General features: G+C 40.8%; 1 protein-coding gene across 4 annotated transcripts; it reads left to right on the top strand.

Annotated features, from left to right (window-relative positions):
• The first annotated feature begins 17,939 nt into the window (after positions 1–17,939).
• Positions 17,940–55,643, top strand: PCDH10 (protocadherin 10). 4 transcript variants are annotated; one of them, XM_017833564.1, is made up of 7 exons: positions 17,940–21,579; positions 23,121–23,179; positions 23,755–23,861; positions 32,767–33,072; positions 46,428–46,523; positions 48,454–48,528; positions 50,835–55,643. In XM_017833564.1, exons 1-6 carry the CDS (start codon positions 18,982–18,984, stop codon positions 48,486–48,488), a joined length of 3,201 nt encoding a protein of 1,066 aa, XP_017689053.1. In that variant the 5' UTR covers positions 17,940–18,981; the 3' UTR covers positions 48,489–48,528; positions 50,835–55,643. The 4 variants fall into 4 exon arrangements, with proteins under 4 accessions (XP_017689053.1, XP_017689054.1, XP_017689056.1 ...); XM_017833565.1 differs by lacking the exon at positions 48,454–48,528; XM_017833567.1 differs by lacking the exon at positions 46,428–46,523.
• The last annotated feature ends 16,341 nt before the right edge of the window (positions 55,644–71,984 follow it).

Genomic DNA, 71,984 nt, shown 5'->3' on the forward strand with positions numbered 1-71,984 from the left:
TAGCCATTGCACCCCGACCTTCTACCTAGTTGGACCCCTTTGTGCAGTGTTGCAGTCCCATTCCCTCACCCGCTGGACCGTGGCAGTGAGTCATGTGCAGGAGGCAGGACTCACCCTCTTCTGCAAGAGCTGTCTGTGGATGTAGCGAGATGCTCCAGACCAGATTTTCCAGATTTCTGGAAAGCAAAGGAAAAGCCCTGCCATTCTCTGATTCAGTGACAGCCACCATCCCCTGTGCCCCTACCCACACAGGTGACAGTGGGGCGCCCTGTAGCCCCCCTTGCCCAGTCTCATCTCTGGGGCTGCCCAGTTGCATTCCTGACTGCCCTAAGGCTCAAAGCAACCCACCCTGCATCCATGATAGGCCTGGGGAGGAAAGGCAGGCAGTAGTTTTGGGAAGAGAATTTCCACTCCTAGACACTGCCAGTTCCCAGAAGGTGATTATCATGTGTGTGTCTCAAACACCCATAGCCAGATGGCTGTGGAGCCAACCAAAGCTTGTTGATAACACACAAGGATTGTTGGTTATAACCGGAGGTTGTTGGTACTAACACACCATGGGAAAGGACAAAATAAGGCTGGAGAAGGGGGCGATGAGGAAGTAGAGGAGCACTTTTCTGGGACAAACATCCTTGTTATTAATCCTGGAGAGAAGCACAACACAGTACAGTGCAAGTGCAGGAATGAGATAGAGAAGTGACTGTGGACTGTAGGGGGGATGAAGAACACCAAAGATCCCTGAAGCCTTTCAACCCATTTCCAGAAAGGTGTGAAAGAACAGACTGCAGATGATAACTAATTTGCTTAGAAAGTGAGAAACCTCTTTGGGGTATAGAAATGTGTCTATAAAAAAGTATCCCCACCAAGCCCAGGTGGTGCCCCCAGGACATCCCATTGGCTGGGCTGATACTGGAACCAGAAGTAGTGATTGATTCCTTCCTTCCTTCCATACTTCTGTCCTTCCTTCTTTCTTTTTCTTTCTCTCACTCTCTTCCTCTTTAATTCATCTCTTCCTTTCTTTCCCTTTTCATCTTACCCATTTATCCAAAACCCACTGCCGTGTTCCTATATAGTAGGTCAGAAACTCACAATTTCCATGCCAAGCATGTAATTTACTAATAAAACATCATGAGTTCTTGTGGACTTTTGTTGTTCCTTTCTACCATGAGCATCGCCCTTCCCCTTAAGGGTGGGATGTCACAGCTACCAAAGCCACCCCAGAGTCTCAAGGCACCACAAGGCAGGGCTCTCCTTACTGCAGCCTGTGCCGACTAAAAGAGCCCCCTCTATGGCCCCAGCCTCAGGGGGGCTTTCCACAGCTCATCTCCATGTAATCTTGGCCCTGACAGTGCTGCTGCAAGGGACACCTATGGCCTTACCACTGTTGCTGAGCTCTTTGAGAGTTGGGAGCTCCTCCGGCCCTACAGAACTAGAGAGCAGGTAGTTCTGCATCTCTGCCCCCCTGCAGTGCAGCAGCTGAGGAAGAGGTGCTTGTCCTGCTACAAAACCCCTCTGCTCCTCTCCTTTCTTGGACGCTTCTCCCCAGGCAGCGTCTCCAATGCTCTCCTAAATTATCTCCTTGTCTCCTGGCAGCAGGGCAGATCCTGCAATATAGAGCAGAAAAGGTGCCTGCCCTGCTCAAAATCCCTCTGCTCCTCTCCTCCCTCTCAACATTTTTTCAAGTGGTATCTCCAACGCTCTCCCACAGCTTTCCTTTGCCTCCTAGCAGCAGGGCAGCTCCTGCACAGCAGGGTGCTGGTGAGGGCAGTTCCAGTGGTGTCTAGGCCTCTCCAAAGAGTGTGGTCCAAGGACACTGTCCCTGGGATGTGGGTGTCCCACTGTGAGGTCATGCCATGGGTCACAGGGCTGCACACAACCTGCCACCACACAATCCCACCCACGTTTATCTTCAGCATGAGCAGGGCAGCCCCACCGGTCACCTCAGGCTGCTGCACTGACCCTCCCACCTGCACAGCTCAACTCATCCTCCCCAGCTGGGCACACAGGAACTCCTGGAACCCGGGGAGGAATAGGCATTAGTGCTGAAGGGGCTTCCTGCACTCAGAATAAAGCTGGAGAGGTCTCCCCCAGGTCACGAGGGAAAGCAACCCCACGTTTTGGCTCCCAGGGCAACCCTCAGCCCCTCCTATCCCCTAGGGCCACAGGGATGGACCTCTTTCCCTACACCAGGATCCACAAAGAAGGACTACAACTGCACATGTGCCTTGCAACTGCATCCTCCGATGCACAGTCACCTTCCTGGAAGTCTCCCTTGACATGATTGTCAGCTTCCAAAATCCTCTACCCAGCTTGCAGAGATTCTTTGCACCTGGCTACAAACACCCAAATAAACCAGCCCAGATGGGGACTGATAACCATGTGCAGGTGGTATAAGAAGTCACCTTCCCTGAGACAAGAATTGTGTTTGGCCATGAGCTTGTCGTTGTGTCCATTAGGTATCACTACACTGTTCAGGTACACAAGGCACAGTGGAAATGAAAAACCCATGTGCAGGCACGTGTAAGTCAGCCACTGAGTGTGGTGTACCAGGTGTGAAGGAACATGGACGTGTGGCTGCTGTTGTCAGGTAGAATATAAGTAGCTACCATGAGGTGACAGCGGCTCCAGATTCTATTTTTATTTTTTTAATATATGCAAACTAAGCTAAACTTCTAGTTCTTTATTTTTAAACATTGACCAGTTCCTTTCCTTAATTATATATGACTTTAAAATACTGTTCATGAAAACTTATTAAGTTTCCATAATACCTTATGGGTGCCTTCCCATTAACATTTCTTAGACTTCCCATGAAGGTGTGATTTATGGCCTTTATGTACAACCACTCATCGGAGAGATTTTGAATAAGACAATCTCTGTGAGTAAATGTTGCTCAGGTACGTTAGTGGTTTCCAAGTCAGGCAATTAACTTACAAATGTTTGCAGGCTCTTTCTTCATTTTTTTCATAACATAGTCAGGAACAGTATTAATATCCAGTACCAAGTCTAATAAAATTTCCATTACCTTCTGGGGTTAATAATGAACACAGCAGGGACAAAATCAGTATCACTGTATTAACTATCATTAAATAAGGTATCTAAGCATGAGCATCATAGCAAGTGAGTGTATATAAAAAATTTGTATTTGTCTACTTATCTTATTCAAACTCTAACTTTGACATTAAGCCTTGAATTTTAAAATTAGTAACGTGCAAATACATTGTGCATGGTCAATTAAACTGAACTCCACTATTTCACATCATCGCAGGAACTGTGAAAACCAGAACTAAACTTCATTTCTGCGAGTTTTAAAAAAGTATTTTAGATTTTTTTTCATGAATGAAAAAAACTGTCTGAATCGATTGATTTTAAGTATGGAATTCTCTGAACAATTTGATCCTACGTATAACCATTTCAACTTAAAAACCAAATCATGCTGCATATTACAATAGTAAAATTAAGTTTTACCACATTCCTTCATTAGCAGCATACATCCATGTAATTAAAATACTTGGAGTTATCAAATCTGAGACATGTATTATGTCTGGTCTAGCACATGGAAATCTGCGGTAGAGGGCTCAAGGCATATTCCCCACTGGCTAACCTTGGGCATTTAAGTGTTTCTGTGGACAAGTAGGCTCCATACAACTTGTCAAGCCAGCAAAGAGAGAAAAACACAAACCATGTAGGTCTGAAGTCACCTCCATACATAATAAAATGATGGTACAATCACATTTGGAAAGCAGGGAGTAAAAAGAGAAAATGGCTTATAAGGACATCAGTAAAACAGAAGGGGGAGAGAACAGACAAGGGATCCCAGCTCCCCACATGCTCAGGGCAGTGAACTCACCCGAGCACTTCCATAATCCCATCCAAATTATGCTGGGTGGAAGGGAGAAGGTAGTGCTAATGTCTCCTGCAGTCTTCTCTCACTACGGACTCAAGACACAGATAAAAGCATGAGTCCACAGGTTGCACAGGGTAAACAAAACCCAAACTTAGATGATGCCTGTGCATGGCTCTTCCCTGCGCTCTTTTCTGTTAAAAGCTTGATGATGGAAGGAGAGGGACCTTGTGAGCACTGATTAACCTCAAAATGCACAAGTCTGCACCGTTCTGGTCCGAGAAATTTTATTTATGGCTGACCATTATTTGAGAAGACCTGCTACCTGCTCACAGTGCTGCAACAGACTGCACCCACTCCAGTTCTAAAAGGAATCCTGCTGTTCTTAATGTGAACCACACACCAACACCGTAACTAATATTAGTTGGCATTTATTAGCAGTTTGAGATACAAGACAGTCTATGGGCTTAGGAAGTGTGGCCTCTTAAGGCAGGCCTCTTCAGTAAAAACAGAGGTAACACAGCAGAGAAATACGAGACATTGCCTGCAGTTTCATAAACCGCTTTTTTTTCCAGACTGGAAGTACAAATGAAATGCACAGAGCAAAAAAATTAAACTTTCAAGGACTAAATCTAGACCATGCTGTATGCTAAACATATTTTAGCATACACATTTACAATGAAATAGTTTCATAAGTATCACAATTTATCTTCTCACACAAATGAGAACAAAATTAGTTTTAAATATCTCAGAAGCATATCTTTTCCTCCTTCAGAGTCAAATGGGGCTGAGGACTTTTTGAACAGAGACTTACAGCGAATACCTGCAAGCATCTGTAGCCACATACATTTCTCATTTCCATCTCTATTTTTCTCCTTCTTCCTCAAAGCAATTAAAATCTTCCTTTTGCTGGAAGGCCTGCAGGGAATAACCAGAGGGGAGTTCTGAGAGACAATGAGGTCCTGAGATGAACCATCTTCCTCTGGGTCCTCAGCACCATCTCCATGGTACCACTGACAGTGCAGTGCTCCTGGTAAACCTTTCTAGGTGTCACTCCAGCAAGCTCTGGTGGCATGTGGAAATGCTGTTTCCGTTTCTCAAGAGACTGAATCTAGGTTTGTGCCTCTGCCCAAGGGCTGACTCACTCCACTCACGTCCACTCTGACTGACCTAGCCCCATTTTGTCTGTAAGACTCAAGCTGTGCTTTAGGTAAGTGCAGCTAAATTTGGGAGACGATAACTTTATTTCTGCACGTCCACTCAATTAATCTGCTTCTGGACTGTCATTGAGAATAATTCTCCAAGAATTACTGATTAAGTCATACACTTAAAATTATTTTCTAAAGCCTCCTATTGTCATCTGAGAACCTTGATGGTGACTCTTGCCATTATAGCTCATTACCCTTCAGCATCATCACATCCAAAATATGGATTTTGGTTTTTCTTGTTCATTCTCAGCACTATAAATGCAATGAAGGAATTACTACTTCATATTCTACTTCTTATTTGCTAGAACTTTCCTTACATAATTTTCCCTCTGAGGCTTTTGCAAACTTCTATTTCTTTATTGTTTTATGGTATTTTCTGCAATTCTTCCTCATCTCCATTATTTCTACTGAAACTATTTGCTGTCTTTCCCTTTCAATTTTGTAAAAACCTTGAATTCTCTCCCCACTCCAAACTATTTAAGGGCTTTCACTTCTGGTTTATATCAGATAGGCTCAAGCTCTAGTTTTCTGTTTCGCTAAACCCTAATTAAACTTCTGGCCCACATACAAATGATGCCTATTACCTCTGTGGCAGCTCTTTCTTTTGACTAATCTAGAAATACTCATTTTCCTATATATTTTATACCAGAGGAAGTTGTCTTTAAAGATGAGAAACTTAGCACTTAGTCAGTGCTAATAATGCAGAGATGTAATCTGTTTTCACACAGCCCTCCCTGCATCAATCCAGGATGAGGTGTTTTGTGCTACCTACCAACCAGAAGACTATTTAAGACCATTTAACCACAACAGGACATAAATATTCAGATTACAAAATAAATAAGTGAATTGACAAAAAATAATAAAAAAAAGCAACAAAACAAACAAACCAAGGGGGAAAATGAATCCTGAAGTAAAGCCAGCTAGTCAAACTGTATTCTAGCTACATAGCCACTATTAGCCAACCCCTGCAGTTTCCAGATGTTTATTACAGGATATGCCTGGACAAATCTTCTTTCATAAAAGCTCTTTGACACAAAGACATTAAACTTTAAGTACCTTAACACAACAACAGACCTTTTAAAGGGGATTTACTTAAACTTTTTATATACAAAAACAGCTGGAGAAGGAATAGAATGACAATGAAGTAAATATATATATATATAAAAATATATAATATATATATTATATATATATATAAATATATAAAAAATATATATATAAAAAAACAATACTTACAGACAACCACTTAGTAAATCTCCACCTTTTTCTCCTTTCATCACAAAGGAGAACTCCATAAGAACTGTGTATACAATAGTCCTATTAAGCTCATGATTGTCTAAAAGATTAAGGCTCTGACCAAAAGAGCAGCGATTTCTGAAATCACTGGAAATCTCGCTATTTGCTTGAACAACTTTGGATCCGGTCCATACTGACTCCATAACTGTTCATAAGCTGGAGGAAAACAACTCTGGTTATAACCTCCATATAAACACGGTAAAAAGGAACAAATGCTTGCTTTCTATTTACTTTACTTTCCATATTTTTTAAAAAGGAAATTTCCAGCATTTTGCTCCACAATATAATCAAGTTAATTTGGTCTGAGGAAGTGAAAGGAAGATACAACAAGGCACAGAAGTTGTTTCTGATTCTGAGATTTATCATTATTCACAGTGAAAATGACTACTACTTTATCGCTCAGTTTGATGCTGAAACAGAAATTATTTGCCAAAAATTGGGAGGATAGTGGGACATACTTTTTCTTTCCAGAAAATGCTCTCTATTGCTAGTTCCAGGGTCCTGGTTCTGTATTTCATCCATGTCCCAATTACCTACAGGCTTTTCATCACAATTTCATATGTTCATTAAATGCAAGATCAGACTTCTGTAACTGACAGTTTTACTTCCACTTGGAGGTTTGCGTGCATGTGCATATATATATATTGTAGACCAAGACCAAAAAATTAATATAGCATCAAATGATAAAAACAAGGAACATGATTCTAAAACATTTTAACTAAAACTTATGCTGGTTGGATACTGATCATTCCTAATTTCAGGCAAGGCTTCTACTGTTTTTCAGTGAGTGCCAGTGAAAATACATCTCTATTGTTCCTGTGGAGAAAAAAAAGAAAAACAAAAATAAAAAAAACATGATCAAAGAATGGCTGCTCACTGGCTGACAAGCATACATGGATTTGTAGGACAAATGAAGCTGTGGCTACAAGCAGGCGCCCATCATACCCGAAATAAAAAGAAACTGTGTCAAAAACTCCAATTATTTAAGTAGACCTAGAACAGATGCCGAGGTCACAATGCTTTTATAGCCAAAAAAGTTAAACTACTTTGTAGATTTTTTTTTCTACCGCTCTCACAAACTGAAAGTTATTACTTCCTAATGCCACACTTGGCAACCAGATGGTACCAAGAAAACTTCTATTCTAATTTCACAGGTATTTTAATAAATTTATGCTAGGCTTTTTAGATCACTAAGATATGATTATCATCTTCTATACACGAGTAGATAGACCATATACATGCTATCTCATCACACAGCAATACCAAGCTGGATAAACTGGATCGGGTTCAAGCTAATCAGACAATCCCAGTCCTAGTGGATTAGACAAATCAAGCAATTTAGAACATCGAGCAATTTCCTCCACCTCAAGACAGATGTTAACCTACGATCCAGCATACAGGGGACAAGCAGTACACTTGCCACTACAAAATTAACTTCTCTCTATATTCTGAAGACATTTGAATAAGCCAAATGTATTTATACCAGGCTGTATTTTGGCATGGCCACAGCATTTTTTATGCAGCATTGGAAGCTCTAACACTGCATTTTTCATACTGCCAAACCACACCAAGTTCCTACAAAAAGTTCCCAAACTTCTGCTGTTAGGATGCCCAAAGCACACATTTCTACTTCTGTTTCATTTCAGTAGGCAGGCTTACAGAGAAACCTTCTCGGATTAGACTCGTGCAGTACTGAAATCCAGTTCCTGTACAGAACCTTCTTTCTCATGGACTTAATTCACTTTTGTCATACAGGAGAAATATTATGCCCATTATACACATACAAAGACTGAGGCATGGAAAAGTAAAGCGGTTTTTCCAAATCGCCACTACAGGCAAAGCAAGAGCACAATCCTGTCTTCTAACTTTGGTACTACATCAAATGGCAATTTCTGCCATTCCCTAAAAGCACATAAGCTCTGGAAACTGTTTTATTACAGCAATCACCTCTAGAAATTTTCAGAATCACATTATTATTCAGAAAGCTCATTTCGGCAGGAAAAAAAAACCACAGTTATATACTTTTCTTGTCCCCTAGACCCATTTTTTTTGATTTCTCAGATTAGGGTACCAATCAGATATTATCCGCCCTCTTCCCATGGAGACCACAACACAAGGTCGTTATTTATTACCTGCTGAAAATTAAAAAAAAGGTATTAAAAATTACAGTTTCCTATATTACAGTTCTGTAGATAAAGGACTTCTGATGACGCTATAATTTTCTGAATTCTGGTCAAGGATTTTCAGTTAATATTCTTCAATACTGCCCTGTAAGCCTATAGTTACATTGCAAAATCAATGTATACAACTATTATTTGGCTTTTCTATCTTTGCTTGCAGTAAGAACTGCATTTCTGAAGCTATTTATCAGCACTTTCATCATGCCATAAAGGCTATTTCTTCCTTCCTAATTGTGTTTTGTTCATTTCTGTACTGAGCAAAATATGGCAACTGGTCAAAAGGATATATCCTTTCTTTACAGCAAATTGAATGTTAGTTTCCTGGTCATCTCCAAATTCTTAGAAACTACAGAGTAGTGAAAACTGGGAGACACAAGTGCTCCCCACATCCCTACTGCCCAGCATTACAGCAGCAAGGGAGAGCTGCAGACAACTTTCTGACACATTCTTCCAGAAGAAGCTTTTCCAGTTAAAGCCACTAGTACAGCATAACCAGTAATAACAGTAAGTTGTTCCAAAATATTCCCACTCTGCTCTTGACACTGCCTTTTACAGGAAGCTATGGTCCCCTTTGACCAAGTTTGGCCCAGTTACAGGGAAATCTATGAGGATTACTGAAAACCAGCAAACTTGCAAATGCTTTTCAGAGCTAAGAAAATCCAAGCCTTCCTACCACGTTTCTGACATCTTCCCACTCTAGTGTAAGTCACATTTACATGGCTCATTCTTCCATTTAACACTTCCCACAACTTGAGTCCTTCCTGTCTTCACTTCCTTTTCCCGCCTTTTCCTGCAAAATCTCTTTACTTTTGTGCTTAGCTCACATCACAGCGCCCGTGTGATATTTTTCTCCGCTAAACTGATTAGTTCTTTAAGTCAGCTCTCTGCCTGCTGGAGACAGACATCCCCTCACGATCTCACAGCAAGTCCACACTACTACCCAACAGCACTGCTGCATTTATTTGTAATGAGCATAGCTCCTCATTTTGCGTGGTCATTACATGGCTTGCTTGCAGTCCAGCTGCTGCCTCCCACAGCTGCAGGATTTGCCGGACCATCCCTTCCAAGCAGCAGCAGCTGCTGCAGCTCGCAGCTCTCCGGGAGCGTGGAATGCTGCTGCTGGGGGAAAGATGCTCCCGCTCCCTGCGGCAGCAGTGCCCTGCACTGGTCCTTGGCAGCCGGGAGGAGCGGCCGCCGAGGCCATCCAGCTCCGTGCTGAGCTCCACCGCGGCAGGGTGACCCTGCCGGTCACGGGGGTAACATTTTGCTGTCTCGACTGGCGGAGTTGATCAGCCTCTCCCGAGAGCTTAGAAGCGCACTGAATTAAAGGACTCTCGCTAGAGGCAGGATCGGGTTTGTACTGGCCGCTGCTCCTGCTGAACTTGGTTGCAGCTGCATTCCTCTCTCCCCCCACTCGCACATCTTGCAGTACTGTCATTTCTTTCCAAGCTCAACATCAAGGTTCATGTAATTATATATAAGCATATACATATGATTGTATATGCATGCATTACTTCAAAAAGATTTGCATAGTAAAGCCTGCAAAATGAGAAAACACCAGTATTAAAGGAAGCAGGTGTTATTCAGCAGCTTGTTGTGGGCATGTTAGGAGTCCGTCACATGTGGCTGCAGACTTCTTCAGTGCATATTGTGCCAACCCTGCACTTCCTATAAAATCATCATCACCTCCGGAGCTTTTCTCATCATACCCAAGTGCTGTATCCATTCATGACAAAATACCTTCGGCAACACTGTTTTAGCCCTTCTTAAAACGAAAGAATGTGGGCATATTTTACGTACATTAACACACAATAGCATAGTGTATTCGGCATCCTTATCTACAGGGTCTTTCCTTTCCTTCCTTATGCATTGTGCACTGTAACAGAAGCCAAAGTGCTGCAGGTATTAACCAGCTCCGATTCAGCATCAGCGACACTGCTCATGGTGTGCACTCACTAAGCAACAAAAGCTTTCTTGGAAAAGATCTTGTCCCAGAATAAAAATCTGGTACCCTTTGAGTCCCTCGTTCCAATGCACCAATCGCAGGACTGACAGGCAGCAGATGTGGGATCTTTTCGTAACAGATCACCACGACGTACAGGCTCACTGGAAGCAACAACGTCGGGAACTTTGAAATCAAATATTTCTTAATTCTGATTATGCAGCTTGCATATTTTGCCAATCATTTTCCCAAAGTTTTGCTGAATGAGGTGTATTGTCCCTGTCCCCCGTAGCTGCGAGATCCTGCTGATCAGAGCAACCTTGGAGCTGCGTGAGGCGGCAGCGGCGGGGCCGACACAGCCCCCGAAGATCCCACTGCTGCACCGGCTTCTGGTGAGGGAGACAGTCTTATGGTTTGATTTCTTAATTGAAAAACTGTAATTGTAGCAGCACCAGGCCCCAACGTGCATAATGAATAGAGTGTGGACCATTGAAATCTATAGCACAGACTGCTCCTACTTCACCTAATTAAGTAACAGCTCGCAGTTAGGAGCTTTTCCATATGCATATGTAAAGCCTGCTGATAAAAGGGGAAAGGGAACTCTTAACAGCTTTGTTGTCGTTAGGCTGCAGGAACTTAGGAAGCTGCTGAAAACTCTGGTAGGGTATTTAGCTTTGTGCTTACAGCCTGATTGCTTTTGCTTTTAAGTCTAAATACTTTTTAATTTTTCTCTCTTACCATTTGTTTTGCTGCATTTATACTTTATAGCCATTTCTCTACTCTTTAGTACTTGTGACCTCCTTTTTCTGCTCTTCTATGTTGTTCTATACATATGCTTTTCTTTTCCTACTTTCTCTTGCTTCCTTACCACCAGTGGGAGTAGCAAATGTGGATAAGTGTGCACATGCTTTAAATCTATATCCAGCTCTACAGAGGACTTGCAGAACCCTGGAAATAATTATTCTGAGAAAAATTGTGTTCAAGCTCCACAGCAATTGTGTGGAACATATGAACTTGCACATTTCTGTCATGCAGTCCAGCCACTAAGCAGTTGTGAGAGTTGTGAGTACAGATTTTTCAAGGACCAACTTATAAGTTTCTGAGAGTGTAGAAGTGTTTCAAGGAACAGCTTTTGTGGAAGAAGTTTCAAGGACTTATCTCTTTGGTGTATCTTCCTGAGAATGGCAACAAGCATTCCTGAGACCTCCATCTGCTAAAGTCACTCTTCCAAAATGTGGAGGTGGAAGAATTTCTGAATTGAATATTGCAATATATTTAGTATAGACAAAAAAAAAAAGTGTTTTCCTTGATCATTGCCTCTCAAGTGACTAAACTGCTTTCCAACTGGAACTTCCTCAATACTAAAATTGAGGTGGGTAAAGACTATGGAAAAGTTTTCCCTAGCCAGATGCAATTTTAGGAGAAAAAACCTGAATACAGGGTCTTACCACGGGAAGACTCAAAAAGAAAAATACAGTCTTAACTATTGGTAGTGAAAGTAGCTCCACCTAGAACAGGTATAAAATCACAGCTGTGTGTACTCTTCCTAAGTGACTATATAATTAAAACATCATTTTTGCCATCTTTCTCCTTTTCCTTCCTAATTGTTATCTGTTGTGTAGTTGGCATGATGACTCAGATGATAGAATTATGCTGGAAATTATATATACATGGAACACTGAGGCCCAAGAATGCAAATTCTTCTGAGTAAACAATCTAGTTTGGGGGGTGGGTGTGGGTGGGTGTATTTATTCTGCCAAGCACTAGACATACAGTAATATAAGTCGAAGAATAGAAGTTTTATGTTTGAACTACTGCTTTCAAGCTGAATCTCAAAACAAACTGAGCTTTAGTTCAAGGCTTGAACTTGCTGTTGAAAAGAAAATCAACAGTGCGATTTTCTTTATCATGAGCATCTACATCTACCTATGGCTTTGAGTGTATAATAACAGTCTCAAGCAACTGGAGTTTTCCACTGTAGTTTTGTCCTCATTTGCTCTTGTAATCATTCAAGCTTAGCAGCATTTGTTGCATTCAGACACAGGTCAACTGTATTTTGATGAAGTTCAAAGAAACGGGTGCAGCTGATTGAGCCATATCATAAAAAAAAAAAAAAAAAAAAAGAGAGAGAGAGAGAGAAAATATAGTGGCTTGATGATGCTTGTCCAGATCAATGTGATCGTATTTTGCTTTTCATCTGATTCAATACCAGGTTTCTATGGATGAAGTAAACTACCTTTCTGAAAATTCTACCTGGATGATAAGTAATTTGCCTTATTGAAAAGTCTTTTGTTAAGAAATATTTTCTCTGATGTAAGTCAGATACAGATGCCACCTCTTGTCTGCAAGTAAACAGATAAAAGGAATATGTATTTTTGACTGATCACGTTGTATAAAGTAATTTTCATTGGTTCATAATGTATCTACAGAATGACAATAACCATGAAGTTAAAGATTGTCATATTTGTCACTAATTAATACATGAATAATAATGGGACATGAGACAAGCTTACAGGAATCAGGCCCAATGTTGGTTATTGTAAAGCCATGCATACAGAAACAAGTGTTTTGAAGTGACCAGGACCTTGGCTGCTCTGATCTGGACATAGTAAAAGGCCTGACTACTAGAAAATGTTCAGAGCTTAACCATGGAAAAATAGTTTTCTTGTATTTATTTCAATGCAGACTTGAATCAGCTAAAACCACAAGTCAATGAAACAGGCTGGGATTTTTATTTCTTTTTTTTTTGTGATAAACATTATTATAGACTCTGAAGCTAGACAAGGTGGAATAATAGCAGTAGACTGTACCAATCTACTGTTTCACACTGAACAGCCTCTTGCTGCTTGAGTAGTCACCCTGAAATCTCTACAGAATGCTTGAGGGCAAGGAAAAGGAGGCAGAAGACTGTCCTTAAGAAATTCCTATAGCATGCATCCACTGTAATTCTGTTCTGGACTGTAGTGCATCCACTGCAACTCTTACTCAGAAAGACTCCCGGCACCTTCTGGAGAGGCTCCATCATATCTGATCACTAAAGGAGTACAGAGCATGTAATAAAGTCATACTTTATTGTGGCTTATTAAGACAGCTGTCTAAGGTCATAAATACGATGAGTTGTTTTTATCACCAGGAGAACTCCCGTAAGCGTGAGGATGATGATTAACATCGTATCTCCAGTTCTGCTTACATCTGCAACCCCATGGCAGATGCTTGGCTCCAGTGCTGTTTAAAAGCCATCAGAAAATGTCTTAATCACTGGTGACCTCTGCAAGAACTTTGGTGGCTTCTACATCGATCTGACCCACAGAGTGCTCCTCAGGCAAACATGAAGGCAGGCTTTTTTTATTGATTAGCCAAATTGTCTAGGCTTCCTGTTTTGTCTCCTCATTGGCAATTAAGAGAGAAATCCATGGAGGGAGTGGTGGCAGTGAACCTTTCCCTCTGATACAAATAACCTTAATCGGGCCTCTGAGTTGATTTGTGAAATTGTTCCGTATCGACTTCTCTATGAAGTAGGATTTCATCCTATGGCCCCATCAGTAGGACATATACATCTTTCTGTTAGCCATGCAGGCTTTTTCTAACTGTGTTATCTTTTATTTCTTATTTACAATCCTACTCCCATCATTGATTCCAGTAATCTTTCCCGCACCGTGAACTGTTATTTTCTTGAGGGAGAACCAGGCTGGGGTTTTTTACCGTTTTTTTAAACCTAGATAATTAATATTAAACCAAGTAAGGTTGGTTTAATATTAATTAAATTAGGAGGCTGGGGGGGGGAGTCCATTTCTCGGTGTGTTTTTAACATCCAGACAGTTAAAAGAGCCACAATGTTCCTCAGCCTAAAACCAAGACTGATACCTAAAATGGAACTAGATTATTTTGATGACTTAATTAAACAATGGGGATTAGCTTTCTACACCCTAAAATATGATTTTCCAGGTTAGGATACTGATTGTTTATTCCAGAACACAGCATTTGTGTGTTTCCTTACTTGTGTGGCTTCTTTTGTGTCTGAACAATGGAAATACTACACTTGGCTAATGAGAAATTAAGCATTTCCTCACCTCTTCCCCAATAATCACTTATTTAACCCCCCCAAATTAATGTATTAATCATTTACCTCCATCTTTCCTATATCTGTTTCATACTGTTTCATGTAAGGCCAGGACTTGTTCGTCCTTCTTAATGTCAAAGTGATATTTTAGACTTGGAACCGTTGAAATAATTGGGAATGTTCATAGCTTATGTCACTATGACTTCATCGCTACTCTTTGATGAAGGGCAAAAGAACTTGGGTGGGGGAGAGGGGATGCCCTGGCCTTGGGGCACTAACACAGGCTGAATCTAGGGCTGAGCCCCCTCCAGATCTGGCAGCTCTTCCCCCTCTTATGCACATGCACTCAGGTTTTTTTGTGTCAATGATTCACTCTGCCAGCATGTATGAATTAAATGCAAAGTTTTTCATCTTTAAGATAATCTGTGAGATTTGGTAAATCGAGGTGCCAGGAAAGTTCTGGGTGAGCAGGAGTGTGATTTAGCATCTGTCTTCCTTGCTAGAAAATGCCCCGTTGTACTTGGGGTGCCAAGGAGGATTTTGGCAGGGGGAAAAGGTTTGACTTACCCAGGTGCCATCCCCATCAGCACAAGGGATTTACAGACCTGGCATCATCTATTTCCATCTCCAAAACACAGCACAGAGTGAAATGCAGCGATGCGAAAGATTAGTCTTCATTCGGCGAAGAAATTGCCAAATTAAATGATGACAGATGGAAAAACTAAAGGCCACAGTGTCAGGGGTCCGTCCATAGCCCTGGGCTTTAGGAAGAGGTAAATACACAGAGCTCAGCTGGTGCTGCAGGAGGTGCGTGTCCGGTGGAAAGCCAGAGCTCGGACCGTGTATGAAATCGATACCTGCTATCGAAGGGAGCAGCACACAGCGTTAGGGCTAACCCAGTGTTATTAGAAAATGATATATTGCACATTAGGATGGATAATTCATGTCGCCTTCATCGCCTCAGACCGTCGTGAAAATCCATAAATCATTTTCTCGTTCATGTATCGCCTAAGTGCGATTTGTCACTCGGCATTAGCGGGAGGACGGCCGCGGATCCCCGCCGCTTCCCAGGCGCGGCTCAGAGACCCAAAATGGAGACCTGGTTGCGCTTGGAATCGCGGGGGCAGATCGCATTCCCTGGCTGCGGGTCCCCGGGGCTGCCAGCTCCGCGGGGAGGGAAGGGAGGAGGGAGAGGGGGGAGGTGGCTCCCCCCGGGATTACAGACGTGTATCAGTATAAATCTGTGTGTCCTCGCGTGGTTGTGCCCCCCGGATCACGCCGGCGCTGCAGGAGCCGCGTGTGGGTGTCGCGCCTGGAGCGCGCGTGGGGAGGCCAGGGATGTGCTCCCCTTTCCTCGGAAGCTCCCTCCGAGTGCGGAGGCGGGCACGGACGCGGGCACGGGCACGGGCGGGCTCTGTCCCCCGGGTTTCGCCTGCGTTCCTCGAAGGCAGGCGAGGTGCCGCTTCCGGAGCTCCGGCGGCTGGGAGGGAAGGGCGGGCTGGAGTCAGGCTGCCCCGAGTGGCGGTCAGTGCCTGATGGTTCCCCCCCGGACCCCCGGGAAGCAGGGGGATGATCCCCGCTGTCCATGCCCGGGGCTGGCGGCAGCGCACGGGCAGGTGAGCGGCGGCGGCGCTTCTGCATGGAAGGGCAGCGCAGCGAGATCCCCGTCCGCATCCAGCGGGCAGCGGGAGCAGACGGGGAGTTCTGACGAAACCCATTTCCCTGGAAAACACCCACCGCAGTCGCCCCGCCGGCTGTGCCCCGCGCTGCCACAGCGCCGAAGGGTGTGCTGGGGGCCGGGGACCACAGGATGTAATCTGGGGGGCCAGAAGGGGGGGGGGCGCATCTCCCTGCCCGCCGCGCCGGCTGCCGCTTCCCCGCTCCCCCCTCCAGCGGCCAGGCAGCACCGCCTGCCGCCACGCCGAGCCGCAGCGCCGCCGCAGCGCCGGTGCCGGCAGCGATACGGGGGGCTCGGGCAGGCAGTGCCGGGGGCCGGTGCCGGGCGGCGGCCGCGGGGGCCCCACGGCGGGGCCGGGCCCCGCTGTCCCCCCGCGGGGCGGGGGCGGCGCCGCCCGGGCGCAGTGCGGCGCTGCGGCCGCTGGGGGGCGCCAACCGCCCGCGAGTGCGGCCGCGGCCACGGCCCGGGGTGGGGGTGGGACCCCACGGAGGGATCCGGGCTTGGGAATCATGGAATACGCTGGGTTGGGAGGAACCGTGAAGACCATCTGCTTCCCACCCCCCTGCCACGGGCAGGGACACCTCCCACTAGAACAGGTTGCTCAGAGCCCCGTCTAGCCTGGCCTTGGACACTTCCAGGGATGGGGCATCCACAGCTTCTCTGGGAAACCTGTGCCGGCGCCTCGCCGCCTTAGTGTGGATTCCTGCGTTTCTGCGGGAAAAGCGCGCCTGAGCGTGTAGTTCATTGAGATGTGTGGAGGAAGCCGCTGCTGACTGATGGGTTAACGATGGGGTCAGAGCAGGAGCTGCTCGTCCCTGCTTCGTGTTGCTCTTCAAAAACAATAACATTTTTTGGTGAAAAAAGACCCTCACAAGAATTACAACACTCAATTATTTTCACTCCTACTTTATTCATTCCGTAGCCTGACGTGGATCTCTCAGCCAGCACCGACAGCCCGTACTGGAGCGTTTCCCTTGGATTCCTCCGGTTCTCCCTGCCAGCCCCCACCCCAGGAATGCCCCTCCACACGCCACCCGGACTACCCAGTGACACACAGTATTCCCAGTTTCCCTCTTCCCACGTACCCGACGGTCTCCTCTTACATTAAAGCAAATTCCAAAATGGAAATCGGAAAATATCGACTCAGGCTTGTGATACTATAAATTGGCCGGAGCTGGAAACACCGTGCGCACGAACGACGGAAAGTTGCGCTCTCTCCATTACCAAACGAACCAGTTAGCCAAAGGGAGGGGAAAGGAACAACAGTAATCCCAAGTTTCCCCCCTTGTTTATGCCTTTTCTAAAAACGCTACTGGAAAGGAAAGTTGGAGGCGGCGAGTGGAAACTCCCTCTCCGAGGAGCAGGGTTGTTTACGTTTACCCGCGTGTGTGTGCGCGCCGGTGGCGAGCGCCGATCTCCCGGTCCAGCGGCTGCGAAGGGGCGGGGGGGAGAGGAGGGAAACAGCCAGCCACCGACGGAGGGCAGCGGGCAGGGACTGAGGGAGTGAAGGATGGGGGAGCGAAGGATGAGGGAGCGCGGCATCCCCGGGACGCGCCGCCCGAGCTGTGCCCGCGCGCCCGCCCGGCCGTGACGCAACCTGCCTGACGCGCGCCGCAGCCAATGGGACACCGCCCCCGGGGGCGGTGCTGGCAGCCGATTGGTTGGCAGGGGCCTCGCGCTGCGCAAAAGCAGCGGAGCCGAGCGGTGCCGGCTCAGAAACCGCCGGCTCAGAAACCGCCGGCACAGATCAGAGGAGCCGGGAGCGGGAACGGGAGCAGCAGCGGAGCCGGGACGCGAGGCGAGCGGCAGCAGCAGAGACAGACACAGATACAGAGACAGGCACTAGACGCGAAAGCAGCAAGACACGAAAAAAAAAACAAAAACCCACCCTGATCGACACATCCATAAAAGCAGAGTGATGATGATGAACATACTAATACCAATAAAAGAAGAAAATGAAAGACCTTTAATAGAAGAGAGAAAAATCTGAAATCCTCACATTAAAAAAAAAAAGGAAAAAGAAAAAGAGGAAATCCTAGAATCAGGGAATGAAACTTTTGGGTAGCAAAGCTGTTCTCTGCCTTTTTTTTTTTATATGAAATCTTTTTGCAGGTAATTTTTTTTTTCAATTTCGCGGTTTCCTGCCTTTTTCTTCCATCTAAAGAGGGCATGTCCACCGGCTGTTCCAGCAGCATCTACCCCTCCAGCTCCCATCAGGAAGACAAACCGAGGACAATCTTGAAATATAAAAATTTCCTCCTTGGGATTTGCTGCTGCTGCTGCCTCCACCGCCACTGCTGCTGCCGCGGTGCAGTGCCAAGACTCCCGGAATAAATAAAAGCGGGCTACTGTGTATCTCTAGCTACAGCCAGCTAATATCTATTATTAGTTGGTCATTTATTTCGAAGATCACAGATGAAGTGGGGACGCCTGTCTTCTTCATTTGGTCAGCGTGTGAAATAATAATACCCATAACAAAAAGGAGGGAGATGGGGGAGAGAAAAATTCTAACATGAATCAGAAGAAATAGTATCTAGCACACTCCCTCCCCCCAAATCAACCTCCCCCCTCCCTTTTCTTCCCCCCTCCCCTGATCCCGCTCTCTCCACACGCTTGCAGGCGCGGACACACACACAGAGACGCGCACACAGACACACACAGACGCGCACACACACACTGTAGTGTGTATTTTCGGAGGAGGAGGAGGTGGTGGTGGCTTTTGGAAGAGGAGGAAGAGGTGGTGTCGGGGAGGGGGGATCTCTTTCCCCGTTTGGAGATGATTGTGCTATTCCTCTTTGCCTTGCTCTGGATGGTGGAGGGGGCCCTTTGCCAACTCCATTACACGGTGCAGGAAGAGCAGGAGCATGGCACGTTCGTGGGGAATATCGCCGAGGACCTGGGCTTGGACATTACAAAACTTTCGGCTCGGCGCTTCCAGACGGCGCCTAACTCCCGCAGCCCTTACCTGGAGCTCAACCTGGAAACCGGGGTGCTCTACGTGAACGAGAAGATCGACCGGGAGCAGATCTGTAAGCAGAGCCCCTCCTGTCTGCTGCACCTGGAGGTCTTCCTGGAGAACCCCCTCGAGCTGTTCCGGGTGGAGATCGAGGTGCTAGACATCAACGACAACCCGCCCTCCTTCCCGGAGCCCGACCTCACCGTGGAGATCTCGGAGAGCGCCACACCGGGCACCCGCTTCCCGCTGGAGAGCGCCTTCGACCCCGACGTGGGCACCAACTCCCTGCGCACCTACGAGATCACTCCCAACAGCTACTTCTCCCTCGACGTGCAGACGCAAGGGGACGGCAACCGCTTCGCCGAGCTGGTGCTGGACCAGCCGCTGGACCGGGAGCAGCAGGCGGTGCACCGCTACGTGCTGACGGCGGTGGACGGCGGGCAGCCCCAGCAGCGCACCGGCACCGCCCTGCTCACCGTCAGGGTGCTGGACTCCAACGACAACGTCCCCGCCTTCGAGCAGCCCGTCTACACTGTGTCGCTGCCGGAGAACTCCCCGCCGGGCACCCTGGTGCTGCAACTCAACGCCACGGACCCCGACGAGGGCCAGAACGGCGAAGTCATCTACTCCTTCAGCAGCCACATCTCGGCCCGCGCCCGGGAGCTCTTCGGCATCGCGCCGCGCACCGGGCGGCTGGAGGTGAGCGGTGAGCTGGACTACGAGGAGAGCAACGTGTACCAGGTGTACGTGCAAGCCAAGGACCTGGGGCCCAACGCCGTTCCGGCCCACTGCAAGGTGCTGGTGCGGGTGCTGGACGCCAACGATAACGCGCCCGAGATCAGCTTCTCCACCGTCAAGGAGGCGGTGAGCGAGGCGGCGGCGCCGGGCACCGTGGTGGCCCTTTTCAGCGTCTCGGACCGCGACTCGGAGGAGAACGGGCAAGTGCAGTGCGAGCTGCTGCAGGGCGATGCGCCCTTCCGCCTCAAGAGCTCCTTCAAGAACTACTACACCATCGTCACCGAGGGGCCGCTGGACCGCGAGCAGCCGGGCGGCGACGCCTACACCCTCACGGTGGTGGCCCGGGACCAAGGCGAGCCGCCGCTCAGCACCAGCAAGTCCATCCAGGTGCGGGTGAGCGACGTGAACGACAACGCGCCGCGCTTCAGCCAGCCCGTGTACCAGGTGTACGTGAGCGAGAACAACGTGCCCGGTGCCTACATCTACGCCGTCAGCGCCACCGACCGCGACCAGGGCGCCAACGCCAGGCTCGCCTACTCCATCCTGGAGAGCCAGATCCAGGGCATGTCCGTCTTCACCTACGTCTCCATCAACTCCGAGAACGGCTTCCTCTACGCCCTCCGCTCCTTCGACTACGAGCAGCTCAAGGAGTTCAGCTTCCAAGTGGAGGCCCGGGACGCCGGCGAGGAGCCGCAGCCGCTGGCCGGCAACGCCACCGTCCACATCATCGTGGTGGACCAGAACGACAACGCCCCCGCCATCGTCAGCCCCCTGCCCGGCCGCAATGGCACCCCGGCGCGGGAGGCGCTGCCCCGCGGCGCCGAGCCGGGATACCTGGTGAGCCGAGTGGCGGCGGTGGACGCGGACGACGGGGAGAACGCCCGCCTCACCTACAGCATCGCGCGGGGCAACGAGGCCGGGCTGTTCCGCATGGACTGGCGCTCCGGGGAGCTGCGGACGGCCCGCAGGGTTCCGGCCAAGCGCGACCCGCAGCGCCCCTACGAGCTGGTCATCGAGGTGCGCGACCACGGGCAGCCGCCGCTCTCCTCCACCGCCGCCGTCCAGATTGTGCTGGTGGACGGGGCGGGCGAGCGGCCCGGCGGCGGCGGCCCGGGCGCGGGGACGGGCGCGGGGGGCGGTGGCGGCGGCGGCTCTGGAGAGCATCGCCCCAGCCGCTCCGGGGGGGATACCTCGCTTGACCTCACCCTTATCCTCATCATCGCCCTGGGCTCCGTCTCCTTTATCTTCCTGCTGGCCATGATCGTCCTGGCCGTGCGCTGCCAGAAGGAGAAGAAGCTCAATATCTACACTTGCCTGGCCAGCGACTGCTGCTTGGGCTGCTGCTGCTGCTGCCCTTGCTGCAGCCGGCAGGCGCGGGCCCGCAAGAAGAAGCTCAGCAAGTCGGACATCATGCTGGTTCAGAGCTCCAACGTGCCCAGTAACCCGGCGCAGGTGCCGGTGGAGGAGTCGGGCAGCTTCGGCTCCCACCACCACAACCAGAACTACTGCTACCAGGTCTGCCTCACCCCTGAGTCCGCCAAGACCGACTTGATGTTCCTCAAGCCCTGCAGCCCCTCTCGCAGCACCGATGCCGAGCACAACCCCTGCGGGGCCATCGTCACAGGCTACGCCGACCAGCAGCCCGACATCATCTCCAACGGCAGCATCTTGTCTAGCGAGGTAAGGACGGCACCCCTCGCCACCCCACACACCTCCCGCCTCCCGCTAGGCTTCATCCTCTAGCCATCCCCAGACGTCCTTCCCCAAGCCCCGGGCCGCTTTCCTGAAGCTCCCGCTCCTCCTCCCCTGGCGGGAAAGACGTTTTGCATTCCCCATCCTTTTCCTTTCCGCTTTAATCCATCCGTCTGTCTTCACTCCCCTCTTTGCCCTCTCCTATTCGGGAGGCTTTAGCCCTTCGGTCTCAGAGGGGAGTGCGTGGTAGACCCCCCCGCCCCGCCGGCTCCCTCCCACCTGGGCTCAGCAGTTGTTGCAGCCAAGCGTGTCCCCCCTGCTGCCTTCCCCCCCGCCCCGCCCCCATCCCACTGCCTCTGAAGGAATCTGGCCCCGGCCGGGGCGCGGAGATGCCCCTGAGCCAGCGTTAGCTGCGAGCAGATCGCCTGGGGGTTGAGGGGGGTGGGGATTACGGCTCTTCGCAGAGTCTCTGCTGCTGACAGGACTGGAGTGAGGTGGGGTGTAATCACAGCATGTTCTGAAGAAACGCGTTAAACCCATGTCTCTTTTCCTTCCTGAAATCTTCGCATGTGCAAGTAAGGCTTTGGGGGAAACCCCCTCTGGGACTGTGACGATCTCTACAGTTAGCAGGAGCTTTAATTAATTTGTGAATTAGGGTTTATTAACTGACTTTTCTTTACTCTATCTACACAGCTCTTTATGACAACAAAGCTGAACTTGCAAAGGAAAGCAGCAAGAGTTTCAATAAAATTATATGCTGAGACCTAATGTCCCTTCCTGTCAAACACGTTGCTTATATTGTGTTACCTGGTGTGTAGAGAATTTCTATCAAAGTATATATTCCCCCATGTTACTCTCCCATTAATCATTTTCTACTGGGTTAGCTTATACTTTTTCTCAGTACCTCTCTGCTTATGCACTAGTAAAAACATCACACTCTCTTAACTGAAACTTGAATGCTGTCCAGTCTGGAAAAGGTGGTTTGAATGTATGTTCTAAAGAGTTATGTTTTGCAGTAAAATTTCTAATATTGGATTGTAAGATTGACCTTGCCTAGAAATGTCTATAAAATGCCGTCTTTTGCTGTCTTTTTAATGACTTGAGGGTATCTCAATGTATTTTTTTCCTTAGGGTACAATAACAGTACCATCTCTCCCTATTTTTATACACTGAAATTAAAAACAGGGTGAGAACTAGATTACAATAAGTTTTTTTTCTCAGACTAAGTAGTCCACAAGTCTAGAAATAGTTATGTTAATTTTTTGTGGGAGTCCTTGTGATGCTCAACAGTGTACACTGTGAGAAAACGTCAGAACGTCATCCCAAAAAACCCCAGAAAAATCCCTCGTGCCTTCCCATCTGTATGACTAAGAGCTGGGTTTTTTCCCCTTGCATCCTAGAAACAGATTGTGTAGGCCTACTTGCAGCTAAGCATTACCATTTATAGTGAATATGCTGAGCAGCTCCCTTGGTTGGTTACAGAACTATCAAGAGTGAAAAATCTTTCCCAATATTTTCTTTTTTCCTAGACGAAACATCAGCGTGCTGAGCTCAGTTATCTAGTTGACAGACCCCGACGAGTAAACAGGTAGGAGCTCCTTAGCCTTGGTTTCCTCACACATGCTCTAGCAAGTCTGAATGGGGTGCAGAAATGTGTTTACTGCAGATGTAACAGAGTAGTAAAGCAGTGGGAAGTCCAATGTCTGTAGACGTATTAAATAAGACACAGTCAGCTAAATGAGTTTGAATTACAGCTTTTCTGAACTGGATTCAAAACCGACCAAAAAGAGAACAAAATCTCAGTTTGTATTAGTCTAAAACGTGCTTCAAATACGCATGAACATGCTTCTGTAGGGTCTTCCAGAAGATATTGTCTCGCTGAGTTAAAATTCAGCTATCCAGCTTAAGTAAATGCTACCAAATTACTTACACCGACTACATGAAACCCAGGTGCAGTAATAAGCCTTGCTGTCCTGTCCAACCAGACCCCTAAGATCTGAAAATTCCTGGTTTGGTTTATGGTGGGCAGAGCACCTCTGCAGAAGCCTTGCAGCAGGCAGGGTGGGGGGATGCAGCACCGTGTTTGGCCATGTGATGGCGGAAGAATGTTTTATGAGTTCCTCTTTTATGTTTATTCTAATGTAAAGATGTTTCTGTGTCTAGTTCTGCATTCCAGGAAGCAGACATAGTAAGCTCTAAGGACAGTGGTCATGGAGACAGTGAGCAAGGAGACAGTGATCATGATGCCACTAATCGAGGTCAATCCTCTGGTAAGTCTGATAAGAGAATGGAAATAGTAGATCTTTAAGTAGAGAGACTAGAAGGAACAGTTACTTATAGGAATATAATACCAGAGAGACATAAATAAGGTGAGCATATTGTGTGGGAGGCAGGGTTTAAGTCAGCTTGCTGCTGCAGTTACCTGGACAAGGAGGCAGTTTTGGACCTCTTTTGTTCACGGGGCAGAGTTTATTCTATTCATTTGATTGTAGGGGAGGGTTGGTATGTTATACTGCATCATTTGCTGTAGCAAAACTTCCTGCACATTAAAACACAGTTGTTGGTACATTTCATAGTACATTTTTTTCGATGGCAGATTTGCAGAATTTCAAAGCATTAAGCAATTTTGTTTAGTAGGCACTTCAGCTGGCATGGCAGTGGGAAGTGAAGGGGGAGTTCCCAAGGGAAAGAAAGAACCCAGTGATTGAATGACAGCCAGACAGTGAGGTTTTTTTGCTGGGGATCAGTGGAGACACATTGGGTGCTCTGAATATGTAATACCTTAGCATTTTTGGAGAATTGTTTTTTAATTCAAATTGAGGCACCATATAGTGCAAGTGATCTCCATGTTAATAAGGCTAAGGTATTACTAAATACATTTCTTCCCTCCTGACAGGAAAGAAAGGCTTTAAAAGACTTATGATGTGAATCATCTAGAAAATATATACGTTGCAGTGTTATTCCCATGTGCAGGGCTTGCTGTCTTTGCTCTCATACTGTCAGTTTGCTTCTGAAAGGAACATTTGTTCAGAGCCTGTGCATTAGAATTCACACTCACCCTCACACTGCATTTTAGCCACAAATGCTGTGCTTTCTTCCCTACCACAACCTCCACAGGTCTGGTACATCTTAGTTCAATACAGTGATTTCTTTCCCCTTGTTTCCTCTGTGCTCTGTCATGTATAAGGATTTGCTGCAAATGTGTCATACAAAATACTGCTAGTTGTCCTTTTTTTGTTTTTCCTGACCCCCCCATCTTATAAGATACCAGGGCAGGGGACCCAGTATTGTCACAGCAGTGCTGCCTCACCGGGCTCTGTTAACATCCCCTGTTTCCTTGCTGCTGTAGTCACTGTGCCCTTAACGATGGGAAACCCAGGCACTAGGGGAAGAGGAGGCTGCCACAGGGCCCCTTTCTATTGCTGCAAGTCATTAATATGCAGACCTAATGAGACTTGAGAAGAGCCAAGAGTCTCCGGAGCTCCCTGCTTCTTGCAGGGCTTCATGCTAAGTGAACAGAGTGTCTATTTTATGTCTGGGAACCTGACAACAAACCAGGTCTTGCCAGAAGTTTACATCTGAACACAGAGCCTCTTTCATTTTTGGCCTATATATGGCGTATGATTTATTGTTGTTTTAAAAAGCCATGTATTTAGCCTCCCCCCACTCTTTCTTTTGCACTGTTTCTGATGCAGCAATCAGTGCTATCGAGTTTATAAAAAGCTCCCTCTCCTCCTGCCTTCCCTGCATTCCTGGGTTTTTTTCTCTTTTACGCATTTTACTGCAGCAGTCATCTCCATGAACATTTCAATCAGCTTAGTCCCTCAACATAATGAACCATAATAACCAAACAGGAGAGAAAAGAATAAACATCTGCGGAAGGGGCTGGATTTGACTGATGGTGGGAATATAATCATAGAGTTGCACATCAACTGAAAGCTATTTTCTTTTAGATGCATTCAGTGCTGTTATTGTTGTGTTTCTGCTCTTTATTCTTTCTCTCCATTTTAAAAGTAGTCTATCTCAGAGATGAACACTTGTCAAACTTAGCATTGGTCCTTAGCAGGGTAAATTCTTCTTCATTTCTATTTTATCAAATAGGGGAAAAATCTATTCTATACTTTTAAATAATGTTAAATAATTTAAGAATCCGATGTGATTTATGAACTTCTGTGTCTCCAATGGCGATGACAAGGGAAATAACGAAAGCTGCAGATTAGGTTTGGTCTACTCACAATCAACAGTTTGAACTGAAACCTCAGAATACACAGAACTTCCAATTTTCTATGTTGGTGCTGTGATTTGAGAATAATTTGCATGCACCATTTTTTTAATGCTACTTCCAAATAAATATTTGAATATAAATCTCTTTAGAAACTGCTTTAATCTTCTACATACATATTTTTTACTTCTCCTGTAAGTTTTGGGCTGATTTGTGCTGTCTTCATGCAAAGAATGCGCCCCTTGACCTCAGAGATGACAATATTTTGATATAAAAAGTTTACTCTTGCTATTAGCTTTTGGTAATGAATTTTATGGGGAAAAAAAGGGCATAAATCTTGTTTGACCTTAAATGGGTAGAGGAAATACCAGAGCAAATGCCTTCTCAGTTTTTCGGTCGTTCTGATGCTCTGTAATCAATTCTGTCTAAATTACTGAAGGAAAACACACTGATTGAAAACATGGCAGGAGTTTGGGCTGTTTTTTTCAAGATATTACCAGATATTGTGCAGCATTATATTTATTGTCAAAAACATCTAAAAATATTTAGTACGCAATTCACATTGCATGCTAAATATAAACTCATATCCTACAAGTTTCAGTCAACAGCACGTTCTGCTGGGAAAACATCTTTTTACAGTTCTGTACATGACTTCTATCAGCCATGAACAGTCCTGTGGCACAAAAGTAGCTATTCTGCAGTTGTCCATTGCTGTCCAAGCTGGCTGTCAAAAGTTGTGGTCAGTTATTAATTGGGAAGGAAAACATGCAGGATGAAAACCTATCACCCTGTCATAGCTTTGTCTAGCACAATTATGTAGTGAAAATTATGAAGTAAGGTGTTCTATGTATCATAAAATATTTTATTGTATTTTGAAATAAGATTCTAGATCACCTTTTCACAAAATATGTTTTCTTAATACTGATTTAATCATGTGTTTAAGCGTGCTGGGAAGTATGAAAGGGATTCATATTGTTCTCATTAAAGTATTCCATGAATGCCTCATAATTATCTTCTTACCTACCTTAACATTGTCAAAGTACTAAAGTACTGCCATCTGCTTTTGGCAGGGAATGGCAAGTAGTGGGAGGCTCAAGAGCCTAATTTTTGTGGATTGAGTAGTTATTTCAAAGACTGGGATAAGAATCTGAGCTTTTTGGAAAGTAACTTTCCAAAGGTGAAGAAGTACAGGAAGTTTGTGGCAAACAAAGCGGGGGAGTGTCTCAAACTCCAAGTGCACGTTCTAATGATTTGTGCTCTTCTTTGAAAACTGCTGAGACAAAACCTGCTACTTGTTATAGAACAAACACAACTAACACAACACTACTACCTGTTATTAACACACTGTATTTCAGTCGTGTTCTGTAGGAGTAATTTCTAAGCATGAGGTTAGTTTATTTCCCATGGTTGATTGAATTCTTGGCCTCCCTCGTGAAATTGCCGGCTTGGGTGCCAATTAATACTCTGCATGTGTGTACGCTTAAATTGTATGATTAGACACCTGTCCTGCAAGATCTGGACTCATGCCATCATATTATTTCATATGGTTGCTCACTAGCTACTCAGCTTTCTCAAGCAGAGCTCTTCACAGTATTATCCTTTTTTTCACTGAATTGGCACAATGTCTCAGATGCACTTCAGGAAGGAATATCCAAGATGTGAAGCCAAGTAGATGTACTGAACATGTATGTACTATAAAATGCATCAGCTCTTTTTGATCATCTCCTCTGTGCAGTGCTGTAGAGTTTGCATTGGTGACCAGCTGAGACCTAAAATAAGGAAATTGGTAGGGATCTGATACAAAGATGCAAGGTGAAACATTGCCTCACACCTTTTCAGTACAGATTAGGTAAATGCCAAGAGGGTTTGTATACATTATTGCAGAAGAGCTATGATATTTCAGGGTCCATAAAGAGAAGAATCTGAGAAGTGAGAGGAAGAACTTTAGTGATAAAGGCAAAGAGAAAACCAATATTCCTTCTAAGTCTATGCAGAGTGACAGCTAAATCCTGTTTTGAAGATCATTTGGGCAAAGAGTCTGTCTCGGATAAAGTGAGAGTGAACATGAAAATGGCTTAGAAAAGTGCTTTGACTCAAACTGAGGGCTGTTTCTATTTCTTTTTTTTTCTCTTCTTCCTTGGTCTGCATGCTTAATAATGTTCACATCTCAGTGGTCCAGATAGGCCTTTGAAGCTGAGATTTGGAAGAGCTGAATATTGAAGATATTTGAGTCTTTATTCGTGTTCTCATGCAGATTAAGTCAGTTTTATTCAAAGCAGTGCACCAATTATTTAGCAAGAAGGACTGATAATAACTGTTTCATGAAGTCCACTTCTTCAGTAGATAAAGTCTTCCTCTAAGGAGGTTAATATCATTATCCGTATTTACCAACACAAAACATGAATCTTAGGGAAATGAGTAACTTTCTCAGTGATAATCTAACCAGTTGTCCTGGTAATGGAACTGTGAAAAGGAGGCCTGGTTCCCTCCATCACACCTATCTTGCATGTAAGTAGCACAGAAGAAATGGGAAATGCGATTTAATTCCAAATAAAAGGCAAAGTTCTGAAAAAATTACACACGTTGGGGAAAAAAAATCCCTTTCAATAATGGTATTGCAAAAATACTTTGTTAGCATTCAATTTGTATTTTTCTGTTTTATTACATCATTTACTCAGTAATACATAAGAATATGTTCACTTGTTGCTCTAAAGGCTTGGTGTATGGTTCTTCTCCTTTAATTAAACTAAGAAGAAAACATTATTTATAATTGTGTTTAGGCCTAATTTTTGCTTTGACCGAAATGGTCATTCAAACCAATTGAAACTCATGCACATAGAAATTTTGATTTTCTCCTTTTGAAATATGAAAAGGAAGCAATTTAGGAATTTGCTTCCAAAATGCGGTGCTACCGAGTATGTGATTCAAAGCACCTGAGTTCAGGTAATTCAGATGCAGACATCAAACAATACATAACTCCTTCCCTAGTTTTTGGCAGCTTTTGAGTGAGGGCCATGGGTTTGTTTTACTTCAGAATCTGCAAAGTTAAGGTTGTGTGAAAGCTCATATTGGCCATTGGCCCATCTGGTAATAAGACTTGAACAAATAGGAATGAACTAGTGGCCTTTGCCATCATTTTCCTTATGCATGCTGTATTTGGAATAGTGCAATGCTTATCATTTTCAGAACTTCAGTGCTCCATTCTATCTGTTTGTATCCACAAAGGGCATTTGAAATTCATATTTCAGAGTCACCTTTAAAATCTCAGTTTATCTGCAAGGTCCAACTTAGGATCACTAAGTGAAAAATAGAAAGCATTTTTCTTTATTGTGGATTTTCAATTATGATGAATAGAAGGATCACATATATTTAACTACCTTTATGAGGGAGTTGATATGGAAGTGTTATACTGCTGAACATTTCTTTTTGTTATAAATCAAGAACATGATTCTTGGTGTATGAAGGAGTTCTGTACTGAGTGTCTTGCTTCATTTACCGTGATATGTCCTTCCTTCTTGGAAAATAGCAAACTGCCTTTACCTGCCCCCAGCCCTGTGTTAAATGTTTTTCAATTAGAACCAGAGAATTCTATACTATGACCCACAGGAAAAGGGTAGAGGAGGAATAGGCAGCATTCATACCACAGGCAGTGTAAATAGACATGGGTGCCCAGGGATTTTGAAACTAGGCTTCTAATTTGAATTTCTTTTCTGTCAAAATACTAAACCCAAGGGCTTGGTTCTCTACCCGTTCAACTAAACTCTTAGGGAATGTTGTGACTGATTGAAGCTGGAGCAATTCCTAACCCTTACCTCTCTGTACATTTTGTTCCCATCCTAAACAAGCATTTACATTCCAGCTGTGTGTTCCAGGAGTGTATATTAAAATTCAGATGTATATAATCTTTTTTTCTTTTTACAAGTTCTCATCTTCAAGGGGGAAAAAGTTTGCTGTACAGGCTTACATTTTATATCTCCTACATTCATTACTTTGTTTATTTAAAATCCTGATTTATGGTGACTATAACATCTCTTTTGTAATAAGCTGTTATATAATACTGTTCAGTACACTGCAGTAGACAAGCAGCATTCAAAATGGAATAAAAAAAATTAAATCTGGGTAGAGACATTTTGCAGTATAGCAGTTGATGTGAGAAGAAAATAGTAAAATGGAGGGTAATTTTCCAGGGGAAATAAAGATCCATGAAGGGAAGAAAAGAGTCTATATTTGAATATATATATTTAAAACAATATTATTGTAATCTCTCCCTCCCCATTGAATAAAGTATATAATTTAATATTTATCCTTAAGTTTTTCTTTCTCCTGCTGTCTTTCAGAAAAGGTTGAATGAATATGGTCACTGATACACTGTTAGCAAAATGTAACTGTAATCATTTCCTATTAAATGTAGGGCTATTTGTTGCTTACATGTAACTATGCTAGGAAGTCTGTAAATTGAAATAACCATTTTGTGTTTATTGTCCCTTAAATCTTTGGAATGGTAAAAAGTTAGATTCATAAAATGTGTCTTTTCTTGCATAAGAAATATTTTTCTTCAGACATTTCAATATATAAGATACACACACACGGTTTTATAGACATTGTTAGATACTAATTTCTTTCTGGGAAGCTGCATCTAAATATTTCTTTTCAGTCTTTGATAGCTAATACCACTACAGAATTTATATTTAGACTATTTTTCTCCTCGCCTGATGATCTTCATCTGATTCCTTAATCATATCTGCAGTTCACATTTGCATTCTTCAACAGTTCACTGATCAGTAATTTGTTTTCAGACTTCTGCATGCCAATTATCAATGCAAGGTTCTAATCTAAACTGGACTTGGCATTGTATATTGCTTAATTTCAAATTAAAAAGTCATTATAAAATGAGATTAATCTGAGATAAAAACCTTTCTTTTCATTTCCTCATGTTTTTTTTCTGTCTAAATGATTGCCTCTAGTACTCAAGCACTTGTTGGTTGCTCATAATGATTCTTCCTTGCTGAAGAGATTGTTTTTTGTAGTATGAGATATTACATAAATATTACTAATATAAGTCAAATTATAGCTCAAAACAGTGGTAGAATTCTTAATACTAATCCTTACATTGGAGATCAAGCTAATCCAGTTCTTTACAATGTTGGCTGGTGAATGAACTACATTACATGAATCTTATTACAACTGTTCAAAGTTTTTTCCTATTTCTGTTACAAGTAGTGTCATTTTTTGTAATTCTAATGCAATGCTTGTAAATGCAATGTTTATAACAGATTTAGTTCAGTTTTGACATGCACCTAAGACACTCAGTTCTCCTTATAAATACAAGAAAAGGATGTTTCTTTACTGTTCTGCTTTTCTGTAAGACGTTGAACATTGTGTTGATGTAACCCAAACAGCAACTAAGCACCCCAGAGCTTCTTGCTCAGTCCCCTCACCCCAGTGGGGTGGGAAGGAGAATCAGAAAAAAATAAACCTTGCAGGCTGAGATAAGAATAGTATAATAATTTAAATAAAGTGAATGTAATAATAACAGTAACAAAAAAGAGAGAGAGAGAGGAATGAAACCGAAGACAAAGAAGTGATGTGATGCACACTACAGTCACCCGCTGACCGATGCTCAGCCCTGAGCAGCGATCGGTGCCTCTCTGACAGCTCCCCAGTTTATGTACTGAGCGTGATGCTCTGTGGTATGGAACAGCTCTTTGGCCAGCTTGGGTCAGTTGTCCTGGCATTCTCCCTCACTGCTTCCTGTGCGTTTCCTCACCAGCAGAGCATGGGCAATGTCCCCGAGTTAGGCTAAGTGCTGCTGAGCAACAACTGAAACATCAATGTGTTACCAGCATTATTCTCATATTAAATCCAAAACACAACACTGTAACAGCTACTGGGAAGAAAATGAACTCTATCCCAGACAAAAGCAGGACAAACCAACTTGAGATTTATTTATTTTACTCTATACCTATGATTTCATACACCAGTCCTCTCAAAACAAGTATAATCTAACAACTTAATAACTCTTAGCCAGGAATTGTTCCTTTGGAAGGCCAATCTGAAAGGAGACAGCAGCAGCATAGCTTGTCATTTGAAATCGTAGTATCATTAAAGGATTTGTAAGCAAACGGTTCCATGTTGGCACAGACAAGTGTTTGTTTATAGAGGAGACGTACTAACAATCTTTTCGATAGTTTCCTCAGCCACCTCACATAGGACTGCAGATACCTTTGTACTGCTAATTGCAGTATTTTATTATAGGATCCTGTCCCATTTCTTGGATGACTTGGTGATAGTAAGGACTGCTGCAGTAGCAATGAAAACTATGTCTGAAAGAGGGCTATAACAATTGATTAAAGAAGCTATGCCGATCACTTGAAAGCTGGATTCTTGCTTTGTAACATCTGGTTTTAATATCAGTGGGCTCTATCTGTATGCCAGTATAGCACAGATAGTTCCTTTATAGGACTCATTAATGGTTCATTTTCATAAATGAAATCTGAGATTCCTCAATCTGGACACTTAATTTCTTTGGTCAGAGATAGATTTGCAGAGATATTGTTAGAGAAACAATTCCTTCATGTTCTTAAACAAGTATTTTCAACTGGTGAACCACAGACATCCACCTACAAGCGGAATCGAACCTTGTATGAATGGGTTCTAAACAGCGAGATCTGCAAGGGATTTTGTGAGATAGAACCACCAATGCTGTTCTTGTTGTGGTATTTTTTTGTGTGTGTGACATTCTGGCATTTAGTTACACTTGTTAAAGGATGTCTTTGACTTCTGAAGACCAGACAATCAGATTTTTTTGTAGTTGACATTGAGGAGATGAAACTAGTGGATGAAGTTCTTACACCTTTTCCCTTTCCACTTCTCTGTCCTTGGCGTAATCTGTCAGCAGCTGTTCGTGATGCTGAAGCTTATATCTGTAGTTTCTTTTTCTTTCATGCTTGCAGGCATGGATCTCTTCTCCAATTGCACGGAGGAATGTAAAGCACTGGGCCACTCAGATCGGTGCTGGATGCCTTCCTTTGTCCCATCTGATGGACGCCAAGCTGCAGATTACCGCAGCAATCTGCACGTACCTGGCATGGACTCCGTTCCAGACACTGAAGTGTTTGAAACACCAGAAGCCCAGCCGGGGGCAGAAAGGTCCTTCTCCACCTTTGGCAAAGAGAAGGCCCTTCACAACAGTCTGGAGAGGAAGGAGTTGGATGGACTGCTGTCTAATACACGAGCGCCTTACAAACCACCATATTTGAGTAAGTACCGTTCAAAAAGCTGTATGAAAGTGTTCCCTTTGCGGGAATAAAGACTAGCTCTTTCTGCTATTCATGGTAGGAATAATACAGGCACAATTTTAGGAGCAGCGGGGAAAAATGGCTTCTCTTGGATTCAGGCGCCACTGAAGAAGGCATTGTTCAATGCCTTTTTAAAAAAGATAAAACCTTGATTGTTTTTAGTATGACACAACTTTCAACAGCAAAAGTATGAGCTGATATTAGTAGGGGAGTTGCTCAGTTTTGTTTTCTAATGCTGGATTATTTTCAAAGTTTTCTTGGATAGATGGTTTAAAAATTGGCATTGCCAGGCTAACGTTTTCATAAGACTAGAATTAAATTGAGATAACTTTCCTGGGAGCGTTTTTTTACGATTGAGAAGTATCTGGTGAATAAACAGTACGTGTATTATTTTGAAGTAGCTATTTACATAGTTTAAGGGCTTAGAAACAAGAAGATAAAAACTTTTGCCCTAAGTCTGATCATCTTTCTGCCTACATAGTATTGACTCTTGTCAGTGCTCCTCTGTGCCTTCTGTCTCCTTCCAAAATCTTGCCTCTTTCTTTAGTCGCTTTTCAACTATGGTTAGGTGATATGAAAGAGTGTGATAGATCTCAAAAAGACCTTCATAATTCCTTTTGGAGTCTGAGCCAGTTGTAGAGCCCTTGAGTAACACTTTGATCTAATATGTCTTTTCATTCTGTTTAGCTGCCTTCTCTATTTTATTAGAGACCGTAATCTCCTTTACTTCAAGAGTTTATGATGTTTATCTCATCCAAATAAGCCAAAGACATTAACATTGCATTACCAACCCTTTTTAAAGCAACAAAGGTCTTCTAGGACAGCAGATTTGGAATAAAAAAAAAGAATCTCTCTGAATGCTAATAATTTATTTATTTTTGTAAAGCATTCAGCTGTTCAGAGGGGTGCTGTGCTGGCAGTCCTGACGTGTGAAGATCTTTGCTACAGATCATTCTCAGCATAGACAGCTCAGTTCTCCCTTCTTAATTAGCTGTCCTGGTATTTCAGTTCTTCAGGAGAGGTCTTTTTACGTATTCAGTCTTTAGTTTTGCTTTACTGAAAACTTCTAAATTCAACTACCAGTTCTGATATGTGAAAGCCGTTCCTGCAAAACCTGTCCTGAGACGATCAGCTTATTTTGTGTAGGTAAAATATCAGGTGTCAGTCATCTGGTCATATTCTAAAGTCCAATGTGAGATTTCGGTATAACCTAACAACTCATGAGTCTGTCTTTCTCAAACCGGTCTTCCATCATTTACTTCTACAAAACATTCTTTGGCACTAAGCCGTAATTTAGCAGTACTGATTCCATCACTGTTACCTCAGTTAAAAATGTAACAAGTTGGTACATCCTTAAATGGTCCTATAACAACCAAGTTCTAGTGCAGTATGGACATTGACATGATTATTGTTATCTGGTGATGCCACAATAGTAGTTCTGTTCTGGTTTGTTGTAGGATTCGGAGTTTTATTTCAAATAACAATGACATATTTCTTTTGTTGATAGTTTGGGGATTTTAAATTTTGTTACACTAACATGAGGAGTTTTGTTGAACAATGTCTTTACATATAGATATCAGTTTACATTTTACACTTTTCTGGTACAAGGGCATAAAAAAATGGAAGTAAAATGTCAGGAGTAACCGTATATAAACGACTGTTATTACATAATCCACACTTGAGAATCCAGATTTAGTTTTGCTTTTTTCCGCCGATCCTCAAAGTTGAAACTTTTACAAAACAAGAGTAATGCTTCTCTGGGTTATTTTCCCTTATTAGTATTTTCTTTAATTTAGATTATATCTGTACAGCAAAGAACAGGAGCAACAAAAAGTGACTGCAGTACTTGTAGCAATGAGTAAATAATTTATAATTAATAATTTATTCAATGAATAAAGGAAGAGAAATGCATTAGAGGAAGTTGATCTAGGAAGGAACTTTAGTTGAGCCACTGGGTAATTGCAATTAAAAATTGCAATTAAAAATAAAAATAATTTCAGCTTCTTAACACAGAAGACCGTATCAAAGTCATTTTGTCAGTAGAATAATTTTTTAAAAGATATGATTAAAATGTATGAAACAGAACCCTCATATTCAGCAAAAATACTGTATAAAAAGTTATAACATGTATGAAAATGGCCACATGAAAAATGAGTAGCAAAGAAGAAAAATATATTGCAGAATGCAAAAAACCTATTTGAACTAAAAAGGTCTCAGAAAAGAAAGATTCTAAAACAAAATCATCAGAAAAGAGCATAAATTCTAGCAAGTAAATTTTAGGGTAGTAATTAGTGAACATAAGAGGGACTTCTTGGAGCAAATATCCAAAGGCATGCAAAGAAATATAGACAGCTTCTAAGATGTCAGGTGTAGGAAGCAAGGAGAGAATTGGTGGGTCTCTTGAGCTGCAGTTAGTGAGGACAAGGAAGTGGCAGAGATTCTAAACTGTTTCTTCTAATTTATATTTACTGAGGAGGGACAGAGAAAGACAGACAGGTGTATTTAGGAAGGCACCCATCCCGGGTAACCGTTTCAAATAAATGTGTCAGACTGAGTCATGAAGAGGATGTTGTTGAAAAATTGGCTAAAACAAATAGGAAGAAGTCAGTGGATTATGTGTTTCTTTAATTTTGAGTTTCTAACAAAAGCTAGTAACCGAAGAATGTCAGAAGTTGTGTTTATCTTGTAAATTAGAGACCAGTGAGAAGCCTCAGCATAGTACATAAATTTGTAACTTAGGGGTTTTAGGAACAAAGTAGCTGGCATCTGTCCAGGAAAGTCATACAGGAAAGATTCTCAATCTATTAGAATTTTGATAAGAGTGAGAATTAATCAAAAAAGTGTATTTGAACTGTCAAAAAAAAGCCTTTGCACAGCTTCTGTGTAGTAGAAGCTCCTAAAGTAATCATGTTGTCACAGGGCAAAGCATTACCAGACTCTCTGTGCCTAAGAGGAAAAAATCATAAGGATAAATGGAACATTTCAGCAGAAGCCGAGTTCCCCAAGTGTTTATGCAGAGATCTATGGAGTTTAAAAAAATTAATTATCTAGAAAGAGCAATGAGAAAAAGGGGGTGGTGTTTCCAGATGACATGAAGTGGTTTAGGTCCATTGAGTCTCTAATAGACTACATATACCCATGTTGTGCAGTGAGGTGTGGTCCAGAAAATCCTGTCTACTTCCAAGCTAGCTTGCTTTGGAATGGGAAGCTGCAGAGTCATAGCAGCACAGTGAAATAGCTGAACCAACTCACTCACTGGAGCTGTGCTGTTAGTGAATAGCTGCAAATATTAACTGGTAGATCTACGTGGAGCTTTCATGGTGCCATAGCAGTGTGTCTGCTTGGTGATTCCTGCACTGTGTTTAAATGAGTATATTCAGTACAGAAACTTAGATAAATAAATTTGATTTATATAATCATGAGAAATTTGAACTCATCTTGAGGAAAAAGACCATAGAATAATTCCCCGAGAAGTGTCCCCCAATGTACAAAGCCAGCAGGAAGGAAATAAGATGCCAGGTTGTAAAAAGGAGTTGAATTGAAAATACACTAAAAAAAGTATTACAAAACCCTTACACAGAACATGTCACTGTGTTGCTCTAGACAGTCTGTTCATTCCATAGAAGCACATGGCATAACGGCAACAATACTGAAGATATTTTGTGCAAAGTCATATTAAAAGCTTAGTACTGACAGATTTAGACAAGCTGTGATAGGGACATGAGGTGAAGGAAGCTGCATGAAAACAGAGAAGGTGAGCTGGGCGCTTTCATGTGCTGTTCTCAATAACGAGGGAGCAGCAAGGCAACAAAACAGCTGAAGGACAACTAGGTCGTGATCTGATCATACACATTTGATACAGTGATACCTTTTTGACACAAATAATACAGCAACCTCTCAAACTTTGTGGCATGATTGAAACTAAAGGCTTAGTGGTGAGCATTTGGGTATCTGGTTCTTTGTTGCCAGAGGTTTTGGTCATTGCTTGGTTAAGTGAAAACAGCAGCAGCTATATTACAAATTATAATGTAGAAAAATATATAAACCCTCATACCTGAAAGGGTTTCTTTGTGTTCCATTATCAAATTTTCACCATGCTGGTCTAAGCCATTGGATTCACACATGAATATACAAATTCTGCATATTATACTGAACAGAGTATACTGAAAGTAGATCTCCTTGTACTCAAATAGTATATTTTGAAGAATATATATTTTTATATATGTTTAATTATAATGAGCACAAGTTATAAAATTGTGATGGGATCAGTAAACTTTAGGGTTTTTGAAAACAGTTTTCTCATAGAGTGACTCCAGGATTCTTCTAACTTGCATATTCTTCTTACTGTGTACCTAACACTTACTAGTTCTTATTCATCCACGTGGTTTGAACACTGCCTTTCTGCAGACAGTTAAGAAATTTTCATAATGACTTGAATGTTCATAAAACATGAAAGGGATTCGGAATTTGATTGGAGAAATAAAATAAGTGGAATAACACTGGTGAGGAAAATAAAATGTAGCTTTTAAACAATTCCTATATATATTTGTATGGGGGCCTCTGGTGGTCTAGTGGTTAGGGTGCAGGACTCTCACCGCTGCGACCCGGGTTAGATTCCCAGCCCCCCGGGCAGGTGGAGCTCGTCAGCCTTGTAAGGCAATCCATCTAAGAGAAGGTCACTCTAAACAAACCTACGTCCTGAGACCCTCACTGCCACTGTCCAAGCGTGCTTGGCCCCGGCAGATGAACCTCAGGATTAAAGGGTGGGCTCAGTTCAGCGCACGCTGTGTCTCACCTAAAAAATCCACTGAGCAGGCTCGAAGGGTCAATGACCTTTCCCAAATCTTCGCTCGCGAAGACTGGCCATTATTATATTTGTATAATATATTTAAAATAGATTCTAACAATTTCTATGTAATTTTTCATTCAGTGGTAGTTATATTATCCATTTTTTTAATAATTAAAATTACTATAGTCATCAAAACCCCTAATCCAGGATTCAAACTCTGTTGTACCACATTCTGTAGGATATCTAACAGGGACTATCTTCACAATGAATACCTGATCAGTCTGATTCTGCTCTATTTCTAATACTTTGAACCATGTCCTGAGACAGTAACAGTGGAAACAGCAACATTACATCCACCTCAGGAGTATTTTGATCTATAATTGCTAAGAAATAGCTTTTTTTTTTTAATGTAATTGTGGTTTATTCTAGATGGAGAATTCTTTTGTAAAACTTTAGAGCTTTCCTAAAGTTACCTACTGACACTAGTGATAGAATAATTTTTCTTCCTCTTAAAAAGTTAGTTTTTTTTAAAATATACTAAAACTAGCCAAAAATTGCCATAATATGTTAACTTCCCATGTAGAAATGCTTACTTTGCTCTAAAACAAAATTACTTTGGCAATACTTAATGTACTTTGAAAGCAGGTTAAAATAAACTACATAATGACACAATTTACTGCAAGGAATAACAGTGTTTATACAAAGAGACATTCTGGAATAATAATTGTGTTATAAAGTAGCCCCCTAATTAGCTCTGCAACACTTTCTACATACACCCAAGAGTCTTCACTCTCACTGATGGAACTGTATTATTATCATGGTAATTATTGCCAAGACCATCAACATACTTTATATATGAAGCAGGATTTTATCATGTTAGGTAGGACACAAAGAATAAAAAAGCTGCTCCCTTCCCCAAAGAGCTGGTGCCTGAGCAAAGTGAATTGGAAGGGGGCAAAAAAATCCCTTTGTTTGGACACTTGGATTTGTGTGGCCTGGTTACTAAGCATCAGCACTCCCTTGGATAGATGCAGAGTCAAATGATTTGGATGAGACTAGTTAGTATCATCCAAAGAAATCAAAGGTGAGCTTGGTCTCATTCCATGCCTCTGCTTCTTATCCTGGATTGCCACTGACTCTGCAGTGGAGGTACCATGAAGGTCTGAACACAGCTGGGTCTGAGCACAAGTCCCCGTGTTTCTGTGAAAGGACAGATGTAACCTGATGCTTTTGTTCTACAAAATACTTATCACCTGCTCAACTTGACCTAACCAAGTCAAGTTGGTTTACAAATAAAATGAAAAAGCTTTTGGAAGTCTTTGCGTGGTTGAATGTTTAGGAATTGGGCAATCATTTTATTTCAGATAATCTGCCACAGAGGTAGAACAGGGCACATTTTAACTTAGATCATTATACATCCCCTGAATTAGATTAGAATAAATGACCTAGAGAAGAAAAATGTTCATGTCTTTATACCAGGACAAGAAGTGTCTCACAATCCTTTGATTATTTATCAAAGGAATAAAAACATGCATGTAAATATTTATTGTGTATTTTGATCTGGATAGGATCATAAAGGCCTATTTCTGCCTGCCAGGATATGTAACAGAACATTTTCTGCTGATATTTGACATGAATATATGAAAAAATATTTTAAGCAAGAAGTCTTTACTGCCTTGAAACAACTTAAAAACAAGAAAGAGAAGGAAATAACAATTTTGTGCATTCAGTATGATGGAAGAAGAATTTTCTTTGTTTTTTTTGTTTAGTTATATGTCATTTCTGGAAATTGTTTGGGTGGTCTTTTGTGTTGTGTTCTATCACAGCTGTAATGGACATTATAGTATTCCATTTGCATAAACATCAATAACAGTTATTTTGAATGGGACACTTGATTAATTTTTAAAAATGAGGCCTGTCTACATTTTTGCCTTTAAAATTAGCCTACTTGATTTCTAATACAAATCAGGTATAGATTTGTGAATTGTCTGATCCCTTCATTAATCATTTTTTAATTCAATTTGTGGTTTTCACACAGACTTGAAGTAAAAAGGCACAGAAATAAAGGCAAAGAAATTAGCACCAATAAATTGCATGTACATATTACAGTTCTCGGGCTAAGAAGAAAAAAACATTGCAGTGCTGGATTAAAGAAAAAAAGAAGTTGTAGTGAAACAAAATTTTTATTGACATGAATGAACAAATGGTATGTGCACAGTCAAAGAGTTGTTCTTTTGTGAATAGTTTTGTAGTCAGAAAGAATGTTAAAATCGTATGGATATCCTGCCACAGAGAGTGAAACTCCTCACTTATATTCAGGAATTTATCTCTGGTACAGGATACAGCTCTCATTTCTGCACAGATGAGAATGACTTTGCATGTACAAAATTGCTCAGCAGAAGTGGAGGCTGAGTTGAAAAGCCACCTTCTAATAATGCTAAGAAACCTAATTGAAAACTTTTCTAAGTCTGATAGAGCATTCCCATTTTTCCTTTATTTGAAACGCTGAGATTTATTCACTCATACCTCAGATACTTTTGCTACTTCAGATACATCATCTGTGTTAGGTAAATATTAGGTAAATAAAGCTTACCAAAAAACCAAACCCAAACCTGAAATAAAACAGTTGCACTAATTAAAATACAATAGGGGGAGAGCAAGACTGTGATGTATTTTTCCTCGTGATTGTAGGTACTCTATGATTTTTAATAAACCACTTCTGATGATTCACTGTTCAGTGTTTATTGCATAACCTCTGAAAGGTATTTTTATCTCACATTCACGACTGGTTTGCATTGTTCATCCAAATGTATTCCTCTTGCAGCTCTTGCTCAAGGGGAGAACACACACAGAGCATTACTGCAGCAATAGAAAGCAAATGGATAGTTCAGAAAGCCAAATTAGAAAAGAATATATAAATATGCAAAGATAACTTGGCTGTAGCCCAATAAAACCTATAAATTGCATTATTTTATTCAATTTTTATGGAAATAATATAAGAAAAAGAAATAAGCATTCTTCTTTTAATTTTAAAGCACAGGTGTCAGGTCTTATATTTAAATACTATTTGCTTCAGTTGCTATATAACTGTGGCCTTGGACAGAATTAACAGTACCCAATACTGTATAAAATACTGACTAAAAATTGTGCCCACTTTCAGATTTACATAACATCTTTTATCTTTGATGTCTTTAGAGCTCTTTGCGACTACAGTGCAGGAAAATAATTGAAAAAGTTTTAGAAAAAGAGTAACTTTTATTTGAAATAAAATTATATTTTTAGTTTGTCTTAAAAATATACAATTTGAATTATTTCTTTTCTTCTAATAGCTGTAAAAGTCTGTTTTTGCCGGTTCTGACTGGAACGCATAGAAGTCTTGTATATCTTAACTATCTCAGACTAGTGCTATATTTATTCATTTATGTCAATTTTGAGAGTGCTTATGTCTGCTGTGAACATACCATCTGTGGAGATGTTTTTTTTTTTAAATGATGAACTACCATTTTCTGGATTCCTACCAGTGGAATATGAAGAAGCAAAAAGATTGCTTGAAACTTTAAAGTAATTTTTAAGATTACTGTGTAACACTGATTTAAAATTCAAAAATGCCTCTTGTCCTATAAATCTAAATTCTGTGACAAAAGTAATTTAGCCACGTAGGGACACAAGATTCTTTGGAAAGCAATGAGATGTTTGCAGCTAAAATTTTCAAAGGCACTAAAGTTATTTATTTTTGATAGGCAAATTCTATTAATTATAAATAAATGCTGCTCTTCAGTATACAAACCTCCTTATTGTGACAGTCAGGAGCTAGAGAACTGAATATGTGCTTAATCTTGGGTCTGTGCACAGCAAAGTCTTTTCCTCTCTGCTTGCCTCTATCCAAGGAACTTCTTGGCTTACAGAGCAGAGGAAATTATACTTGTTTTGGCTCTTTTGCTGTACACAATAATTAATTTTCCACAGTCATTTCCGCTGCTATAAGTTTTGAGGACTTCCTTTTCTTTTTCTTATTTTTTTTCCCCTTGACCAAAGTAGAAAAAATAGGAAAAACCATTTAAAGAATGCAACAAATAGCCAGTAAGAGAGGGAGCTGCATCTGTTTATGGTGTTAGGACAAGCACACTGAGGGGATCAGCGTTGCTGTTTATCTGGCAAGCCTGTGAACAGCTCTATTTGTGCTCCAGCCACTGAGAATCTACAGTTCCGTGCTAGCAGTGGAATGATTGCTGCTGGGAAGTAACTGTGAATGTATTTGTTTTAGAAACATAGTGTGGTGAGGGCAGAAGAATGAAAAAATATGTATTGGTACTGTCTTTTAGAGGAAGTAGGAGATACAATTAGAATATTATTTTTAACTTCAATACCTAGTGAAATGTTGGAAGAACTAAATTTGATATGGATCCACTGAAAATCCAAACTCTTCTGAGGTGATTTGATTTCTTTCTTCAATTTCTTTATTGGTTGAAGAAGGGGGAGACAAATTTTCAGAACTTGCTTGCCAAATTCTGCCTGAAAGTTACATGCATGTATGAATTTCAAGAGTAAATCTGCATTTCTTGCATACACATGAATCTATTTCATATATGTAAATGATGCTATTTTACATGACACTTTCACAGGTTATCAGCAGTAATGTAGATTAGAAAGGAAAAATAGAGGATGCAGAGTAGATTCACCCAAGAAGTTACAGGGGTGACAGACTCCTGTTTTTGCAAGTGAGCCGAGTCTTCTGACTTTGTCTTTTCACCTCCAGCATCACGGCTGCATTCAGCCCTGGAAAAGGATTCATTGTGAAACTGCTGGAACGCAACCTTTCTTTATTCATAAGGAATTTTATAGATGCTGATATTGTGGATTCATCTTTAGTGAGAGTAAAATTCTGTCACTTTGTGACTTTTTTAGTTCCCTATTTGGGCTTTAATTTGACATCTATCTATTCTCAATTGAAATTTAGATGACAATTGAATGGAGCTGCACACAGCTGTGGGCATTGATAGGAACTGAGATCTAAAAGGGTTCTACCTTATAAATGAGATGCAGTAATAACTTTTTTCCTGCTCTACACGAGATAAAGGACAGTGTGCTTTGTACTTCCAATATTCTTTATGGCTGCTCTATTGAATTAAATAGGATCCTTCCCACCACTGGAATGTTATGGTCTGTACTCTTGCACTCTCTGGCCTGCCTTTAGCCTCTGTCAACTCACTTTTTTCCCTAACAAGTCTGGGACATGATGCCAGGGACCATTCCTGAAAGCAGATTGGATATGATCACACTCTATGGCCCCAATATATTGCTTGATATGGCTGAGAAATTTTAATAATGTGAATATAAATCATTCCATTTTGGTAGTCTTAAGTGACAAAGAAGGGTGACGGGCAAACTGCATTTATGGATAGAAACCAAGCCAATATGTGCTTTTGAAAAAGGGAAGTTTTGAAAGGCTTGTGAGAAGGTTATGTGATATACTTAAGTGTGTTATCTTGGTAAACTGGGAAGGACTCTGAAATCGGAGTGTATGCTGCTCATGAAAAGCAGTGTGCTTTAGAAACAGAAAATAAAATATTCATAAAAAGAGTCAGAACATACCTGTCAGGTCCTAATGACACTTGATCCCTGCTAGGAGAGAGGAGTGTTGGAATAGACATCATGGCAAACATAAATTGTGTAGGAATACACAGTGTGGTGCTGATGTAATGCTGTACTGCATGTTATCTCATGTAAGAACAAGTAAATTTAATTATTTCAGGCCAAATCCAGCATGAATAATTTAGGTACCTCCGAAGGCCACCAAATGGTGATCTACATGTCTACTTCTCCCTTGAATCTATAGGGAACCTAGGCACTTAAAAGCAATTTAAGAGAAGTGTTCATATCCCTCCTCTTCTCCCCAGGGCACTGAAAATTTTAAGTCAGATTGTAGCCAGCCTGTAGTGTATTCTGCGTTGGTTAATCCTCAAACTGACATGTTAGTTTTTGGGCTTGTCAGCTTAAAGAGATATATACTGTAGATTTCGGGAGAGTGCAATAAAAAATGGTGAATTTTGAAAAAAACTACCCCAAAAACACATAGAGGAAGAAAAGAAGATCGGGGAGAAGAAATTATTGTTGCATGCAAGCATATAAGCAAATTTTATTAAAAAAAAAAGGAATCAAATATTGGTATTACTAAGGATCGTACCGAAATTATCAGCTTGTAATAGGAAAATTGGGAAGAATGTGAATTTGCCATTAGAACATGTATACAATTAGAATAAGTTGTTGATGGAGAATTTGGAAATACTCTTAGGAAATATGTTCTGTGCTGTAAGTTTGACATACATCAGGAGTAATTTAGGAGTTATTTAATTGGTCTTAACACAGTACATAATTATAAGAACTCTTACAAAATTAAGTATTCCATGATTCTCTGACTATAATGTTGATGTCATGTACTATCTTGAGTATTTTCAGGTAGATAATATGGTTATAATAGTACAGAAAGACAAAGATGCTTTATTCCCACTGTATCTTGTGGGAAAACTGTCTTTGTATTTTTATGGTACATTATAGAATATAGCTTAGCACTTTCTGTGCTGAATTGTAGTAACTAAAAAGCATTGTTTCGGTAGTAAATAATGGCAACCAGAGATAAATCAAATCTGACATCTGCTGTGCCACCGGGCTGTTGCTGACGGTGGAAAAGAAAATCGTCAGCATTTAGAACAGAAAATCAAATGCACATAACAGTATCTTGTGTGCCACAGAACACTGATGACAAAATGCAGGACTTGATTCAAAAGACAATCATTCTTAGTCATGTGCTTAATGTAAAACACATGTTGATTAAGGTCAGTGCTTAAACTTAAGCCTATGCTCAAGGCTAGTCCTAAATAGAGAGAATTTTTATCTAGTGCTTACACAAACTGAGACTTGGATAGTTATTCCAAAGAACTGAAAAGTTGTTTGTTTTGGTTTTTTTTTTCCAGAGAATCAGCTAAGTCCACGTAGCATATAAATCTCAGAGCACTCGATAGTACCAGAGAAACATTATTTCAGTGACTGTCATGATATGTCAGCATTTGCATCAGGCATCCCACTTACCATATGAAAATAGTTACCAAAACATGTTCCAAACATCAAAATATCCTTTAATAATGTATTTTCCAATCTTGAAATTAAGCTAATGAGGCAGTAGGTGTAAATCAGCAATTTGGTCAATAAATTTTTTTCGAAAAAGAGTGATAATCTGTTTAAGTTGTTGATCTAGAACAAGGTGTTCAAATTTGAAAAGTGGCAGTTTTGTATTTAAGTGCAAAGTGCAATTTTGCCCACTTTTCCTGGAGTATGTAACGTTGTTTGTCATGTTCTTTAGGTTATGGCCAGTGGAGCATCCAGCAATGTCAACTTTTGGCATGGTTGAAAATCCTTGTTTCTTGAACTGGTTTAAGTGAATATAAACATGGAAATGTGCTTAGTGCAAGACAAAAGAAAAGGACAATATATGTGGTTATGTAGGTTTTTTTATACAAAAAAGGGGGGGTTGCATAATCATATCTGTTCTAGAAGTAGAGATGGACTCTCAAAGGAAGGAAAGATTTTAATGGTCTGTGGGGGTTATTTATTCAGCTAAAAGCAAGCCTGTTTCCAGAAAAGTTTCAGTGCAACAATTAAAAACTTTTCCATTTTGTGCTACTCTAATTTATTCACAGCCTGAAGACCTGATGCTCACAATTGGGTTTTTTGTTTCACATGAAATCTGGATAATTGTACCCATCAGTCCAAATGCTCTTGGTTTATTTTAGAAACAATATTTATATCTTGGGTTTTGTAGATCCCAGAAGGAACATTTCAGCCATACTGAGTGGCATATCATTATTAGGGACAAATTCTGCCCTGGGGCAACTGGCAGTTTCACGTGTGGGAGATTCTCCTGCCTTCCCTGTCTTGTCACATGCCTGAATTGGACAGAGTGTGGTCTCATTCTTACCTTACACCTTCAGGACTCTTCAGACATGCATAAAGCACACAAACAGTGGTCACCAGAGCCAATGGACTCACTGGCATTAGGGAAGAGTTGATCTTATTTAACTATTTATACATATTTTCAAGTAAAAAAGCAAGTATGTTCCATCTTCCTTTTTAAAAAACCCATATTAATTGTATAAAATGTAACATGGGCATCTGGGATGTGAGCTATTTTATCCAAATGTGCTCTACAGAATACAAAGATCTGAAGCACAAAATCTCTTCACTAAAGCCTTGAAAGAAAAGAAAAAAAAAGTTCCCTTTAAACTAATTCATGAGGAAAAGATATATGAGAAAAATGCTATTTTCATATTTGTGTACTGAAGTTTATTCGGCTGGATAAGACAATCTCTATTTATAATGCTATTAATAGAATTTTCATAAAATATTATTTGCAATGCTTTAACAAACTTCTTTAAGTAACAGCTCATTTTAAAACGAAAAAAAAAAGGCTTAATGGATTGCGAAAGATACTGAATTGACGCCTGCAATGACTGGAATACTTTTTTATCCACAGAACATGGGTGGCAGCAGAGTAATCCCCATCCTACATCCCCCAGCCCCAGCCCCAGCCGTGTGTCTCACCCTTTACCTGGATGCACCGCTACGAAGGGTGAGGGAGCTATGGCAGTTTGCTCTGCATTCCCATTCACTTGTTGACCTCTTTCCAAAAAATATAGCTGCTGATATCTGAACTTGAGCTCCAAGTTAACTGGAACAGCCTGGTTATTTCATAGAGAATACCTTCTACCAGTGCTTAGGTCCTGGTCTCTGGTCAGTTGGGCTGAGTTAGAGCTGGAATGCTGAATTTGTATTCTGTCGGTTGTCACTAGAATTGTCCATTTATGCCTCTGTTGAAGCTAATGGAACTTAGTGAAGAGCCATATTTCATCTACTACAGTTAACATATAGATTGTAAAGTGAACCATCAAAATGAAAAGATAGTTAAAATTAATAATGCACATTTAAAACCAACGTTGCCATAATGCTTAGGAGGCAATTAACTCCTTTTTAAATTATTGCTCACTACAAATGAAGCCAGACTAGCTGAGCTGTTTCTGAGTGAAACACAGGAGGTTACAGCTTCCTGTGTTCCTTGTGTCAGCTGCTGTGTTCTGTGGGGAACACCTGTGTGGGTGGTGTGGTGGAGCACACAGTTTTTACAGGGGACACACAAGAAAAGGCAATGAGTTCAGTGCTTGTGTAGAAGCCCATTTGTGAAAACATATATGAAGAAAAATATTGCTTGGATATTGTGTGAACTTAAAGAATTTGGATCTGAAACAGCAAGATGACAGTTTACATATTGGCTTTTCTACCATTCTCCTGTTGCATTGCTTTTTTTTTTTTTATTTAAAAGAGAGGGGTTTAGGTCATCTTTCTCCCAAGTGAAGGGGGATCAGGAGTATTTCTGTAACAGCAGCAACCTGCCTGGCATTTGATATTCTTTGGAGATTTTATTATCTAGGGGTTCATCTGGATCTTAAGGCTGTTGGCACTTGGGGAGACTCCCAGTTGTTAAGATACAATGCTGTGGGAGTTTATAGAACTCTAAAAAATAGTCCAGAAGGAAAGTGACAATAGTTATAAAAGATATAGGATGTGTTTTCTTTAGCTGCTTGTGTTGCCAGCTGTGGAGGGAAGCAGTGGACCCTTTCTCTGTCCTCGATAGATTAGCTACCACTGCTAAGCAGGAAAAAAATTTGATTTGCAGAGTTTGAAGGTGTTCCAAGTACAGGCAATCCCTTCTAGGCTTTGCCAAAAGAGGAAATGTACCTGCCTGCACTCACGGATATAAAGTAGTAATCCGACATCAAGTTTGGATGCAATAGGATAATTCACAACAGGGTGAAGGGAAGATTTACTAAAGAGACTAGGACTTTACAGTATTTTCTGTTCATTTCTGATCCTTGAGCTAGGAATAATCACTGCATATTTTATTTTCTCTCCTGCTTCTTATGTTAATGTTTTTCATTTCTTTTTTTGTTCATCTACCACCGATGTCTTTACATGTCTTCTCCTATCAGTCTACACAGAACTAGCTCACTGTGGATGGGAGGCTTACTAGTGTGTACTGAGCAACAAATGAATCTTAATATTTTTTGCTGGGTTTTATTTTATTTTATTCCTTATAAATTTTATGCATTAAGTGCTCTTAGTGTAACACGCAAAATTCTTGTGCAGGTGTTTGGGGAAGGATCAATAGTCAGCACAGCACAAATCCCGTAGCCTAAGAACTTTAATTGTAATACTTGTGATTCTTTAATCATCTTGTTCACATCAAACACTGTTAGAATATATGTACAAATAGTATAATTACATTAGCAGAATTATGAAACTGATTATTATTAAAGCCCTCTTTCTGACTAGTACACGTGCTCACACAGACCTGAACTCCCTGTGTACTAGTTTGAGAGTTCAGAACAGGAGATAAAATAGGGATGAAAGAGAGAGCTGTGATCTCAGAGGAGATATTAGGCACCAGAAATTATGGTGTTCTTTTTCCAGCTCTTACACTGACTCTGATACTTCCATTTCTATAGCACTTGCCATCTCTGGATCTCAAAGTGGATTATAAAGAATAGTGATTTAAACCTTCCTGCACCTCTAGGAGATAGGTAAGCAATATTATTCCCATTTTACAGATGGAGAAGCTGTGATACAGAGAGGCTTAGTGTTTCTTATTAAAAGTTTATTTATGACTACATATGCATGCACACACACAGAGCTAGAAACAGATGTCAGAATTTTCATTGCCCTCTGTTTTAAGCTAAGTCCATCCTCCTTTCCATTTAACCTCTCTGATTTATATTCCCCATCTGTAAAAAGACGGAAACTGGTATAGACATGGAGAGATTTGCTTGCACATAAATTTCTGTGCAAAACCAGAAAAAAAAAACCCCAAACAACCATGGAGTACAAAAGTTGCCTTTGAAATCTGGTGCATTTTATGTGTTGGCAGAAGATATTTTAGGATTTGGGAAACGGATTTTTTTAGGTGGGGAGAGTTGCAGGTGTTCTGCAACCTAATGTACAACATTTAGTTATTGCTATAAAAGGACCTGATTGTTTTGTAATATAAGCATATTAACTGAAAATTAAAAATTTTAAAATGCATCAATTTACATGGCAAAAGGCCAGACACAGCCAGTAACTCAATCTCTCTATTATCTGCAAGGTGGTACCACATCAACCCCACCAAGGCACTGTGTCAGATGGGAGTGGGACAGTAGTGCAACATGAAAGCAGTGATTGCCCCAGCTGTATCTCTATATCTTTCTCCCATCGAAGTCCTATGTCTGTAGTGCAGCACGAGTTCCTCAGTGGCAGATACCAATCTAGACGACTATGCTTAAATATTTACAAGAGAACTGAAATTACTACTGAACTTCAGGAAAAAAGTTTAAAAGATCCAATATAAGTTTTGCTGGTTTTATTACTGTTAGTGGAATGGTTGTTTCTTGTAATATTTAAAAAGATATTTTAAAAGGTATCTAGAAACTTGATTGATCTGATTGCATACTGCATCAAAATATCACGAAGGTTCTGATCTCATTAGTCTTTACTACAATGTTTAAAAAATAGCTAGTGGAAGCTTTTAAAAATTCTTTCTAAGTCTGCAATTAATTTGCCACAGAATTGAAACATCCAAACCATTGTATATTAGATGTTTTAATTTTAATGCTAGTAACACATCTGGCAATTGTCTGTATGTTGAAAAGAGAGTTTATACAGAAATGATTTCAACATTTTCCTGTGTGCATCCTATGGTATAGGCAGGCTAGATTAGATGAACATACAACACCCATGGTAACATTCACCTGTAAGTAGCCTTGACTTCCCTGTGATGCAGTAGATAGATTTCATACCTTTACTAGTGAATAAATATATAGGGAATAACTGCAGCTAATGTATATTTCTATGTTAAATGGAATGGAGACTGGATGTGTTTATGTGTCAACACGCAGACATCAACCTGCATATATGGATGGCTTGATTCAAAGTTTCATTTGGAAGATAAGATTCCTTTTTGTTTTAGTTGTAACACTTCATGCACAGAAATATATGTAATTTGAGGTAGGGATTTAATTGATTTGGAGCTAAGGTAAAACCTGATTTTATCATTACAAGCTTTACTAAATAATGATTATGATGATGCTAATAATAATACTTCAGCAAGTGAACTAATTCCTTGGTTTTGTGTGTGACTGAGATCAGAATTTAACCCAGGGTCTTCCTGAATGCTAGTACAAATCATTTCTTACCTTTGCTCCCAATTACAATTAGAATAGCCAGTGTCTTGAGGTAATATATCTACCACAGCTGGTGGATTAGGATATGGCTTTGCTAATGCATTGACCTTCTTCATCCGTGTAACATGAGTTAATTTCCAGCCTGACAGTAAATGCTGAAATTTGAATTGTAGCACTAATGCACCATATTTTCGTCTGTCAAACCAGACTAAAAGGTCATTTGGTGATGAGGATAATGGTTCACTTTGAAAGAGAAGGAAAACCAGCTTCTGAATCTTTGGGGGAAGTCTAGCTCTTGCTTCAAATAACAAGCTGAACTAGGGAAAAATTAGGCTGTGAAATTCCAGTAATATTGAACCTGTAACTGACTATTTGCCTTGTCTTTCTATCAATTCTCTACAGGCACATTGGAATACTTGCCATGACATGTTAGACAGAATAATAAAACAGCCTATGAAATTTGGTATTCTGGCTATCAAGCCTCAAAAAGACTTTTCTCTGAGAAGTGAATCTACATTAAACTGTTTGCTATAATGGGAATTTGAAGCGGCAGTTTGTGACAAGTTTTGATTGTTTCCATACCCTCTAAGACATAATAAACCTAAGAACTGCTGGAGACTGATTTTTTTATTTTTTTTTCTCTCAGAAGTGTCTTTCTTTCTTTCCCGCAGCACGGAAAAGGATATGCTAGTCACTTCTACAGGACTTACCTGAAGCAGCATGATTTGCACAAAAGTCGACCAACAAAAAGCATCAGCTTTCAACTTCATTATCTTGGCCATCCAGTTCTGTGTAACTGAAGGATTTGTGTGCTGTTGGAGACATCATGGCCAACAATAGGACCTAATTGCTCTCAGCAGGCCTGAGAAATGAGTTGAAATGTGTAGAACTGTAGAAACTTAAGAGGCAACTGATCTTGCCTCTCTGATCAGTGTGTGCCTGTTTACAGCACTATATATCTTTCTCTCTCCAAAATGTCACTGAGCCCTTTAGATGTTTATATTCACCACAAGAAGCCAATCGTACAGATAAAAGAGATGTGCATTATAAATGCAATATCACTGTTTTAAACTTGACTGTTTTATATTATTTTTGTGTGATCGAGTGTTCCCCAAACTATTCCAACTTTACAAGAGAGATTGTGATCATGTTCTTTTCACGTGTGGGTCATAAAAATGTTGTTAATCTGAAGACCCACAAAATTATCAAAGACATTCTGTAGTTTATACACCGTGTTGCAAAGTGTTTACTGTACTATTTCAAAGCTTCTAAATAAATATAAAATATATATATATTATATTATATATAATTTTCCGAAAAACGTGGTACAACTTAGTTGATTTTTAAATGGATTCATACAGTCTACACCATACACTAAAGTGAGAAGATAATTCAGGGTTCCTAAGCTATCCTTGCTAAAAACAAAAATAAAATAAACCTTTAATAGTACTTCCCCAATATTCGTATTTTGGTCAATCTTGTTTTTCTTGTTAAAAAAAAAGAAAAAGCTGTAAGCAACAACATTTTGTCTAAAAATTGTAATGAATTTTCAATGCCAAAGATGCAGCTGTCAATATTACCCGAATGAGCGCTATGTACTATCAGAGGTATAAATCACTCTCCATTATTTCGATTATGTTTCTATGGTTTTTAATTTAGAATCACAAAATCTTTTTCAAGGCTCTATAAATTCACCTGTATATGTTGTTAAAAAGAACACTGGGTGTCTGTACATTTTGCAATGTAAGATATAATGTAAGTGAAGTTAAGTATTTTAAGAATATCATCCCAAGCTCATAAATACTCATACATACATACATACATACACACACACAAACACCCACACATCTCTCTTTGACATAGTTTTGTGAAACTATACAAATATATTGCCTAAAAATATTTCTCTTGTGGCTAGGAATAGTTGTTGATAGAATTGAAATTACAAAGGCAAAGTATTTGCCAAACTATTGACTCTTTTATCACAAAGGAGATTTCCAATTAGGAACATGGCACATTCTCAGCTGACCCCTCTCCCATTGGAGTAAAAATGGTGTTGGCCACTATCTTTGTTGGGAAAAGGATTAAGCCCTTGCATATAATCTTTATGTTCTGTAATAATTCTGTGGTCTGAAACAGTATCTTAGAGCGTTTCTTTTCTATGAAATATTGAAAAAAAGTAAAATTTCAAAGGTAAAGTTTAAAATTACTTTCATGTCCATGGAGTTTAAGTACCATTTACTAAATGTAAAAATCTAGTAAAATGTTTTTTTCTTTTTTTTTTTTTGTATTGTGGTTTTTTCCCCCCACTGTATCTTCGTATGTCAAACATTGAAAACAAATGAGAGCACACTGTGTTATCAACCAATGTTTAGCCAAATTGGAACCAATTCCTAGTGATGATTCAATATTAAGTAAGACAAGAGAAAATGTGCTATTGTTTGCAGTGGAATTTGGATCATATAGGAATTCTGCTGTTCCCACCAATGCTGCCACAGGATGAACGTGTAGGCAGCCACTACCACGTTGTGATGGAGTTTGGGTTTCTTCCTTTTGTTTGTTGGTTTTGGTTTTTCTTGTGATTTATAATGACAGTTTCTGTTAGGTAGGAGAATATAAATCACCTTTATGGAAACTGCCCTGCTATGGATCCAAACAAATTCCTTATCAAATTACAAGAGTTCTTTGTACAGCCAGTGGACCAAACCCTGAAGGTTAATTTAATACTCCAAACAAAAAAAATATGCTTGTTGAACACTTTTAATGTATACATCTAGCACATTTGTATAACTACAAATTGTTGTATGGGATCCTTTTAAAAATGTATATATTATACAAAACCCAAACAAACAAACAGCAACAATAGCTGTCGATTGAGCAAACACAACAGTGAATTGTTCCTCAAGCCGTAGGTAGTAGAACTTGTAGTCACCTACAGGCATTGTTAATTTTATGAAGAAAAGCAATGAAATTTGTGACAAGTATTTCGTTTAAAGGAGTTTTTATATTCTTGTCTCTGCTTTTAAAGCAAAAAAGTCCTTGCCCTTCTTAGAACTGTTTTTTGTTTCTAGGTAACTTTTTAATATGGATATTTACTGTAAATTATGGTCTTTGGGAGAAAAAGGAAATGGTTTTTGTTTCTGTTTCATGAACAATCAAAGTATTTTTATTTAATGAAACTACCTTCACATTTTGTATGCCATTTTTTCTGGAAAATCAACTGTATCATACCCTGTCATTAATTTCCAAAAGTGAACTCTTACCATCAACAGTGTGATGTACACACACATTTATTTATCTTTTTTATTTTTATTTCATGTTAAATACCATAGACACTGGTCCATGTATACACAGAAATCCTTCTGAGTTCTCTGAGAGAGTCCCAGGGGGAATCATGCTAGGATGCAGAACTGTCAAGGAAAACGAAGATTTTAGGTGCTACAGCCTGAGCTCTCGAGATAAAGATGTAGCTTTTGCTGATTTGCCTAGCTCACTGTGAATTTTGGTACAGCAACATTTGATGATACAGGCCTTAGGACACATTAAAACCAAATTGGGCAGTACAGAGGCTCAATTTCTCCCATTTCTTTGTTTTAGTGGGGAAGAGACCTATTGCATCCAGCCACCTCCCACTGAAATTGTCTTGCTCAGCATCTCCCATGTATTCCATCACGCTACTAGTGCCTATCTGCAGAGATAGGTATGTAAATGCCTTTAAACATCAGCTTTTGTATTTTCCTCTTTAAGCGTATGTGATGCAAATGTTGAAGGATTCTGATTTGTATATTGGACACAACAGTGAACTGAAGTAATCAGGAAACGTTTAGATTGAATATTAAGGGGAAATATCAATACCCATAAAACTGGGATAAGGAAGGTTTTCAAAAACAGTTCAAAAATACCTATCAGGGATGATATAAGGGTATTTAAACTTGCCTCAGAGAAAAAGCACGGACTAGGCTCTCAGTCTTGTTCTGTAATGTTCCTAGTAGGGCATGCTAAGCTTTGGAGGATGTGATCTGTGCACAGCTGTAGGGGTAAGAATGTTCTATCCTTCAATTAGCTATTTGAAGCAATATTTAATGTTTAAATGTACAATTTATGAGCATAATAGAATAAGCTGTCTGTGTGAAGAACTGTCTTTCTTTACTGAAGTAAATTAGAGTTCAAGCACAGAAGACAGGGTCTTATAAAGGATAACGAAATAGAATCAGGTCTGTAAATCTTTTTTTCAATTCCTGATTTAGATATGTAGCAATGGATTTCTAAGCAGCTTGCCTATTCAAATTCTTCAAACCCAGACTTTTGTTTCTTCCAGATGGATTCTTCCAAAACTTAGAAATATTAAAACATTTCACTACCTGAAATAAAATTCCAATCATTTAATACAAGTTTTTACTATTCTACTTATTGAGGGAAAGAAAAGAAGTATTTCCATGAACAGATTCTCAAATTATTTGAACAAGGTGTAGTAATGTTTTGTTGGTATTGTTGCAAAATTAAGTGAAATGAAAATACAGCGATAAATACAATTTGTAAAGATTCCCACATTATAGCCAACTGTATAGTTGTGAGGGGAGATATGTGTGTGTGCATATAATTATAATTCAAATTCTGGTAAGTTGCCACAGGATTTTTTTCTTACATAAATATGCTCCTTTCAGTAAATGCAAATAGAAGGGCAGAAACACATGTATGGTACTACAAAACTAGACTTGTTCCTCAGTAATAATGGATTTTTGCATTCAAGAATTACATTTGGCCCTTTCTTCATGCATTAGACCCCTAACCAAGCACACAACTCAGTTTTTGACTTCCAAAATGTTACCTGCTCACAGAAGGGTTTTTTTTGTTATTTTTTAAAGTAATATCATTCCTCAGGGTAAAGGGTGGATAGATAGTCTTCCTAGGCTGATAAATTGCCATTGCAATTTTGCAAGGCTGTTAAATATTTGTATGTCTTACATGGAGAAAGTTGATCTTATCCTGCCATTGTTCCATGTTCAAGTCTTGAGTTTTACGGCATTTGGACTTGTGAATTAAAATCTCTACGTAGGTATAGGGGCCAAAATAAGCATCTTTTATATACATTTAGTTATTGCAATTTGATTGCAAAACATTAGCATCAGATGTCTATAAAGAATAGAAAGTTGTTTATTCTATTTGCAGTAATGTAAAAGGCAGCCAGTAGGATTTTATTATAATACTGTGCCATGAGAAATTCTTAAACTGTGAGTTAAATCCTTTGCACTGATCCCTACAATCAGAGATCAAATTCTTCTTAAAGAGCTCCTTTATTTCATTTTGTCTTTAAGAAATGTATACATATATATAAACAAATACACACAGCCATTGTTGAGCATCTGTGCTTTTGTAGATAACCTCATATGTAAGAAATGAGCAAGAACTAACTTGGACAGCTTTCTTGAATTGTTTTTGAATTTGAATTTGTTAATAAAGTTCACGATATTAACAGACATCAAGAAAAATGAAATCTCTGTGGGTGTAGTTCTCCAGAAGGCAGATGCTTCATTTAAGAAGCATCCTGTCAAAAAACTGTATAAATGTGAGTGCTGAAAATTTTGCTGAGTCAAGATGAAACAGACTGTACTAAAGCTCTTTAGTTCTCTGTGTCAGCACTGATTAAAGTGTCCTCTGGATGTTAACCACTTTAGGCAAGCAGAAGATACCAAAAATGGCAAACAGGATTCAGATAACATTTACCATTCCTACTGAAGAGCGACTAAGACAATAAGTTAATATATACTATGATATTGATGTATATTATACAATATGGAAAAACCATTGAAGTCAAACAATTAAGAAAACCATATGCTTTGAAACACATGCACTTTAAAGTTTATTTGATGCTCATCTTAGAAGCATATTTTGAATAACCATCTCTGAGTTGTACTAACAGCGAAGAGCAATGTATTGTATAACAAAGCCTTATGGCAACATGATAAAGGGAATGTAACCAAACCAACCTTAAGTTTTAGAAGTCTTGGATCCAAACGTTCAGGTTGCAAAACTGAGCTGGATTTTATATGCATCAGAGCCTAATTCTATTAAAGGCAATGGCCCAAGCTGCAGTGATCTGAAGGAGAGCCAAAGGAAGCTTTCGTTCCTTTATGCATTTTTAAGCAAGTGCAGCCTACGATAAAATTATTTGACATCAGAAAAAAGGAAACTTTACTAGCTCTGCTTTTAAAAAGCTGCTCAATCAAGTTTGGAAGTTTGGACATGTCTGTGTGTTAGTTTAAAACAGACATTTCTGAAAATTTTATCTCAAAGCAAAATAACACAAGTTAAATGATCTCACTGTTCATGTTTTCTAATTAAGCAAAAACAGAAATGCAGTCCTGAAAAGATAGATTCATGTCTTTACTATGCAGAAGTTCAGAAAAGTAAAAATTCATTGGAGCAGAGTCTTCTTACAGTGCCATAGCTGCTGGTTGAAAATGTGAGCAAAACAAGCAAAGAAAATACCAACCTCAACAATGAATGTTTGGAAAGTTTTGCTCTGGAAGATAACAAACAGGTCCTAAGCACATTAGCTCCTTTCAGACCTAGATTGAAAGATGTTTCCTGTCATCTTTTCTTGTCTAGACTTTTACTTGGAGTTTAAAAGCAGTCCTCTGAAGGGTTTGCATGTTCACTTCAGTGGAGGGAGAGTATTCTCATTTGTTGAGAATAACATGGAAAAAAGACCAACATGAAACCTGATGTCAGAATTACCTAGTAATTCCATCTCCATTACCCTAGTAATTCCATCACTACAGCTTTTCTGGACAGGTATCAGAATAATTTAGGACTTAACTTTATGGGTTGCTGATGGAAAAGCAGTGGTGTGGCACTGTTCCTGTGCGAAGAAGAAAAAGAGAGGAAGAGAGAAGAAAGAGAGAGTTCCCTGCTTTTCTTAGTCTCAGAGATGACATTAATTGGTGCTTAAACAGTGCTTTATTCAGGAACATAGATATCACAAAAGAGAAAGATTTCACTGTGAGAGCAATATATTTGTTGTTGCTTATGCTGTCTGCAAAAAAAAAAAAGATGAATGCAAACAAACATTCTCCTGCTCAACCCCCTGAAGATGCAGCTAAATGATGCCCTTGGAGCTCACAGCCATTCAGTTTTTGAGAGAGGGTTGGTTTGATTTATATTCTGGCTGTCAACAAAGAAAGAGAAGAGAGACAGAGTGCTGGAAGTAAAAGATAGGTAATTAATATAATCCAGGGAGGAAATGCAATATACCTTGTAATAGTATCATTAAACCTCACTGAGCTGCTGGAAACGATCTGTTAAAAATTAAACAAACAAGCAAACAAAAACCCCAAACAAAAAATAAATCTGCTCCTTGGCACTCCAAGTACTCATTTATATTACATCAATCACAGCTAAATTGAAAAATAATGGCAACTGAGGTATCATATTCTTTTTTAGACCTATTCACAGGGGGTGGGAAGGGGGGGAAGCCCTGGCATCCAGCATCTCCCTGGACACAGGGATGGATGGTGTGAGGCTGAGCTGGGCTGTTGGCCTCAGGGTAGGGGTCCGGATCAGGATCAGTGAAGGGAACCAGGGTCAGGCCTGGCCATGGCCATCTCGCAGCTCCATGCCAGGGAGCCTCCAACCATGGCCCCAGTAGGACAGGGCCACCCTTGGCTGCACTGGTCCTGAGCCAACCCTGAGCCCCCAGAATCAAACATCCTGGAACATTCTTTGTCCTTCACAATTTACAAAGTTCCTTCCCAGGTATATTATTGTATTCTGCTCCAAATACTACTTTTTAATGGTGATACTTCATTGTGCTTTTCACCATTTATGTCAGCTATTTTTGAGGGGTTCCTGGCATTATGAATAGTTTATTAACAGACTCACCAATTGTACCTTTATAATTAAAGGTGGAGTTCAATTAGCCCTTATCATATAGAAACCAATATGAAGGCTCCTGGGTTTAGTTTTGCTACTTTAATTCCAGTTGTTACAGGAATTATTTTAATTTTATTATTAATGAAATAAAATTGTGTGCTGTTTAGTAAATCTAATCCAAAAAGTACCACTTATTCGGGAAAAAAAAATCCAGGCAAAATCAGGTAGTTTACCTTTTTTCTTTTTTATATAAATAATTTCCAGACCTCCCACTGCTCAGGAATAAGGACATGAAATGCAGTAACAGAAAATACTTGAAGTCTGCATGATGTTTTACTGGACTGAGGAGATTGCTTTCCTGTTTCCATTCTATCTGGTATAAACTGGAACCACCATTTGCATGCAAACTCTTTAGGTGTTTAATTCACAGAGTGAAATCTACCACTTTACTGAACACATTGCTAATACTCCTAGATCTATAGTTTCAGGGGGAAAAAAAATCTTATGTTCTAATGCAAAATACAACCTTGAGCACTGGAAAATCTATGGAAATTGAAAAAACATTTATTTTAAAGATAGATTTCTATTGACTGCTGTTCTGTGCACTTTTGTATCCTTTATTAGTAGGCAAAATACACTTCAGTGTTATGACAGATGCCTGTATCACTATCCTTATTTTCCTGAAGCATAACTGAGAAATTTCATAATGCAGTTTATTGCAGAGGTGGGAACAGAACACAGTTCCTAAATCAAAATAATAAGAGAAAAAGCACCACAATAGTGATTATAAAATAAAATAATGTAAAATCACATGGGTGCTACACTGCTGAGCTCTCCCCACATGCAGGTTAATGAGCTAACTAGTAGTCTAGAGAGCAATATGCAATTTGGTGCCCTTGGTCTCTCTGTCAAAAGAATACATAATTATTCTTTGCAAAATGGGACATCTTCAAAGAGAAAAATGAAGAGCTCTTCATCTTTCCACTCAGAGCCTAAATCCTTTTGGATTTGATGATTAGAGAGGGTTGGGAAAAGGAAATTGGGTTTAGATCCCATCGTATTAAAGAAGCATTTGTCCTCAGTGGCCAACATTATTAGCAAATACAATGATCAGTATGGCACAAAAAAAAAGGGCCTCTATCAGCATTGCATTTTTTGGCAGTTTTCTGTTTAATACATGTTTTCTGCAAACACCTAAAAATACCATCTTGTTTTGTTAAGATGTTTGTAAGATGTCAAAGACTAGATACCTAAGGTTTCCTGAGCAGATGATATGACTTTTAAAATATTTTTTCAGGATGTGAGAAATCTGTATTCAGTTCTTTCCATCTCAGATGATTTCTGCATCCACATCCACCTTATAAGAGTTTCTTGCAGTTGCAAGTTGGAGGATTATCTCCTTTTCTGCTCTTCCAGTCTACAAAAGCATTTCAACATCTCTTAGTGCAGGAGCTGGGCCCACATGAAACCTTACATGTCTTATCGCTGATTAAATACAGACTCATTTTCTAGCTCTCCAGTGAATGTTTAGTATTGCATAAAAAATTTTCCTCAGGAGGTATTTGTAGAAGACAGAGAGAGTGGTACTAGGCATGGAACAAAATCATTAGAGAGTTCTCCCTCTTGCCAAAGGGAGAGATGAGGAGAGCAAAAACCCCTGACATGTTGGTCACATAGGTGACTGTCTTATCAGAAAATATTTGGATACAATGGTGGTAAGGGCAGTCTGAAAATCATACACTAACAGAATGCAGCTGGGAAGGACTTACCTGATATTTACCCAAAAGATGTTGAAAAGTTCAGAGATTCTAGACAATTGGATAAATTTCTGGAAGGTAAGTCTTCCCTGAGTCATCCTATTGATGACAACATTACCATACCAGTTGAGTCAGGAAACAATACTTCCTCACCATTCCCTGGAGCAAGTACTTACACACTAGAATTATACACTGCAAAGACAAAGGGAAGACACAAAGTAAGAATGTGGCATGTGGAACTGCTGGTAGAAAAAGAGGATTTGTCCACCCTACAGATTCCCATGGCCTCAAACATCCTGGGACTGCATCTCTCTTGGTTCCCCTCACCAGGCCTGATGCTGATCTCTACCCATGGGCCAAAGTTCCAGCACTCTTTTGTCCTGGCCCTGTCCCCAGGGAGGTGCTCAATGCCCGGGGCTGGGGCTGTCTCCATCTACTCTCTGCTGGGGACAGTGGGATGGACCCTGTTCTGATGCCCATGGGAAGCCCCCATCCCCTGACAGCAGTTAGGGAGGTCATTGTTCCCAATTCTCCTGCCTTGCTGCAGAATCAGCACTTTGAATGCCATTACCAATACATGTTTGCCTAACAGACTGTACTAATGCAGGCACAACATGCCTTCATTGTAAAAGAGAGATTCCAAAGGGGATGGAAAAAGAATATTTCATTTTGAGATGTAGTTTTGTTTTGATAATTTCATTTCCTTGATGTTATGTTATTGTGAAATATTAGAGTATTTAGATTGCAAAATAATAGCTGTTTCAAATAAATCAAACAAGAACATTTCCTGTGCGTATGTTGTCACTAATGTTACTCAAGGTCCTTGTTTTATCTCCTTGGTCTTGGCTTGCTCTTACAAAGAAAAACCTTGCACCTATAACAGTTCTGTCTCTCCCTCTTTCTCCTATTTCATCTTCCTCCAAGACACTTAAATTGGCCTGACAGTACCTTTAACAAGTAAGATAATATATGAAAAGAAATTAATTTGAAGAATTTTAGGCATTCGTGGGTGTGCAGGTAAAATCCTACTTCAATTCCAGTTTAGTCTAAATAAACCAAGGAGCATAAAGGTACGTAGTTAGGCTACTACAGGTGAACATCTTGTCCTGCCAGGGCCATTGTAAAGAGGGTAAACTGACCTGTTAATCAAAATACCAAACATCTATCTAGAACTACAATTTTATAGTCGAGTGAATATACATAAATAGTCAATGAATGCAAACTGAATTAAAAACTGATGTATGGGTTTGTCCCTCTCAAAGTCATAGCACAGAGCTCACAATTTAGAGAAGAAATGAGCTTATATAAAAGTGTATCTGAATTAATCACTCTGCATTCTTGAGATAAGCTGATTGTACCAGAAGTTTGTCAATTTGTCAGCAGCCATCCAGACTACACTGCTTCCAGTCTATACTGCTAGACGTGAAGATCTCTCTCTGCTCCCAGATGTCTGATTTGTTTTCCCTTAGGGCTTTCAAAGAATAAAGAACAGAGACTGTTCTATCTTGCTGCTTGTGAGAATACCTCTGTGGGTTGATCTTGTATTTTAACACCCTGTTGTATTCCCCCTGCATTTATTCAACATACAGAGGCTAAATTGGGAGAAAATGGCTTTCTTAAAAGATCAAAACCTCGGTAGGCTTTGAACCCTTAAATAATATGGAAGATCACAAGAAGCCCATTCAAGTTAGAAGAATCTGCTTATCACCATGAATTATATCAGTACCATCTTTCTCTTTATTGCCCTCAGAGTGGGCAGAATCAAAGACAAAGTGGCATAAAAAATTACACCCTGTAGCCTGCTGATTTCTGGCTGCCATTTGTATGTTAAAATCACCAGCAGCTGCCATGATCAGGAAGAGTGGTAGTCTGTGTTGGAGGGGATAAACATACGTAGACGAAAATGAGAACCTGGTTCCTTAAGGGAAGAAGGCAAAACAAAATAGAAATGGAACGGTATAGACAGTACAGGTGGTGAATGAATAACTAACAATATTGTACAAGGAATATGGGGCAAGTGCTTTATATGGATCCTGTACATATCTTGGTGCTTCTGTCTGCATTTGCGTTGTGTATTGCTTCTCAAAAATTGAATAGAAAGTGCTTTTAAATGTCAGGCATTTTTATGAGGTTTGGGTTTGTGTGCTTATGTCGTACAATAGCTACTACAACGAACAATGAGCAGAAGTTTGGAGTTTCAGAAGGTTGCGGCTAACTCTCCTATTTGGGGGATAACACCATCTGCTTCTTAGCACAGCGAGCTCACTTCCCTGAGACTTCAGCATGGAGCCACTGTTTGGTCACTTTTCTTTGGATGAACTGGGGAGCAGACCATTCCTGTGGAACTGTCCCTTGGTCCATACTCAGGCTGAAGAATGGCTCCTTCACAACTAGGAAACCGAAAAGAAATTAGCTGTTGAATGTAATTCTTATCTAAAAATTCTTCCTGGCTGTCATTGTTTAGGAATGGTATTCTCCAATTTAGAGTTCCCACTGAAACCACTCCAAACCATGTGTCCCTATCTCGCTCCCCTCTCCCCCTCCCCTTCCCCCTGTGGCAGGCTGGAGAGGAGAATTGGAGGCACAAAAGGTAAAGATCACAGGTTGAGATAAGAACAACTTACTGGAAACACCAATGAGGTAAGAGAATGAACAGCAACAGCAACAATACTAATGACAAAACTGTAGAAGAGAGGTGAGCAATTCACCTGCAAATGCTCACCACTGTACCACCTGAGCCTGACAGTACCCGAATGTGCCACGCTACCCTGACCTGGAAGGGAGCCCTTCCCCTGTGAAAATGACACTTAAGTGGTACAGAATAACCTCCAGGTCCTGGCCATGCCCCCTTCTGGATACTGCAAAATTAGCCCTGTCCTGGCCAGAACCAGGATGATATCTCCAGAGAATGATTTTAAAAATTTATGAGCAACCAGGGGTCAAAGGGTGTCAGGGATACTCAGTGTTTTTCCAGAGCAAGTTACTACATTATATAAGAGCCCAATTCTTTTCTCCCACAATTGTAGATGCAGCTTTTCCATCATCTTTCCTTCAACATTAAGTTTTCTTTGTTCAACAAACACAAGACGCATTTACAGATGTCTGCTGGGAAGGTACAGTGAATTTTTCTTCCTCCCTTAGCTGCATATTTATGCAATCCATGCTGAGCACTGTTTTGCAGGTAGGAACTTATGCATGAAACAGTTGAATTCCTCTTGTTTGTAGATTGGGTACCTTTCAACTGAGGAGTCTCATCTGATACATCTGTTAGCACTTCACTGGGAAGTGTCTTTCCTTGATGGCCTGTCACTCTGCAAGAAGGATCCTTCCCTTTTGTTCCTAATCTTTGCACAGCATTGCTTTCTCTTTGTTAGATGGATCACTTCTCCAGAATTCACAATCTTTAATAAACACATCATCGACAAAATGCTTTCATCTATTCTTTAGAGTTTTTAACATCTCTAGAAATTATTTTACTCCTTCTACATGTTTTGCATAAAGCTGTCAACAAATCTGTTTACCTCGCTCTCAGAGAACTAAAGTTTTTACTTTCTAAAAAAAACCCCACCTTTGTTCTTCTCCCAGCTCAGTAACTATTCATCAGATGGCTTGCACTCTTTGGTGGTGGTTTTTTAACCATTCACCGTGACAACTGAATTGATCATGCACAAGCCCAGGGCTCAGATATCTCGCTGGTATCAGTGCAGAGGAAAAATCTAAGATCCAGATTTTTATTATATGCAAATACTTGCAGCAGAGTCTTGAATTTTTACATTTCAGTGTGAGTTACAAAGTATTGCCATCCAATGTCCCCATAAAAATACACTTGGCATTCTGTAGTATATATAAAAAAGTTACATGTATCATTAAAATTCTGCTTCATATTGTATGTGATTTGCTGATTAATGGAAGTAATTCAATGAATCAGTACAAAAACAAAATATTCTTTCTTTCTCATGCTTTGGTGCAGACATCAGATTTTATTTATCAGTATTAGTAAAAAATTAGCACACAGGGCACCCACTTGTAACAGTTTAATTATTAAAGTCAATAGCAGGATTTAGACAACCAGAGGACCACAGGGGAAAATATCCAACAATGACAAGTGGGAGCCTAATCTGTGCGGTACTGAAGTTCAGTGTTACTTCATAAAAGGTGGGTAGAAAAGATGGCTTGGTGGCAGACGGTAAGCAGGGATGAAAAAAATTTAAGATTAGAGCTTTTCTCCACAGAAATATTAAGTCTGGAATTTCAGTACTTGTGTAAGAACAGAGATCGGTCCAGGGACTCACAGACTTCAGAACTAATGAAGACAAAATGTTCAAGTTCAGGTGTGTCCGACCTTTTGGAACTTCACAGGTTTGAATTGTGGTTGCATGTCATAGCCTAGACTGATCCCATCCAAGTTTAGACATCGACATTAGGTGACCTCATTAAGATATGGCAGTAAGTTGATAAATAATACAGGGAAAGAGAGAATTGTATCAGGGAAAGTTGAAATTGAGGCAGCACTGAAATGACTTCTGGTGCTCCTTACCCGGCCAAGAGGCAGCTCAAGATAATGTAGACTCCAAATGTTGATACTTCATTTAGGGACCAAAACTTCAATACAATAAACTCAATCTTGGGAGTCCCATCTTCTGAAGTTCCAAGGTAGAGAGTTCTCTGAAGAGTTCAGAGGCTGTACATTGGTGAGAGAAAGCTGCACTTTTTAAATCTTGGCTAAACTGAGTAGTGTGTTCATACACATAGATCAGATCATAGAATCATAGAATATCCTGAGTTGCAAGGGACCTAAAAGGACCATCAAAGTCCAAATCCTGGCCTTCCACAGGACAACTCCAGGAATCACACCATGTGCCTGAGAGCATTGCCTAAAACACTTCTTGAACTCTGTCAGGCTTGGGGCTGTGACCACTTCCCTGGGGCACCTGCTCCAGTGCCAAAACACTCTAGGGTGAAGAACCTTTTCCTAATACACAAACCGTAAACCTCTCTGACATGGCTTCATGCCATTCCCTTGGGTCCACTTGGACCTTGTGGCTGAACGTTGCCTTAAACAAGCTCTTTTTGAACTAAACAAGAAACACCCATTAAGAACTAGACCCTGCAGAGGCAGGGAGCAGACCTGATGCCAGTCTCCTTCCTGCACTGTGAGCCACCGCTGGCAGCCAGAAAACTCACAAGTTTACTCAGGAACTTTGTTCAGAAACTTTGTCCAGGCACACCCGGACACACAGACACACATACCCTCCTTCCCTCTCACCCCCCAGTGCCACCAGACTTCCAAAATCTTCCAAGAAGACTGTGTATGCCCAGAACTCTTCCAGAGGAGGTATTGGGCTGTTTACTTGAAGCAACAGGGTTATAAAACCCCCAATTTTTGGTACATACATTGGCCCCCATCCCCAATGGACCAGGACTGTGTATCGCAACCACGGACAGCAATCATCCACACACTGCTGGAGCCATGGGTGGTAATATTTCTCTATTTCTTCTTCTCTCTCTCTTTCTCTGTTTTTCCCTTTACAATTTTCCTCTCTTAGGGTGATCATACATGCCAGGATGTCTATACACCCCCTTTCCAATCTGTTACATTTTTTCTTAGTTTCAAAGCAGTTGTTCTAATAAAATGTGTTGTTATATCAGTTATTTAACATAATTTCGCTTTAATCCACCACAAGGGATCCTTTAACAATCAACCTGGTTGCCCTGCCTTAGAGGTGGGTCACAACAGTCCTGCCACTGGTCACCAGAGAGAAGAGATCAGTTCCTGTCCCTCCACTTCCTCTTGTGAGAAAGCTGTCAACAGCTCTGAGGTCACTTCTTCTCCAGTCTCCTCAGTCTCCTCTTTTCCAGGCTGAATAAGCCAAGTGACCTCATCTGTTCCCCGTATGGCTTCCGTTCTAGACCCTTCGTCATCTCCGTAGCCCTTCTTTGGATGCTTTTTAATGGCTTCTAGTGGTTTAGCAATGATATTCCCTAATTCAGTGTTCCCACTGAAACACTCCAAACCATGCGCCGCTCACTCAGTCCCGAATCCCACTTCCCTTTCCCATGCAGCAGAACAGAAAGGAGAGTTGGAGGTACAAAAGGTAGAGATAATGGGTTGAGATAAGAACAATTTACTGGAAAAGGCAAATGAAATAAGCAGAACAAACAGTAACAGCAGCAATATTAATAACAGAGTGCACAAGAGAGGCGAATGATTCACAGGCAATTGCTCACCACATGGAACCCAGTGCTACCCTGACCTCTCGCTTCACCACCAGCCTGACTGAAAGGGACCCCTTCCATCCCTCCTCACTCCCTGCACATGAGGTGAGGTGGTATAGAATAACCTCAGGGTTCTGGCCAAGCCCTCGTGGCTACTGCAAAAATTAACCTTCTCCTGACTGGAACCAGGACATAACTCTATATCTCTGTGTGGCATATCCATCTCTGTGTAAGCGCTGCTTATAATGAAAACATCCCTGAATTATCAACACTGTTCACAGCACAAATCCAAAAACACAGCCCCATACAAGCTACTGTGAAGAAAATTAACTCTACCCCAACCAAAACCAGCAGAATATTTAATTTTTTTAAACATCTCAATTGCTTCTGACCATTATTTTAAAATAGAAAATAGCAGCTAAAGTTTTAAAACAACAGAAACTGAAGCAGTTACTGCAGTTTATTATTAGCTTGGAAGAAAACAGAGCAGCGACTATTTTCCTAATTGTCCTTAAAGTCATTATTACATATGCAAGTACAATTTGGTACTCTCCAGAGTCTTTCCCTCATTACACTGTGTGATTCAGTAAATTACACGATTGTGATTAGTGCGGCAATGGGTGTCCAAGTGGTATCAGGCAACTACAGGACTCCTTTTGCGGAGGTCAATTTAATTACATTGTGCATGACAGAAACCAGGCCAACTGAGTATTGCCTTTGCCACCAGCAATTGACACCTGAGTGTTAATGAGCTGGTAATTAAGAGCTGGCACAGACAGGCACATTTTAGTGTTTGGGACTGGGATTACCATATGCTTCAATGTCTCTATGCTAAAAGCCTGAAGTTATCCATTTTCTAAAAGATATGAGATTTTAAAATATAGGGAAATTCAGGCATTTGCAAATAACAAGCAACAAAACACTTTTGATCAGGACTGAATGCTGCCTGTCATAAACTTCTGAGAAGTCTCCTCTTTCTACTTGTAATCATTTTGCCAGCTTTTTATTTTTTGTAATACATGTTCACCTATACGTGCTCATACTGCAATTGCCTATAGTCAAAGGGATGTTTTAAAGTAGCATTGTTATTAATTTTAATACTGTCGTTTGGCCTAGAAAAATTCATCAGAGCTGAACCTGTATTGAAAAATCTTTCTTACAGTTCAGAAATTAATGCAATATCTTTCCCAAAGAAAAGAAAAAACAAAGTTGGTAAACGTTAACAGTCATACCTTTTATTACTAAGGGACTATAAATACAGAAATGTTAGTTGTACATTTCCTGGGGTTTTTTTTAACTGATTTCCCTAAGTTGTTACAGTACCCTTGCCATTATTAAAATGAAATCTTGTGTTCCAGTCTCTTCACAACATAGTTTCACAAAAAAGTCATGTATCTCTGCATTTCTAGATATCCAGGGTGTAAGTTCTTGAATCTTTGGTGTCACTATTAGTATTAGTTTTTACTTTTTCAGAGGCTTTTCTCAGCCAAACAATGATTACCAGGCTCTTCCTAGAAAAAGAGAAAGGCATGGGTTTGTCTGCAGCATGTCACCGAGGGAGGGTGGGATGGGAATGGCTGGCTGCTTTTGCAGAAGGTAGTGGGAGAGGCAAAAGGCAACTCTGCTGGAATGGCTTTCCCAGTGCCTTTATACTCCTTTGAAAACAATCTCTACAGACTGTCCAAATTTATGAAGAAAGATGTTGATGAAGGAGGCTGATCTTAAGGAGAACTGAAAAGTGACTGGCACGAAGGAGAGAGTGTGATGAGAATTTGGGAGGGGGGATGTGGGGAAGGAGACTGGAAAACTAGAGAGAAGGAAAAACTATGTGGTAGGGAAACCACCTCTGAAACATAATCTCAGAAACATAAACTCCAGAAGCATAATTTCCAGAAAACATAATCCCAGGAAAATATGAGTTTTGGAGAAGGAGAAGCCATGTAGTAGGTAAACCACCTCTGGAAAATAATCCCAGAAAATCAGTACTACGTGATTATGTTGCAAATATTCCAATTTTAATTTATTGTAATGTTCCTCAAGTTCTGTGACTCTTTGTAACTCAACTTTAAATTTAAAATAATATATATTTTTAACTGTCAGAGAGATTTTAAGCCAAGTCCATAAACCAAGTAAGGTAAATCAAAAGCACTCCGATGACTTTTAGCATTTTTATAAGTTTCCTGAGGTTAACTCTTCATGTTCAGCATAAGGAATGTTTATTGGGCTCTACAAGGGACCCTGGCTGTGCACCCCAGCCTGCAGCAAGCGTTAGAGCCATGGGTCCCTTGTAGCAGCTACAATTATTTCATGTACACAGACTGACTCAGAGCAGTGGCTTAGACAATTTTCTGGTGGCTTTGTGAATCCACAGAGTGTTCACATCGGGTGAAAAACGTATTAACTTTACTGAATCTTAGTTGTGGGATTTACTCCTAATTTTCTTCTGTGAAGGAGTTTGCTTTTTTTTTAATGCAGCTGAACCCTCTGCAGGACATACAGCCGTTTATATGCAGATTGCTATAATTATGCTTTGAAATAGCTTTGAATTCCCAGTGGCTTAAATGAGAACATGAAAGGGCAAATGTTAGGCTGAGCTGGAGGATATGAAAGTAGCATGTATGTCCGTCTAAAATGAGATATAGGGATGAACAGCTCTTTGTGCAGCAACACCAGCTCTTGACAAGTTATTGGAGGATCTTTTCAGCCATAGAGACTGTCTTGGGTGACACAGGAATAGTGCCTGGAGGCAGCTTATCAACTTACATTTTCCAACACTAAACCATGTCCCCAAGTGCCACATCTACATGTTTTTTGAACACCTCCAGGGATGGTGATTCCACAACTTCCCTGGGCAGCCTGTTCCAATGCCTGATCAGCATTTCAGTGAAGAAATTTTTCCTAATACCCAAACTAAACCTCCTAGAGCAACTTAAGGCCATTTCCTCTTCTTCCTATTCCTGCTATTTTAGCAGCATAAATGCATTACGTTGTGAAAGTAGTTCCCTGCCCCATTATTGAATAGCCATGAAAATTCTTCCCATGAATGGAAATACCCCAGGTCCCTTCATAAGTAAATTGTTTCCTCATGTGTATGTTTTAGTGCAGCCTGCTAGATTATGAGCATATATATTCCATTTTTGTTTAAAATGTATTCTCTATGGAATTGTTAAGGTGGGATTTTTTTCCCCTATTCATGATAGGCTGAGAGAGTTGGGTTTTTTAAGCCTGGAACAGAGAAGGCTCTGGGGAGACCTTATAGCACCTTCCAGTACCTGAAGTGGCTACAAGGGTTCTGGAGAGGGACTTTTTATAAGGGCACGTAGTGATAGGAAAAGTGGGAGTGGCTTTGAACTGAAAGAGGGCAGGCTTAGATTAGGAAGATTTCCCTGTAACAATTTAGGGAAATCAGATTAGGAAGAAAATCTTCGCAGTGAATTTGGTGTGCACTGGCACAGGTTGCCTAGAGAGGCTGCGGATGCCCCATGCCTGGAAGTGTTCAAGGCCAGCTTGGATGGGTCTTAGAGCAACTTGATCTAGTGAATATTTCTGTTTGGGGCTTTTTAAAAACTTCACTCTAGGTGATGCTATTTCTATTACCGCTGGAAAGTCTTCAGGCCCACCCCTCTCTTTAATGAGGAGGTGTGGGATGAGCCACCCTGGAGGGGCAGGTGAGGGGAGACGGAAAGATGGGGGAGAAGGAAAGGCCTGATGGGGAGTTGAAGCCACAGTCAGGTGGGTTTGGCAGAGCTGAGCAGAGTTGGTGGTGGGCAGGGTGAGATGGTGTTGGGGTCGGGGCAAGGCACATGGTGGGTCCCTAGAACAGAGCCTTGTCGGATGCTGCAGGGCTGGGCAGCATAGCTGAGTCGCTGTGGCTGAAAGCATGAGCTCTTTTTGATGTGTCAGTGTTCAAAGGCAATAAAAACAGTTTAGAGAGTGGCAAGAGGAAATCTGGGCTCATGGGTGGCATCTGGGCTAGAGCTTCCCCTGCTGAGGAGGCTGGGTCAGCAGCGGGGGTACGGTCGGTGCTATGTGCCCGTGCACCGCAAAGGTGCCCTGCCCTTACCTGAGGCTTCAAAAACCCAACCAAACCCCCAGAAGACACCAAAACTCCACCAAGATGCCATAATCAGGGGACTGTCGTAGGCTTGGAGCACTGCAGGGAGGTATTCTGGAGTGTTACTGCAGGTGGGTTTTCCTCCAAAGCAGTATCAAGCATTGAACCTCAGCACTGGGGTGTTTTTTTGGTTGATAGACAGAAGCCAACTTCTGTGCTCTGCTTATTGGTATGGCTCTAAAAATAGAGGCGTAATGAATAATGAAACAGAGCTGAGCAGAAAATAACTACTGTGGAGGTAATATTTTCAGAATCTTGAAATTCTCTGTGTATATTGATGAAAGCTTTTTTTATTTTTTTAAAGGGTGAAGCAGTAGGAGGTTTGCTTTGGCTAAATACAGGCTGAAATCTAAGAATTTAAGAAACTTGCTCTGCCGTGTTAGAGTGGTAGTGATTGTATACAAGTTTTAGAAGTATCCACTCCTTCTTTTTCATTCAACCTCCATGAAAAACCTCTGCCTTGATCTAGCCAGTTTGAAGACTTTAATATATAGACAAGTTGAAAACCTTCATTTTCCTCCAGTACTTGAAAATGAACTTGAACCTCTCGTTTCAGAGGCTACAAAGGAACAAAGAGAAGACTGAACACACACTAGGATTTGGTTGTGCTATAGCTAGATGTGTTTAACTGGTACTGTTATTGGATTGTTTGTTGTTTGGTATAGCTTGGAGATGGAACAGAAAATTGTGGTAGTTCTGGATGTTTGACATGGGTTTAAATACTTTACAGACATTAATAATGTTACTCTTGGATGGATAAACTGTTTAGAGCAGTCCACAAACTTTTTTGCTTTTGTATCTGTAACAGTGAAAGAAAAAAAACAAACCCAACATATAAGTATGTATTTATAAATTATGCATGTGCACTACTGAGCTAATACATTATGGACATTATAAAACATACACAAATATAGAAACGAAAAAAGATAAGGTAAAAAAGGAACAATCCTATTTCCTTCCCCTCTTTCTCTGTATTGAAATTCTTCACTAGATTATCAGCTTCATGAGGTCAAATATCTTAATTCAAATTCACTGGCAGTGAGAACTGAATTATTTGGCTTGGAAATACTTAATGAACTTAGTTACACCCTTTACTGATTCTCTTTGCTATGATTGTTATCTTGCAACTGCTTCTAGAGTTCAAGTTTTGTGAAGGCAAGGAAAGTTTTAATGAAGTTCTTAGATTGCAGTCATAGCTGAAAACTTGGATATTTTAAGTTTTTTGAAGAGGTCTTGAGATCAAGACCTATTAATTTCTGGGGCACTGGACACGAGTTTGAGTACTGAAGTTTGGGCATATGTTCTACTTCCATTTTTAGGTGCTAGTTTTTTTCTCTGCTGCTAGCTGTACTTCTGTAAGGAAAAAAAGTGACAAGAACACCAGTGTGAACAATACATTTTCTTCCCTGTAACCAACAACTTTCTGGCAGTAGAAAAAGAGAGAGAACTTAGTGAGAAATATGATTTTTCTGGTAAGATCTCATATCTTAGAATTATTTGGTTTGTCTTTTGTTTGTAGTCAAGGAAATGATATTAAATAAAAAAAGTTGTCCTTGGCCTACCACTTCAAAAAATTACATGAAAATCCTAATGGAAATGAGAAGGCAGTAGATCATATGTTTTCATTCTGAAAGTGAATCCTTCCTCCCAGCAGATGCATAGCTTTGCTCACCCGGTCAAATGAAAGTTCACAGAATCACAGAATCCATTAGGGTGCAAAAGACCTCTGAGATAGAGTCCAACCTTTGACTGAGCACCACCATGCTGACTATCCCATGGCACTAAGTCTTTTCTGAAACACTTCCAGAGATGGTGACAGCACCACCTCCCTGGGCAGCCCATTCCGGTGCTTGACAACCCTTTCT

This window comes from Lepidothrix coronata, unplaced genomic scaffold, assembly GCF_001604755.1.
Source record: "Lepidothrix coronata isolate B3197 unplaced genomic scaffold, Lepidothrix_coronata-1.0 Scaffold216, whole genome shotgun sequence".
Taxonomy (NCBI): Eukaryota; Metazoa; Chordata; class Aves; order Passeriformes; family Pipridae; genus Lepidothrix; species Lepidothrix coronata.

Excerpts from the sequence above, each read along its gene's own strand:
- PCDH10 (XM_017833564.1), top strand. The coding sequence starts at position 18,982 with ATGATTGTGCTATTCCTCTTTGCCTTGCTCTGGATGGTGGAGGGGGCC. Across the intron at positions 23,862-32,766 it reads TAATCGAGGTCAATCCTCTG|GCATGGATCTCTTCTCCAAT; the intron begins GTAAGTCTGATA and ends TCATGCTTGCAG. Across the intron at positions 46,524-48,453 it reads TGGATGCACCGCTACGAAGG|CACTTGCCATCTCTGGATCT; the intron begins GTGAGGGAGCTA and ends CCATTTCTATAG.